We start from the raw sequence: 72,089 nt of genomic DNA on the forward strand, positions 1-72,089 counted from the left end.
TTGTCGTACTTCAACAGGACTCCCCCGGCTGGTGATTAACCCTCCATCCCGGGTAGTCGATAGGTGCCAATGCCTAAGGCCAATACCTTTTAATTCCTGTAATCAATAAAGTTATGGCCTTTTACGCCCATTAACCTTATATAATGTGTCCTGTGTCTTCATTTCACATGGGGGAGGGGACTTGCCACGCAGTAGACAAATTCATGGAGGAGAGGGTAGCCGTATGCATCTGAATCCCAGTCGATGGGACTTTCAGGGTTCTCTTGCGCTCATGTCCAGCTTGCTAGTTTCCCACAGGGATCTAACTGCATATCCTCCAAGTCTCCCAATTTTACAGGGACAGTCCTGGAATTACAAAAAGTGACCCAGCTTCTCATTTGATCCCAGAATGTCCTTATTGCTCACACCAGTGCTGCCGCTGCTGAGCTTCTGGAGGAGGATGAGCCAGGAATGTTGGAGGCTATGTAACTGCCCGATGGTGCCGGGGGTGGTGCACTCCCCCTGCCCTCCCGTTCCCCCACCAGTGTATCTCCTTCTCCTTCCCCTCAGGGCAATTCCAAAACTCCCCATCCTGCTTTCCCTCACTTCCTCTCCCTCCCTGATGATATAAGAATTAGAGACCCCATTAAAACCTTATTTTAATCATGCTTCACTTTAATTGTATCTAACCTTTCAGAATGTATTTTGGAACATTTTAGAATGTATTAGGCTTGATTTTTGTGTGTTCTGCATTTGTGAGTCTCCCTCCTCTTCTGCTCTCTCCTCTCTCCTGATCTACCTCTGAAAGTGGCACAAATGGCAGGATGTTTTAGCACCAGAGTGTAACTCAGCTATCCCTGAAGCTACCTGAGACCCAAGAAGAGGATTTTATCATGCTCTTCCCTCACTGAAGGCTAGGTTGCCAGGATAATGCCAGACACCCAAGACATAAAATGGTCCAATGGCCTGGTCACACGAGGACCACTTCAAGGCGATGTGGGGGGTGAAGATACCAGGATGGAGCCATGTGTGCTTTACTGCTCATGACCTGTAACCTTTCCTGATCTATGTGAAGATTTTTTAATGATTATTTGCTGTGTTTGAACTACTATATGAGCTTTTCTTCTGAAGTGCCTCAGGGCAGACGTTCTCAACTGGCACGTTGAGTTGAGCGAGCTCTGTCCTATTACAATAGCTATAATAAACGCTGGGTTCCCAAATCTGGATGCTGGACTTGGAAATAGTTCCCTTGGTTCTGTGGTTTATTCAAAAGGTTCCTCACCTGGGTAACAAACAAGGTGGTGTAGAGGTGAATTTTTACAACACTGAGATTCCCTTTCAACCAAAAAAAATGTGCACACACAAGGGTATGTGTGTTAAAAGCAGACTAGAAGGGCCGTGTGTGTGTGTGTGTGTGTGTGTGTGTGTAAACAAGGAGGGTGGGTGTTAGAGAACCTGCACTTAGGTTCTGAAATGTTCTGCACTTAAGCAGGAAGGGCCAGATGCACAAATATAAGATGGGGGACACCTGGCTTACTAGCAGTTCATGTGAAAAGGATTTAGGGATCTTAGTGGGCCACAAGCTTAACATGAGTCAACAGTGTGGTGCAACAGCAAGAAAAAGCTAATGCTATTTTAGGCTGCATCAACAGGTTTATAGTGCCCTGATTAAGGGAAGTAAAAGTGCCACTCTATGCTGCATTGGTCAGACCACACCTGGAATCCTGTGTCCAGTTCTGAGCATCACAATTTAAGAAGCATGTTGACAAGTTGGAACCTGTGTAGTGGAGGGCAACCAAGGTCACCATGGGTCTGGAAACCAAGCCTTATGAAGAATGGTGGATAGAGTTGAGTATCTTTAGCCAAGAAAAGAGGAGACTGAGAGGAGATATGATAGCCATCTTCAAATACCTCAAGGGCTGTCAGATGGAGGAGGGAACAAATTAGTTTTCTCCTGCTCTGGAGCATGGGACTTGAACCCATGGCTTCAAGTTACAACAAAGGAGATTCTGACTAAGCATCGCGGGGAAACTTTGGCAGGAAGAGGTGTTAGACAATGGAACCACTTCCCTCAGGAGACTGTGGACTGTCCTTTCTTGGAGGGTTTTAAGCAGAGCTTGGGTGGCCATCTGTCATGGATACTTTGGTTGAGACGCCTGCATTGCAGGGAGTTTGACTAGATGACCCTGGAGGTTTCCAACAACTCTACAATTCTATGATTCTATATGGCCAAGATGAAGTTGTATGTAGGTGCTCTGAAACCCAGAAGGTGTCTGCTTCAGGTCAGCATCTCCAAGGACATTCAGTGACCTTAGATTGTAGCTGGAAAAGTTGGGAGCAATGCTGGTAAGGTCAAGGCGGCCTCCCCTTCCCCTCTCTGACCCATGCCACAATGTAGAAGCACATTGCAGTGGCAAGTTCCTCAAATGCCCAAAGGGCTGTTGCATAAAAGATGGAGGAAGCTTTGTTTCTCCTGCTCTAGAGGGTAGGACCTGAAACGATGGATTCAAGATACAAGAAAGATGATTCAGACTAAACACTGGGAAGAACTTTCTGATGGTAAGAACTGTTCAACAGTGGAATGAATTCCCTCAGGATGTTGTGGACACTCCGTTCTTGGAGGTATTTAAGCAGAGGTTGGATGGCTTCCTGTCATGGATGCTTAACTGAGATTCCTGAATTGCTGGGGGTTGGACTAGATGACCCTTGAGGTGCCTTCCAGTTCTACGATTCTATGGCTCTATTATGCTTTTCTTCAGCTCTACACCTGGAGCCATGAAGGCAGCAAGGTGTGAGGGAAATGCAATTATTAAAAACAGTGGTGATTTCTTTGTCATCATCTTGCCAAGGCTCAAGAGGAATAAAATCATATTTGAGTTCAACAGTGAACAACAACATGATGCAACTTCATCAGACTCAGCCAGAAGAGACTGGTACATAAATACTTCTCCACTGTGCCACTGAGGGTGGGGTGGGGTGGGGTTATGCTGCCTACATGGGGCTGAATTGAATCCTCTTTGGCTCTCAAGCCGTGTATGCCAGGCATGTTCCCTGTGATTAAGTCAATACAGCCTGGGTCTTCCAAGCAGATTTTAGCTGCTGGTAATCTGCTGGCTGTGCTGCTGATAGCACTCAAGAAGGAGGTGGGGGTTAAAGGCAAGCATATAACAAGTACGCTTCTGCTGTTCCTGTTGCTACTACCTGAAGCAACACCAGAGATGCTGAGCTCAAAATGTCCATTGACTTTGATAAGGGATCCCAATGCACCCTTGAATTGGTACAGGCGAGGAGACTACCATATTAGTGGGGTCATATCCGCAACATCTCTTGTATTGAAGCTAAACATCTTCAATGAATCTCCCTTTACCAGAATTCATGGGTAAGTCCTTATGCGCCTACTGTTGTAAAAGCTTTATGCAAACTGAATAAGACCTCATGGACACCTAAGTCCTTGTCTACCAGGCATGAATGTAGCCAGGATTTTTGTTTGAGCGGGCAGAGACTCAGATAGTTAACTATTTTTATTGATGGGGGGGCAGCTACCCTTCCTGTCTCCCCTTGGCTAGGGCATGCTACCAGACACGTCTCCTCATTTCTGGTACTTTTGTTTGGTAAATCATGTCTTCTATTTTCTTCCCTTTGGAGGAAAATGTTCAGATTCATTCTGAATGTTAGATACTCATCTACTGCAAACTGTGTGCTTTCACCCACACTATTATGACACTTGCATTAGAATACCCCATTCTTCTAATATTTGGACAGGAAGGGGGTTTATGGATCTCAGGTGTGCAGACCCATTTCATGATTTCTGCCCCCTCCCCCGCAATCACAGGTAAGGATGACACAATATTGTGTCTGTGTGGAAAGAAACAGGATGTCAATTTGACATACAGTTTTTCCCCAGGATGGGACCCCTGACATACTGGTATATCCTTTCCTTCTTGTTTGCTGTTCGGGAGGTCAACCGGAACCACAGGCTTTTCCCCAACCTCACCCTGGGCTATGACATCTATGACAACTTTTACAATGCCAGAATGACTTGTGGTGCCATGGTGGACCTGCTCTGCCCTGGGCAGGCAAACATCCCAAACTATTACTGTGGACCATGGAATAAAGTATTGGCCGTTATTGAGGGGGCTGACTCTGACACATCCAAAGATATTTCCACCATGTCAAGCATCTACAAAACCCCACAGGTATGAAAGTCAGGAAGGAAGGAAAAAATCCCAGAAAGTTATTGCAATTTCTTTGGAAAGATGTGAAAATGTCGTTCATGATTCTAAGGCAGAAGGAGAGTTTGGCCTCAATCCCCTCTTAACAAAGATGACTAAGGGGATTCTGGGTTTGTTCACACTTCCTCCCATCCCATGGCTAGAAACATGGGTCTGAGTGGCTTTCCATTTACCCTGTGCTTTGTGGGCATGGACCCAGGCCATTTCTTCCTCACCCTACTCCTTTCCCACACAATACCGACTCTAAATTGGAAAAGCAATGGGATAAGGGATGTGTCAATAAGCCCTTAGTTAAATCTCCAAGATCCCACAGGTGCAAATGCTGTGTCTTATGGAGAAGGATATTTGAGGAAATTGTCAAAATTAAGGCAGAAGAATGGAATAGGTAATGAAAGCTAGTGCCATATGAGATGCAAATGAACAAATATGCAAAAGGAAACATTAAAGAAACAAGAGGCAAAATACAAAAAAAAGTGCAGGATAAGGCAACGGAATGTCATCCATTGAAACAAATTCTGTGAGCTCAGGCTAAGCAAACCTTAGACAAACCTGTAAAAGTAAGAGCAATTTACAGTAAAGGAAAAGCTGGAGACTTACATTCCTAATGTGGTCCTACTTATTATTTACATATTCATATGCTACCTTGACTCATGAAAGATAATTAGTTTCATGGAAAATAACTGGATCACTTAGCTTTAATGGCTTCTCTTTGCTTCCCCTCTATGGTCTTCTTTAATCAAGCATAGAAGACATGGCAACTCTTAGAATCACAGAATGACAGAATATTAGAGTTGGAAGTAACTCAAGGGTCATCTAGACCAACCCCCTGCAACATGTTCCCTCTTCTATGTGACAGCCCTTAAGATATTTGAGTACAGCTATCATATCTCCTCTCAGTCTCCTCTTTTCCAGGCTAGACACACCCAGCTCCTTCAGCCATTCTTCATAAAGCTTGGCTCCTAGACCCTTGACCATCCTAGTTGACCTCTTCTGCCCACGTTCCACCTTGTCAACATGCTTCTTCAATTGTGGTGCCCAGATCTGAACAAAGTATTCCAGGTGTGGTCTGACCAAGGCAGAATAGAATGGTACTATTATTTCCCTTGACCTGGACACTATACAACATATGAACAGATAGCTTATAGATGTTGACTGTTTATGGACATATGTTATGATGTTTGGAAAGCATTCATTAAAAATAGTATGCTATCAACAATTGTATATATATTAGAATCATCATTTATATACCACTGTATATAAATGTATGTATAAAATGATAGTTTTCCCTTTTTTATGAACCTTTTAATCATTTCTGAAGGTGAGATTCTGAAGAGTACAGGGCGGGGAACAATTCTTAAACGTCTTCACAAATTTTGGCACCCAGGAGTGGGAGCTTTAAGTGTTTCTGTAGAGCCAAACACCCCTTGAAATGATCTATTCTTGTAATATGCTTTCAGTCTTAATCAGAACTCTAGCCACATAAGATTCCTGCATTTCAGGGGTTCAACAAGATGGCCCTGTGGTACCTCTCTATTTGACAATTCTGTGATTCACTAGTATTGTATCTCGGAAGGTAAAGGTAAAGGATCCCTGGATTGTTAAGTCCAGTCAAAGGTGACTATGGGGTGCAGAACTCATCTCAGTTTCAGGCTGAGGGAGCCAGTGTTTGGCACAGCCAGCTTTCTGGGTCATGTGGCCAGCAGGACTAAACCACTTTTGGCACCACGAAACATTATTTCCATGCACCTTCCCACTGCAGCAGTACCTATTTTTCTACTTGCACTGCTATGCTTTTGAACTGTTAGGTTGGCAGAAGCTGGGACAGAGGAATGGGAGCTCACTCCATAATGGAGGTTCACACCATCGACCTTCAGATCAGAAATCCAAGAGGGTTAGTGGTTTAGACCATGATGTAATACAGGGAATGTAGTATAAAAATGCAGAACCAACTAGAGGAGAAACTGTTGGAAATCAAGCCTTTATCAGGAGAAACTGGCAACTCTCCCAGGCACCCGGCTTGGTCTCCTGTTGACCTCCCTGTCTGCATTCCCCAGCAAGATCCAGGCAGAGGTCGCGATAGGCGATCCTTCTCAGCGTGAGAAGAACACCCCCCCTCTTTGTTGACCCCCCCCCGGCAGGGGAAAGAGATAGACAGAAACGTATTTACATGCCTTTATTTCTGTCTTTGCAGCGTTACAAAAAACATGACTGCTCTCTTCAAACTCCAGCAGTCGAGAGACAAACACTTCCTGTACTTCCTGTCCAGCTCATATTACACTCTGAGCTAATTCCGGTGCTTCGCACTGTGAATAGACTGTCCCTCTGTTTCCCACGGAACAGTCCCAACATTCCCATTATGTTTTGCTTTCAAGCTAGCAGTTTGCAGCTGCATTGCTTCTATATCGTAACAGAAACAACTGGGAGGAGAACACAAATGAATTCTAATATTCTAATATTCTAATAATAATAATTCTAATATTTTAAAATAGAACATAGAAATAAGTCACTACAGTGGTACCTCAGGTTACATACGCTTCAGGTTACAGACTTCGCTAACCCAGAAATATTACCTCAACTTAAAAACTTTGCTTCAGGATGAGAACAGAAATTGTGCTCCGGCGGCACGGCGGCAGCAGGAGCCCCCATTAGCTAAAGTGGTGCTTCAGGTCAAGAACAGTTTCAGGTTAACAACGGACCTCCGGAACAAATCAAGTACTTAACCCGAGGTACTACTGTAAATAGTTTTGATTTTGCATTGTGCCATCATAAACACAAAATGAAATGTGTTGTTGTTGTCAAACTATATTTATTCTCCAAAGATTGTACATTTATTTGGGATAAAGCTGCACACATTTCTCACTTAAGAAACTGACCGGATGATATTAGGAGGGGGATCAGAGTTTATTACACAAGGCAGGTTTCTTCTACTACAAATACCTCAGCAATCAATTTAGACATCTGTAGGGTTTAGAGCTTAATTTTATATAAGAAGAACTGATGGCTATTGTAGGCCTAATGTGAGCTAAAAATATTGATTGTAATTGTGTGTGAGCTTTTTCCTTTTTAAGAAAATCTGTTCTTTTTTCTTAAATGTGACATTTTAATGAATAAATAAGGATGAGATCATATACAATTAAATAAAACTGCTACAAGATACATATTCTAAAAGTGGTTAAAAAAATGCAATCAGGGCATAACCTAAAGCAAACACAACCCATTCCAAAGACTCTGTCACCGTTTTTTGAAAGCAAACAACTAAATATGGGATACTGTTAAGCTCCCTGGAGTAAAGCTCTTTAGCCCCCATGAAACTGTGTCTTTTCTCTGTTTCCCATGTCAGAGAAAAGTTACAATTCAGGCAAGTACAAAGTACTAGATTTGGGATTTTGTTGGGAGTGACAACACTAATCTCTTCTGTTCTTTACTAGGTCAGTCATGGTTTTGTTTCTGACACTCTTAATGACAAAACTCAGTTCCCTTTTATCTACCGAATGGTCCCCAAAGAAGAGCATCAGTATCTGGGGATAGTCCAACTTCTCCTGCACTTCAACTGGACTTGGATTGGCCTCGTTGCTCCAGACACCAACAATGGAGAGAGGTTCATGAGGACCTTGAAGCCCCTGCTAACCAGGAACACAATTTGTGCTGCCTTCTCTCTTAGCATCACAATACAGAGGTCGAAATTACAGTCGCTTTCTAAAATATCTTTCATGTGGAAGAAAGTCAATGTATTAGTCTACTATGGAGAGATGCGCTACTTCTTAAGTATAATACGTATTTTGCAAAATGTGGTTAAAAACTATATAAGACCCATTGTGGGGAAAGTCTGGATCACAACAGCTTTGTGGGACCTCACCTTGAATTTGTCTTATGATCTGCTTTCTCCCCTGCACATCCATGGGTTTTTCTCTTTCTTAACTCATATTAAAAGAAGGCCAAACTATGATAATTATGAAACATTTTACGATGCTATGGTGAATTTTGGACAGAAATCATTTAAGTGTTCATATTCAAAGCACATGTTGTCTGTAAAAGGAAGGAAAAGGTGCAGGGAAGTTGACACTCTGGAGTCCCTGCGTGATGAAGTGATTGAGAAAATCCTGTCTCTGGATAGCTACAGTATTTACAATCTTGTCCTTGCTCTGGCAGGCGCCTTAAGGGCTGCGCTTTCCTCCAAATCCAATCAGATGGTGGCGAAGGGTAAAAAGAGGCTGAAATATCAAAGGATACAGTCTTGGCAGGTATTGCTGTTTTCCTCACAGACTGAACAGGCATCGGTGCTGTGAATTCCATTCAGGCTTGACTTTACTTTGCCTCCATTTACTGTACTGTTACCCACATCTTAATTTTGCTGCTGAGATGAGAAAACAATCTGCCTCCACTTTACCACCTGATTCCTTAGCAAGGCTTCATGCTATTACTAGCAAAGGAAACTAATCCTTGCAGAATTCTTCCAGGGGTGCGGAATAAAGCTTATGTATCTCACGGCTTTAGTCTGTCCCAAAAGGCTGAAGCAGAAACAATGGGCTAAAGATCCCATTGTCAGTCTGTACAAAGATCTTCAGCAATTAGGCTATGTTATCTAGATAATTTTATTCTTTTCTAAATGTGCATGCTTTCTTTCCTGTTCTAGCTTCACCCTTTCCTGGGAAGCTCCCAGTTTTACAATACTTCCATGGAAGGAGTCTATTTGGATGAGAAGGGGCAGTTGACAGTCGAATCTGACGTTGTGAATTGGGTGCCATTTCCCAACAAATCCTTTGGTGCCGTGAAATTTGGGAGCATAAGCAGACAGGGATCCTCAAGCACAAAATTCACCATTGACCAAGAGGCTCTTATGTCGTCCAGAATGTTCAACCAGGTTTGGAAAACCCATTCATTGCGTTGTATTCCCTTTTAGTGATATGTTAACCTCTGAGACTCTGTTGGGGAACACAACAATAAAACTGCTGCCTCTTCAATTAATGGGCTAGCACTATACCGGGGAGGAGATGAATGGAGGAAAGTCAAAATAAGAAACATGAAAATAGAGAAGCAGGTTAGAATATGACTGGGGCATGGCTTTTGCAGTAGTCAGGAAGCATGCCAGACTTCAGAACTGAGCACAACATGGCTGCTCCAAATACCTTTCTGTTTCAGCTTGTTTCTTTCTCTGGATTTTGATATTTGTAAACAGTTTCCATGATTGCAGATTTGTACTGTGTTTACTAGACCTTTGTAATGATGGCAGACAGCTCTGACTCCTAAATCCAAGGGCAATACAGTCTCCATGTAATTCTTTCTTCTTGATTATCTCTTTCTGCCCCAACTGTGACCCAAGGTCTATGACCCTCTGTTTTGTCCCATGGATCAAAAAAAGCATCTACAACAAAGCCGTGTCTATTCCACATAGACCGAGACTGTACACTGGCCCAGAAGTTACTTGCTAACAGTCCTTCATTGACGCTGTTCTCTCTTTTTGGTCAGACCCTTCCTCATGCCAGGTGTACCAAAAGCTGTCGCCCTGGATATGCCAAAAAGGTTCAGGAAGGTGAACCCATTTGCTGCCATGCTTGTGCTCCATGCGCGGAAGGGATGATCTCCACTCAGGAAGGTAGGAGACTTCAGAGGAATGTGTAGCAAAAAGAACAATAATATATGTCCTTGGTTGAGGAATATTCAAGTATAATCTTATGGCTGAACTTAATAAAGTTTCAACAGTGATTTACATAGTCTTAATAAAGCTTTCCAGGTACCACTGAGACAGCCTTGAGTATGTAAGAATTAGGCAGTGTTGCTGCATCTGGTAGGCTCCCTTGAACCAGTCAGTGTGGCAAAGTAGCTGGGGTGTTTGGTTTGTACTGGGAAGACCAGAATTCCTGTCCATGCTCCTCCGAGGATTTTTTTCTGTAAATTACACCCATCTGACAACACCTGGTGTTGAGGTGAGATCAGATGTAGCTGCAATCAACAACTTGGAGCTTTAAGATCACTCCAAGTTCTTCCTTGGGGGGTGAATAAGGGGGTATGTGCAATAGGGAACTGCACGGAAAGGACCAACTTTGTGTTCATTAGCAAAATAGCAAGTCCCATCACTGTTTCCATTTGCATGGGGTGGCTGGATTCAAAATTGACCAGCTTTTTTTTGCTAGTCTGCAGGAAAATGTTCATGCAGATGCTCTTCTTTTTCCAGATGCAGACCACTGCACCAAGTGTCCAGAAGATCAACACCCTAACAAGGACAGAGATCAATGCATCCCCAAGATTATCATCTTCCTGTCCTATGATGAATATCTGGGGACCCTGTTGGCTTCTACTGCCCTGTTTTTGGCCTTAATCACAGGCCTTGTTTTAGGAATATTCATTAAATATCTTGACACTCCCATAGTCAAAGCCAACAACAGGGACCTTTCCTACATCCTCCTTGTCTCCCTCCTCCTTTCCTTTTTGTCCTCCTTTCTGTTTATAGGCCAGCCAAGGAAAGTGACCTGCCTTCTAAGGCAGACAGCCTTTGGCATCATCTTCTCAGTTGCTGTCTCTTCTTTGTTGGCAAAAACTATTACTGTTGTGCTGGCCTTCCTGGCCACTAAGCCAGGAAACAGGGTGAGGAGATGGCTGGGTAAGAGTCTGGCTAATTCCATTGTCATTTCCTGTTCCAGTATCCAAATTCTTATCTGTGTCATCTGGCTGGGTACCTCTCCTCCATTCTCAGACTCTGACATGCACTCCCAGCCTAAAGAGATCATCCTGCAATGCAATGAAGGATCTGTTGCCATGTTTTACACTGTCCTTGGCTACATGGGCTTCCTGGCTGCCATCTGCTTCACGGTGGCTTTCCTAGCCAGGAAATTGCCTGGGTCCTTCAATGAAGCCAAGCTGATCACCTTCAGCATGCTGGTCTTCTGCAGTGTTTGGGTGTCCTTTGTGCCCACCTACCTGAGCACAAAGGGGAAATACATGGTAGCCGTGCAGGTCTTCTCTATCCTGGCCTCCAGTGCTGGGCTTCTGGGCTGCATCTTCCTTCCCAAGTGCTACATTATTGTACTCAGGCCTAGTCTGAATACAAAGGAGCACCTGACTACAAAGGCTTAATATGGCACCTGATTCCTAAAATATGTTTTTGGTTTTTGCAATTGATAGCTAGCATAAAGGCAGGACACATGAGTTGGGAATGTAGCTCCTTAGAAGCTATTGTTTTGGAAATCAGAACGCAAAATTATCATTTGAATCATATTCCATCCTTACCACTGTTCATTTTTCTCCTGCTAAGCCTTATTGATGAATTCTTTTCTGAAGACTGTTTGTATATTTTGCCTAATAAGAAATCCTTACCGCAATTTAGTAGTAATGAATGCTGTTCATTAAGAAAATAAAAATTTATTAGATAGTATTACAAATAAATTGCTTGTGCATTGTTTTTCAAAATAAAAAGAAACACACTCCATTGGTATCTCTTTATTTCCTGCTGTGCATATCAGGAGAGTCACCTTGAATATTGGTGCCATGGGTGTTCTTTACGTGACACAAGGTGCAAAACATTTTTAAAGCAGTTGACACACAATAGTTTATACCAAGAACAAACTTAGTTGGTCTCTAAGGTACTACTAGACATTTTATTATTATTATTATTATTATTATTATTATTATTATTATTATTATTATTATTATTATTTATTTTGACTGTGTCAGACCAACACGGCTACGTATCTACTTCCCTGTCAGCCCAAATTTATTACATCATAATTTTTCATAGACTACATGAATTAGAATTTTGTTGTCTTTGCTGCAACAGAATTTGAAAAGTACATATAGGATATGAGTAACAAATTTGTCTCAACACATTATTTGCTACAAAATAAAACTGCAAATTCAATCAGGGTAGCTGTAAGTGCTCCATAAGGCTGGTATTATCATGTATGCATTTTCGCTCTGAGGCCCCAAGACCCCTCCCCCCATGAATAACTTCACACAGACACACATTTTAGTTTAAGTTATTGGGCAAATTTTAGGCCACAACTTTACTGATTACAGAAAAAGTGAGTGGTATTGGCTTAGGTATTAGCAACAGACTATAACTGACTCCCCGCCTCTCTGGCAGGTAGCCTGAAAACACCAAACTAGGGAGCAACATCGATGAAGACCGACCGAAGCTCACCCTGGGGTTCCTGTGGCCCTGGCATGGCCCTAGCCCCTCAAGCGGACTTTGGATGAGATCCAGGACCCCCAGATTCCTTTACTGGAATACCCTATTCCTGGAGGGGCAGGTGATGGCCGCACCTCACCTCCCCCACATTCCAATAAGCCAATGCCTAACCACCAAACCTTACAAGTTGTGACGATTGCTGAGGGGGTAGGCGAAAACTAAGTGGCTAAAGCCAATCTGCCAAATGGAAAAAAATCCTACCCAGCCCCTGATCCAAAACAGGTGACCCAATCCAAAGCAAGGCCAAAGCAACACTGCCTAACATCAGGGAGGGAGGGAGGGAGGGAGGGTGCCCGGCAACACGAGGCAAGTGCCCAAATTACGTCAAGCTGCCTCATTTACAGAGCGCAGGAATCACTCCACCTCACGCGATTGGCCCAAACAGCCTGGCGTCATCCCTGGGTATGGAGCTAAGGCTAGCTACGCCCCTGACAATATTTAACCCTGCGGGGTTGTCCTTGGGACCCGCACACAACCAGCACCCTCAATAAGGAGGATCCCATTTAAACAGACCTATAGGTAGAATCAGAAATGGGTGAGATATTTCCAAATCATCAAATCAACACAACAGGGGCCATTTCAGTGTAATTATGCATGCTTTCCAGCCATCCATTATTACTTACTAATAATATTTAGGAGACAGGAAGAGAGATTTGTTATGACAGCAGCATCCAGGCACCAGGTGAAAACCTACCATTTGTCTCCAGGCTTTTAGTGGGTTTGGGTTAAGTCATTCTCTTAATGTTTTAAGTGGCTCTCTTTATATAATACAGGATAATTATTTAATGTTTTTGTTCATAAGGTATTGTTATGCATTTGGGTGGGTGGGTGTCCAGCTTGACAATGCCTTGAATTACTTCCAATTCTTGGGGGTCCTGTATATGAGCAGACAGACATGAGCAAGTTTGCCAAACCAGTCCCTTTATCTAGGCAATGGCTCTGGCTGACACCACAAGCATAGTGAAAGAAGCTGCTCTGCCACAGGAAAAAAATAAGTGGACCTTCCCCACACCCTTCACTTGTGTAGTTGCTAGGAAGGAGAACAGTAGACAGAGCAGTATGTGTGAGTTGCGCCGGAAGCCAAATACGTATTTTTCGCTGCATAAGATGTACCTGACCATAAGACCATAGTTTTTAGAGGAGGAAAACAAGGAAAAAATATTCTGAACGAAACAGTGGATGTATGATTTTTGTGGTTCATGCTGTGGCCACAGACATGTGATCTGATGGTGAATTTGGGGTCACCCAATGCAAAAATCCCGAGGATCCATGTGGATCCGTGCTTTGTAACCACATTTTTGCACCATTGCAGCCCCAGGAAACAGTGGATGCGTTATTTTTTTGGTGCAGGCTGTAGCCATAGACATGCTATGTGATCTGATGGTGAATTTGGGAGAATTTGGGGTGACCCAATGACAAAATCCTGAGGATCCATGGGCTTTTACCTCCCCTGCCCAGGCAGCCTCCGCTAACATCCCTTATCTCTCTTCCGATCCCACCGATCAGCTGTTTCCTTTCAACACTCCCTTCCCTCTTGTTTGCCTTAGTGTCTTTTCCTTTAGCTGGAGCAACTTTTTGCTCCTCCTTTTCTTCTAATTTCTCTCCTTATTGCTTTAGTCTTCCTGTTTCCCCCCCTTTGCAAGTTTGCTGTCTTTATCTCCCCACTCCCAGGCAGCCTCCTTTATCTCTAGCATCCCTTATCTCTCTCCCCGGTCGGCAAATGATCAGTGGCTTTGTTTCAACACCCACTTCCCTCTTTCAAAAAAAAATAAATGATCTGCTTTTTGCCCCTGGGCAATTCAGCTCCAGGGACCACGCATTCGCTCCATAAGATGCACAGACATTTCCCCTTACATTTTAGGAAGAAAAAAGTGTGTCTTATGGAGTGAAAAATACGGTACATACAGTAGTTACATGCTTGCTCTGTACAGTGGTACCTTGGTCAAAAATAAAAAATTCCTCCCAGTGGCACCTTAAAGACCAACTAGCGTATTTTTCGCTCTATAACACGCACCCGACCATAACACGCACATAGTTTTTAGAGGAGGAAAACAAGAAAAAAAATATTCTAAACGAAACAGCGGATGTATGATTTTTGTGGTTCATGCTGTGGCCACAGACATGTGAACTGACGGTGAGTTTGGGGTAGCCCAGTGCAAAAATCCTGAGGATCCATGTGGATCCATGCTTTGTAACCACGTTTTTGCACCACTGCAGCCCCAGGCAACAGTGGGTGCATGATTTTTTTGGTGCAAGCTGTAGCCATGGACATGCTTTGTGATCTGATGGTGAATTTGGGGTGACCCAGTGCAAAAATCCTGAGGATCCATGTGGATCCGTGCTTTGTAGCCATGTTTTAAGTGGGGAGGGAAGAAAAAGCACCCAAGGGACAAGGAACACGCGTGGGGTGGGTGGAGAAGGATGCTGTTAATAATGCAGAAGAGGGGTATAAGAGGAGAAGGCTCCTCTCCTCTCCCTCTTTGCTGTGTCAAAGCAAGCCACGGAGGAGGGAAGGAAGGGCTAACCATGGATCCTCTGCTCACAACTGCAGCAGATCCCCCTGCCATCCGTAGGCATTCGCTCCATAACACGCACAGACATTTCCCCTTACTTTCTAGGAGGAAAAAAGTGAGTGTTATGGTGCAAAAAATACGGTAAGTTAATTCTTGGTATGAGCTTTCGTGTGCATGCACACTTGTGTATCTGAAGAAGTGTGCATGCACACGAAAGCTCATACCAAGAATTAACTTAGTTGGTCTTTAAGGTGCCACTGGGAGGATTTTTTTATTTTTGACTATGGCAGACCAACACGGCTACCTATCTGTAAGTGGTACCTTGGGTTACATACGCTACATAAGTTTCAGGTTACAGACTCCGCTAACCCAGAAATAGTACCTCTGCTTCAGGATGAGAACAGAAATCCTGCAGTGGCAGCAGGAGCCCCATGAAGTGGTGCTTCAGGTTAAGAACAGTTTCAGGTTAAGAATGGACCTCCGGAACAAATTAAGTACGTAACCAGAGGTACCACTGTACTGGATTCATAGCTGTGACCAGTACAATTTTTCTAGGAAAAGAGGTGGCAGAGCTCACCACAAGCACCTCCCATGTTCTCTTATAATGGCAGTGACACCCACATGAGAGGTGTCAGAACACCAGCTGATTCATTCCAAATCAGGGCCAACAATTTGATTCAACAGGACCTGAACAAATTGCAGAGGTTTGCCAACACACCCAAGAAACAGGAGAAGAGATGATCAGCTGTTCTCTAGATACTGCCTTTGTAAATTAAACTGAAGCCAAAAAAAGGAAAGGGTTCAGAATTAACCTCCCAGTTTGTAGGATACCAAGAGGTCAGTGGGCACTGAGATGATGACTCCCAATCCCCCAAACTTCTTTCAAAGTCAAAAGATGGGCAAAAGAGGGAGAAAGGATTTTTAGGGATGCCCGGAAATTAGGTGCTTTCTTTAGCTAATAACAGCAATTGTGAATGTCGGGTGAGTAACATACAGTCACTTACCACATACCATTGTTTACGGGGCGCTGGGAAAAGTCAGGTTTGTAAATTACAACACCTCCTTGATATATGACCCCACTAATGAGGTGGTCTCCTGGCGTGTAATAATTCAGTGGATCATGATCCTTTTTCATATTTAATGGACATTTTGCTTTTAGGATCCCACTGACTCCATGGGGCAATAGCAACAGAAATAGCAGCAGAAGTACTGTATTTTTCCGTGTATAACACACACACACCCATTTTTTTGACTCCAAATTGAGGAAATGGGGGGAGATTGCCAGGAGTTGATAAGCTTATTTGGGGGGGGGATTGCCCAGAGTTGTCCAATTAAATATAGCAGACCCACCTCACAGTATACCAGTTAAATGAATAACTACTGTTTCCCACAGGCTATCCTATAGTGGAGTTTTGTTCATGAAAATTTAGTGATTTAGAGTCTAAGGAAGGAGTTCATGAAACAAGAAAAATTTTATTTACAGAAAGAGTTTGTGAAACCATGTTAGGTCTGGAGATGTGTTCTTTTAGGTAGAATTTGGCTTATTATTTAAACAAAATATAAGAATGTCATAGGCTTAGAGACAGTAGTATATGCACAGCTTTTCTTGAACTTCAGTAGCTAAAAATCAGTGGTACACTTCAGGCAGATGTTCAAGTTTCTAGAATAGGTGGTAAAATGCTTAACTTAGTATCTCTTACTTCACTTTCATTGCTTTACTTAATTATGACAGGTGTTACAATTAAAATACTATTGACAAAGCACAGCTTCCTTCACAGCTTAATTATTGATCCAAAGAAGAGGGTAGTTAGTAGTACAGTGGTACCTCGGGTTACATACACTTCAGGTTACATACGCTTCAGGTTACAGACTCCTCTAACCCAAAAATCGTGCTTCAGGTTAAGAACTTTGCTTCAGGATGAGAACAGAAATCGTGCTCTGGCGGCGCAGCAGGAGGAGGAGGCCCCATTAGCTAAAGTGGTGCTTCAGGTTAAGAACAGTTTCAGGTTAAGAAGGGACCTCCAGAACGAATGAAGTACTTAACCCGAGGTACCACTGTAGTTGTCTTGAAAGATGTGATTTGACCACTTCTGAAAATTTCCAACCTGAACTTATTATTTTAGCATTGCTACTATCTTGTTGCTAAAACCGGTTGTTTGGGAAGTGCAGATGATGGGGAAGTGTGTGGCAAGACAATTTGAAATACTCGGGTCATCTATGATTCTATGACTTAATAGTGTTTCCTATTGTCCTGACACAAACCAGTGTAGTGTCCACCTTAACAACGTTATATTTTGTATGAAGCTAAGAATCTTTAAAGGAGCTAAGAATCAAACACCACCTTCACTTTTTGTAGTTAGATGTGCTTTTGTGTTCAGATTGGGCCTGAGTACGATAATGTAGCACTTGGGGATGAAGATGCAGCCCAGAAGCCCAGCACTGGAGGCCAAGATGGAGAAGACCTGAACGGCTACCATGTATTTCCCCTTGGTGCTCAGGTAGGTGGGAACAAAGGACACCCAAACACTGCAGAAGACCAGCATGCTGAAGGTGATCAGCTTGGCCTCATTGAAGGCCCCAGGCAGCTTCCTGGCTAGAAAAGCCACCATGAAGCAGATGGCAGCCAGGAAGCCCATGTAGCCAAGGACAGTGTAGAACATGGCAACATATCCTTCTTTGCATAGAATGATGATCTCTGCAGCTTGGGAGTGCATGTCGGAGTCTGGGAAGGGTGGGGACATTCCCAGCCAGATGGTGCAGATGACAACTTGTACACCACAACAGGAAAGGACAGTGAAGTTGGTCAGGCTCTTCCCTAGCCATCTCCTCACCTTGTTCCCCGGCTTTGTGGCCAAGAAGGCCAGCACCACAGTGATGGTTTTTGCCAACACAGAAGAGACCGCAACTGAGAAGATGATGCTGAATGCTGTTTGTCAGAGAAGGCAGGTCACTTTCCTTGGCTGGCCAATGAACAAGAAGGAGGACCAAAAGGAAAGCAGGAGAGAGATGAGGAGGATATAGGATAAGTCCCGATTGTTAGCTTTGACTATGGGAGTTTCCTTGTACTTAACAAAGATTCCTAGGACAACACCAGTGGTCAAGGACAAGAAGAGGGCAAAGGAAACCAGGAAAATCCCCAAGGGTTCTTCATAAGTGAGAAACGTTATGATCTTTGGGACGCATTTGTCTCGTGCTTGATTTGCATGCTGATCTTCTGGGCATTTGGTGCAATGCTTTGCATCTGAGGAGAAGGAAAAGAACTTCAGTACCACTGACAACATTCATACATCCAAAACTCACTGTGTCCCCATATGTTAGGATAATTTGGGGATGTTGGAGATGTCAGGAATGGTAATAAGGATGGAGAGAGGCACCAGTTCACAAGCGTTAGGTGATTTTTTAAAATATATTTAGATGTATATATTTTTTAAAATTTTATTTATTCATTTTCCATTTTACACATTACATCCATACAAGACTTGCCTTAGTCTTACATAGATTTCCCAACTTATCTTCCATTGCCATCCTATTTCAAATTCTTAGTTTGACACAACTCCTTACATTTTCTCCCCCCCCTTTATTATTTTCCTTTTCTTTTCCTTTGACTTGTCTACTGTTGCTCATAGGCTTATCCTACTTGCCAGTAAACCTTGATATCACTTTTTTAAAAGTATTATTCAAAAAGCTCCCACTTGCCTTTTCTTTGCACCATAATTTCTCATTTTGGCCATCAAGCTCGCTAACTCAACAAACACTATTAACTTTTGCAAGTTCTCTTTGTCAGAACAATCCTTTCTTTCAATTTTTCTCTGTACGTTATCCTTGCAGCTACAGTTGCGTATAAAAATAGGTTCCTTGTGTTCTTAGGTATATCTTCTCCTATTATTGCCACCAATAAGGCTTCTGGTCTATTAGGGAATGTGAATTTAAACATCTTTTTGAGTTCCTCAGATATCACCCCCTCTTTTTTTGCATACTTTCATTGCCACCACACATGATATAAAGAGCCTTTCTTCCTAAACATTTCCAACATACATTGGAAATTCTATTGCACATTTTGGCGAGTTTACTTGATGTCAGATACCATCTATATACCATCTTGACGACATCCTCTTGACTTTAGTGTCACTAACCAAACTCTTAAATCCATAGCGGTCTGTGTTGCAATACATTTGAGAATAAGTGACAATCCAAAAGTACAGAACCACAGCATCCACATTAAGGAGAACATGTAGCTCCATAATGAAAACTAAAACCACCAATAGCAGGTGTCAGGATGACGTCACTGCTGACTACAGGAGAGTATCCATGGGGAAGGGCATTCCATTGGCAGGATGCCACAGCCAAAGAGGTTCACGTTCCAGTCACTATCCCTCTAATTATAGAAAGTGTGGATATCTGGAAGAAAGCCTTCAGTTACGAACGTTGGTTTAAATATCTGCTCCCTTCCCTTGACGGCTGTTGTGCTCAGGCCCTGTTTGTGGGCTTTTCATAGGCATATGGTTCAACACTGTGAGAACAGGATGTTGGGCTAAATGGGCCTTATGCCTGATACAGCAAGCCTCTCCTTTTCTTCTGGAGTCACCCACCTTCCTGAATGGAGATGGTCCCTTCCGCACAAGGAGCACAATCGTAGCAGCAAACGGGCTCCCCTTCCTTAGCCACTCTGGCATATCCTGGGCGACAGCTTTCAGTGCATCTTGAACGAGGCACGGCCTACAAAAAAAAGGAGAAGGAACATCAAAGGAGACCAGCAAAGGGGGCCGCTAGGGGCGCCTTGGAAGATGGCGGATATTAACATCTATCCAGCTCGCACGAGGTAATTAGAGGCTGATTATGGGGAGTAAATCAGTCTCCCTTCATCTCTCTAGGGGGGAGAGATGCTTTTTTCACCCGCTGTTGCCATAAATCACCCCCGAGTTCGGAAGAAGGAGGGGGTGAGGCACTGGGTGCACAACCCTCGGAGGGCCTCAGAACTCCTCCAAAGCTGCTTCCAGGTGCGAAACTAGTTGCGTTACTTAAAAGGGGAAAAAATGGTGAAAGATAACGCACATGCTTCAAGAGAGGCAGGAGGTTTTTATCTGCTAACAATTTTACCACTGAAAGGAAGAAGACTGAGACGGACTGAGACGGAAGATTACATCAAAGTACTACAGATATGGTATGTGGATTGGAATGCAACAGAACTGAAAGGGGGGGATGACTTTTTATTCCTTTTGCTCTATGTGATTAACTAATAACCCTCCCTCTGAAGATCCGTCACAGCAATTAATTGCAAATGGGACTAAAAATGAATTGTGTGGGAATAATATGAATTTAAAGGTTTTACTCTGTGAAGGATTTGGAAAGAAGAAGGGCTCTCTCTTGTGACGCAGTAAGAATGGAGATTTGATATGAGACCTGTGTTGCTGAGTTTGGTCTTGGGGAGGGTGAGCTGAAGATATATTATTTTCAACGAGATTGCGAACTGGAAGGGGCAGCCCTCCTGGAAAAAGACTAATTTACGATGCAACAGGTCGGGAAAGCTAAAGAGCAAGCTTTTAGACTGCATTTCATCAGACGACAAAATGGTGATTGCTCGCTCGAGTGGAAAGGACTGTTGGATGAGAGTGATTTACGAGAGAGCAGTACAAAGCCCACAGAGAAACACAAATAAGACTGTTTTTTTCAACCCACTTGCGGAGCAACTCGGAGGTGAATGAAAAGGAAAATGAGTAATGACAAGGATTGAGAAGAAGAGACTGGAAACATCATTCTTAATATGAAAGCAGAACAAATATTCGAGGATTGGACTCCTGCCAATCAAGAAGCATGGGTACCCCCCACAAAAATTTATAATTTGGAAAATATTTGGATTATATGATATGTATTGTTATAATTTGGACTAATTGGTTTGATATGTTTAATTTGGTAATATGAAACTTAATAAAAATTATTTTAAAAAAACAACACAAAGGAGACCAGCATAAATTACTGACATTATTTGAAGGCCCCAACTAAAAAAAGGCTCAATTAAAGATTCCTTTAAAAAAAATGTGGCCAGATTTAAAAGCTTAAAAATGAGAATGTGACACTTCCAAATTTTGTGAGATTGTGGAAAAACCATCTTTTTTCCAAGTGAAAAGATTCATTTTTAAAACATATAATGTGATTTATACATTGTGGAAGGTAAAGGGTTATCTAATTAAATGATGTGTGGCCTTTTAAACTGTAGGTTTAAGATGTAAGAGGGAGGTGGGAACTTTTTACCATACATGGTGGGGATGTAAAATTGTAAAAGGATTCTGGAACGAGGTATATGAGGAGCTGAAAAAATTATTTAAGAGTTCTTTTACCAAAAAGCATGACGCATTTTTGTTAGGTCTAATATCTAATGACATTCCCAGAGTTAATCAAAATGTATTCCTTTACGCAACTGCAGCGGCCAGAATACTGATCGCAAAGAACTCGAAGGGGGGAAAAATCCCATCATTATTTGACTGGCAAAACAAACTCTGAGAGTTTGTAGAAATGGTAAAATTGACAGCAATTATTAGAGGCTACTCAAATCAGAGAATAATCAAAGAGTGGGATGGAGTGAAGGAATACATGATAAAATATGGTTCCGGAATTGAAATATTAATAGACAATGCATAAAATGTGCAGGGGTAAGCAAGAAAACAAAAATAGAATCAACTGAATAATTATTAAATTATAGTAATTATGTATATTTTAATTTAGGTAATTTATGTAATAGGCTTATGTGAGAAAATGAATATGGATTTTGAATTTAAAGCTTGTAACTTTGTCTTTATTTTTTGGTTTTGGAAAAATAAAAAATAAACTGTCGGTTTCCTGTTTTCATCACGAGTCAATGGTGGTCGCTTCTCACGGCCCTCCGTAGGCTGCAAGGAGATTCAGGCAGGGGAAAGCCAGGATTTAAGAGGCTAGAATCCTGGCAATGTTCCCCAGTGGGGTCTGGGGAGTTCACCATGTCCCGCTGTGCCACTTAAGCCCGTGTCTGCCAACTTGAAAGACAGAATAGGTGTGACCTGGGAGTGTGTCCCTGCCATGGACGGGCCTCCGTCTCTGGAATGATTTGTCTTTGTTTTCTGTATAATTTGGTATATTGGCATTAATCAAGAGGTCTCCTTGACAGACATATGGCAATGGGCTGCAATTAATCAGTGGTTGAAAGGACGGGGCTTGGTTCTTTGAAGGTATCTGAAGGGTTTTTTGGGTGTGTTTTTTAAGCTTGAGAACCTTTACAACAGCCGAGAAAGGAAAGGGGATGATAAGGTGCTTTGTGCTTTCATATGGGTTTCAAATGGTCTTCTTTCTTCTTGTCCTCCCCTGCAAAATGAAAGAGACGTGTGTAGCCACTGCTATGTCAGGAACGTGGCCCCCCTGAGTGCAGGGGAAGAGTTAGACTCAGAAAGGGAACTAAGTGAATGAGGGATCTGCAGATGGGAGCTGGCTGACAGTCAAGAAAGGGCAGTTCGACCCCCCCTTCCCAGAGGAGAAGAAGAAGAAGAGTTTGGATTTGATATCCCGCCTTTCACTCCCCTTCAGGAGTCTCAAAGCAGCTAACATTCTCCTTTCCCTTCCTCCCCCACAACAAACACTCTGTGAGGTGAGTGGGGCTGAGAGACTTCAAAGAAGTGTGACTGGCCCAAGGTCACCCAGCAGCTGCATGTGGAGGAGCGGAGACGCGAACCCGGTTCCCCAGATTACGAGACTATCACTCTTAACCACTACACCACACTGGCTCTCAAGAGAGAGCCAAGAGAGAAGACTCTATTAGCTCTCAAGGAGAGGAAGAGTATTTTTATTTATATTCATCCAAATTTTTATAGGTGCTTTAATATTATCCTATTATCCTGGAGACTATTAAAGCACCTATAAAAATTTGGATGAATATAAATAAAAATAATAAGGATGACCGCTAGCAGCATGAGAAATTAACAATATGGGCCAACCCAAAATTTAAAATTGGAAATCAAATAATAATTTGGCAAAATTGGATGAAAAAAGGTATTTTGACATTGAATCAATTAATTGATGAAAATTACAAATTTGTGGAACATAAGACTTTGCAAGTAAAGTATGGATTAACCAGTGAAACACAATGGCAAGACATCCAATTGAAACATGTTGGAAAGGCTGTTTGGCCCTCATGCTATAGCAGCATTGGAAACACCCATGCTGCTACAAGATTTAATCTCTGCAAGAAAAACAAAAAACTCTACACTTGCACTATATAAAACCCTACTCAACAGGAAGAAATATGATTTAGAATATGATAGACAAAAATGGAATGAAGAGTTAGGGGTACAGATAACAAATGATATAGACGAGTCTAGTATAAAATCAACAGAAATAGCCTCTATGGATCTAAGACTAAAACTTATTCAGCAGAAAATAATATTCAGAGTCCACTGGACTCCAGCAAAACTTTACCAGAAGAAAATAACAAATGCAGACAACTGCTGGAGATGTGGAAGTAAAAATGCGAACTTAGTACATATGATGATCAACTGCCCGATGATAAGATCATTTTGGTGTGAGGTGAGGATATATATAGCAAGAGTAATAAAAAAAAATTGTTATTTGGGGGAATTGAATTTATTTCTAAGTTATATACCAGAAACATGGGAGATTACAAGGGGTAAAAAATAATAATGGATGTACCGTGCCCATATTAGAAGCAAAAAAACTTGTTCTGATGAATTGGAAGAGCTGCAGAAAGATGCCATTGAGCACATGGACTGACAATATGGACAGACAAGTTACAGACGAACGAACTGCATGTCGACGCAAATTAAGAATGGATAAATATGAAGAAATCTGGAAGGATAAGGCGGAAAGTAGGGGGAAGTAGGGGGAGGAGAGGTGGGGAAATATTGTTAAAAAGGTGTAGTTATAGGTATATCAGCACTCAAATCTGAATTGTTAAATTCCGTTATTGTGGTTTTTGTTGTATGTGTTTTTTGTGGTTGCTGTTTGTATTGATAAAATTATTATTATTATTATTATTATTATTATTATTATTATTATTATTATTATTATTATTATTATTATTAAAAGGAGAGGAAGAGTTGGAAGGGAGCCAAAGAAAGTGAAGTTGGTGTTTGTTTCTTAGCTCCTTTAAAGATTCCTGTTGGGGGAGGTGACCGCCAACTTGGCCCATCTAGTCCACCATCCTGTTCTCACTGTGGTCTCCCAGATGCTTCATTGAGCATCCCTTATCACTCTCTCTACTAGCAATTCCTAGCAACTGACGATGGAGCTAGAACATGGCCCTTGCGGGTAGCAGCCACTAATAACCCCTCCATGCAAAGGAAATATTGTATAGAAAGGGGAGGATGAACAGGATTGTGAGCAATGGATGAGTGATATAACACAATTATACCTGTCTCACATGTCTTGTTCTACAGCAGCAGTTTCACCCAGCAATTGGCATTATGGGCAGATGCTAAAGTCCCCATGCCAGCTAGGGCCACACTACCATGCTCTGGGTACCTTCTCACTGCTGCTGCTGCTTCTCCTGCCTGTTGATGCATTTTCATCTATGAGTAGGTGAGCAATGACAATAATAATAATAATAATAATAATAATAATAATAATAATAATAATAATAATAATAATAATAATTTTATTATTTATGCCCCCCCAAAATATTAAAATACTATAATACATCAAACATTAAAAGCTTCCCTAAACAGGGCTGCCTTCAGATGTCTTCTAAAAGTCTGGTAGTTGTTGTTCTCTTTGACATCTGGTGGGAGGGCGTTCCACAGGGAGGGCGCCACTACCCACAGGGCAAGTGTAAAGGCAGCCTCTCCTCTCTTTGCCCCTCTCCATCTGAGTATCTGTGTGTATCAGTTCGAAACAGAGAGGGCAAGGAAAATAGCAGCGGTGTACACAGTCACCCTGGGAGGGGCCAGCTGAGGGTTTACCTGAAATGGGCCCACTCAGCAAATTATCAGAATTTAACAGATGTCTCAGCAAGGGAACCAGAGCCGGTGTGGTGTAGTGGTTAGAGGGTTGGATGAGAACCTGGGAGGCCCACTCAGCCATGAAGCTTCCTGGGTGACCTTGGGCCAATCACTTCCTCTCGGTCTATCCTACTTCACAGAGTTGCTTCAGGGAATAAAGGAAGAGGCAGAAAACCATATATAGTATTTTGAGCTCAAAAGAGAAAAAGTGAGATATAAATGCAATAAACAAATGAATCAATGAATGCAATGACCTTGCTGAAGTTCCCCGGCCACACAATGGCTGCCGGATTAATGGAGAATTTTATGCCGGAGGATGCCTGTCCCTCGATGCTCCCAACTTTCTTTCTGCTGTGAGATCTATTGGGAAATACGACCCAGTTCATGATATCAAAGTTGGCAGTCAGCTCCCCATTCTGATCAGGATACATCCCTCCTATGGATGAATTGGAAAGCCAAATTTCTTTCAAGAAAGTGTGAAGCTAGAATGGCAGAGAAAACACCAGCATTTAGGAAACATGATATAAGGGTTGCCTATGAGAACTGAAGGTTTATATGCAAACTCCATAATGGATCAAAGTAATCAGATATATGCTTATTCAAAATGCTTATTCAAAATGCTTATTCAAAATGCTTAGGTTATCAGTGGCTTATAGCTTGAGGGCTATGTTCTTGCCTCCCCTGTCACAGGCAGGATGCCTCTGTGAAACTCAATGGGAGAGCCTGTTGTTGTGCGTGGGTCTTGCTTGTTGCTTCTCATTGGGGTATCTGGCTGGATTTTGTGAGAGCAGGTAGCTTAAGTAGATGAGTCTTTGATCTGATCCACTGGGGCTCCTTCTATGTCTTTATGGAGGCCTTTGAAAAAAAGCTTATAGAAACTGGTTGTTTCGGTTCTTTCAAGGGTTTTCAACAGACATAAGGGGATATTTCCATGCAGTGGGAAGTATCCGTGAGCAAGGAAAGCAAGTTGTGTTGGGTGTTCCTTAATAATTCCTTATTGTTGTTAGCCGCCCTGAGCCCGGCTTCGGCTGGGGAGGGCGGGATATAAATAAAATTTATTATTATTATTATTATTATTATTATTATTATTATTATTATTACCCATAGCTGAAGTAAAACACTCAGACTCTTTAGGAATGTTCGTTGACCAAAGATGAGAGGAAGAAGGAGGATGGATGGATAGCAGCAGCAATGTTCAGTATATGTGGCTGGAGATAGTCCTAATCCCTAGGAAGGAGAGGAAGTGATTGTGTCTCTTTCTCGCACTTGGATATAAGGCAGAGCACATGATCATGCAATAGCATGTGAATGAGTCACCACCTGACCAGTGAAATATGGCCATCACCACAACTTCCTCCTGCTGCTGGGGATGCTCCTGTCAACATTTTCATCCCTCCCATTGCAAGGATCACCAGATCATGTTTGTTTTGCTTTCTGTCTGTGAGAAAGGAGGGGGAGGAACTACTCTTACAGACTTCTGTCCCTAGTACTGTGTTGGGTTTTCTTTGATCTGTCTAGAGACAAGATGGCAGCATGAGAGAGCTGTATCTCTCATACATGTTTGTTATGTTCTTTTATTTGTTTAATCAGTAGAAATAAATTAGGTATGCAACAAAACCTCCACAGCTTTGCTTCCGTTACTCTGCTGCTTTTGAGGTGCTCACAATAGCAAATGTGAGTCCACTGCACCAGGACCTATTCCTTGGGAATGCTGTGCTGCTGTTCCTGCGTTCCTGTAATCGGAAGGTCGGAAAAGGTGCTCCCGACACCCAGCTCATACAGGCGCTGAAGACGTGGGCTGTACATGGGTGTATGGAAAGCTCCTTCCCTGAGTTGGGTTAGTTGTGAGGCTATAGACACCTGTATTTCCACATAATTTTCCTTGACCATTTGGCTACATGACATGAGTGCATACAGTCAGGATGGGGGTGGGGGTGGGGCAAGATTTGACCAAAGAAAGCAAGCTGCTTGCTCTCCAGGGAAGGGCAGTGTTGTTTTACATGCTCCATGTCTGGAGGCGGTTGGAGGATGGATGGCGGCTAACAGATTGAGGTTGAATCCTGACAAGACAGAAGTACTGTTTTTGGGGGACAGGAGGCGGGCAGGTGTGGAGGATTCCCTGGTCCTGAATGGGGTTACTGTGCCCCTGAAGGACCAGGTGCGCAGCCTGGGAGTCATTTTGGACTCACAGCTGTCCATGGAGGCACAGGCCAAATCTGTGTCCAGGGCAGCTGTTTACCAGCTCCATCTGGTACGTAGGCTGAGACCCTATCTGCCTGCGGACTGTCTCGCCAGAGTGGTGCATGCTCTAGTTATCTCCCGCTTGGACTACTGCAATGCACTCTATGTGGGGCTACCTTTGAAGGTGACTCGGAAACTACAACTAATCCAGAATGCCGCAGCTAGACTAGTGACTGAGGGCAGCCGCCGAGACCATATAACACCGGTCTTGAAAGACCTACATTGGCTCCCAGTATGTTTCTGAGCACAATTTAAAGTGTTGGTGCTGACCTTTAAAGCCCTAAACGGCCTCGGTCCAGTATACCTGAAGGAGCGTCTCCCCCCCCCCATCATTCTGCCCGGACGCTGAGGTCCAGCGCCGAGGGCCTTCTGGCGGTTCCCTCATTGCGAGAAGCAAAGCTACAGGGAACCAGGCAGAGGGCCTTTTCGGTAGTGGCGCCCGCCCTGTGGAACGCCCTTCCAGCAGATGTCAAAGCGATAAACAACTACCTGACATTCAGAAGACATCTTAAGGCAGCCCTGTTCAGGGAAGTTTTTAACGTGTGATATTTTACTGTATTTTTGGTTTTTATGGAAGCCGCCCAGAGTGGCTGGGGAGGCCCAGCCAGATGGGCGGGGTATAAATAATAAATTATTATTATTATTATTATTATTATTATTATTATTATTATTATTATTATTATTATTATCCATCATACCCAAAGCTGAAGTTAAACATTCTGAATCTTGGAGAGTGTTTCTTGACCTAAGATCGGAGACAAAAGGAGGATGCTGAGCAGCAACGTTCAAGTTTAGACGGCTAGAGATACTCCTGGTCCCTCGGAAGGAGAGGAAGGGATTGCACATCTTTCTGACACCAGGATGTATAGCATAGAACATAACCATGCACTGGCATGTGATTCAGTCACCACCTGACCAGAGCAATATGGCCATCACCACACCTTCCTCCTGCTGCTGTGGATGGTGGGGTGGGGTGGGCAAGTTGGGAGGCTTTAGACACCCAACTTGTCACTTCTTTCTAAGAAGGAGGATGTTGCAGGGACCTATGCTTGGCTGGAGAACCACATTGCAAATCTCAGATAAGGTTGAATTTTGAAAGATGGTGCATTTTGGTTCATGTATTGCTTCTGAAAGACCATGTGTTGATTGTTAGGATATTTCCGTTCCACCTTAAAAGGGAGCAGGCTGTGAGTCACAGAGTCTGCGTATTTCCTGTTCACAGGATGTTTATGTTTTCTGTTGCTTTTGTTTCTCTCTGTGTGTCGTAGACACTGAAGCAGGCAGTCATGGTTTTCTTTGTTCTGATCAACGCTGAATAAAACTTGTAAATAATGCTCTCCTGAGTGCAACTTTGGCTGTGCATTATCTGCTGATAGAGAGTGTGCATCAGCTCTAGATGCTGGGCTATATCTGGAACTCATGTCACTAATTGCTGATACTGCGTGACTACGGGAGATCGATGGATCGTCTGGCAGCCAGCTTAGGGGTCATGATGGACTTTGTCTCCCTGGCAGTATCCCAACAATGATGATGATGATGACTAAGCTAAGTCTACGTATTATTGCTACTGTATAAATCCAATGGACAAGTTGGGTTGTCTCATAAACCTGAACTTCTATTAGCACATGTGAGTATCCTATGGCTTATCTCTGTGTTAGAGACTTTGAACAGAGGGGGCTCCTAAACAAGCAACAATCTATATATCCCAGGACTCTTTGGAGGGAGTTATGAATATTAAAGAGGTATACATTTCTGGAGTGGAGATGACCCCAGAAGATTGCTCCTTCCCTGGAAGAATTTCCATCATACAGAATTGGGCAGAGGAAGACAATTATTATATATGTTATTCATAGGGTCCAGTATATCATGATTCATCAAACATTTAAGAAGAGTGTGTTCAACTTCAGCTGTTTGTGGACTTTGAAGCAAATTCTTGAAAATGCAGGACCTTCTGAAGGGACCCTCATTTCTTGCAAATGAGGTTTCAGCTGCTGAGGTTCTATTGCTCTTTGAACCACATTAAGCCTTGAAAGACAAGGTTGATTTACACCAGCCCATGTCAGTGAAATGGAGATCTTCATTAACAAGTCCATCAAATTATAAGAGAGATATGGCTGTGTAGGGCTTCTCTGAAAGGCTATTCCAGCACCTTTATGCATTCACTTTCATCATTTATCATTACTTCCCTTTACAATTTTATCTTTTATTTATACTTATTTGATTCCATGCATTGTTATGGAATGCACAAGGTCTGAGCCCAAATTGAGATGGAACGTACGACGCAACGGCGCATCTGCGTGTGCGTGGGTCACGTTTTGCCACTTCTGCGCATCTGCGTGACATCATTTTGAGCGTCTGCCCATGCGCGTGCGGCAAAACCTGGAAGTAATACGCTCTGTTACTTCCGGGTTGCCATGGAGCACAACCTGAAAGCACTCAACCTGAAGCACATTCAACTCAAGGTATGACTGTATTAGGAAGCTAAGTGAGAAGGCAGCACAAATGGTGTTTCTGGTTAGCAGAAGCCTAAAGGTCCTCCTGAACCTCTCTCCATTGTTGATATCTGGAGCAACAAGGCCAATCCACGTCCAACTGAAATGCAGGAGCAGTTGGACTATCCCCAGATACTTATGTTTTTATTTGGGGACCATTAGGTAGACAAAAGGGAACTGAGTTTTATCCTTAAAAGCATCAGAAACAAAACCATAACTGACCTACTAAAGAACAGAAGAGATTAGTGCCATTTCCCCCAACAAAATCCCAAATGCAAAACTTTGTGCTTTCTTGAAAGACAACTTTTCTGTTATGTGGGAGAGAATAAATGGCCATTTGATGAAGCTAGGCATCCTTACTCTACTGAGCTTAGCTGAATCTCAGTTAGCTGTGTGGTCACAGTAACCTGTTTGTCGTGGGTTGTTTTTGTTTTGGGCTATGCACTGTTGGCAATTTTGATTTTTCTGTTAAACTGTGTTCATTGAAGTAGTTGTACTACTAGGTACAACTTTCATTTCATTTCATTTCATTTCATTTCATTTCATTTATTTATTTATTTATTTATTTATTTATTTATTAAAAAGTTTTACTCCAGTTACAAAAGTACACTCATCGTCTTTCTTCATATCATACATTCCTTTCTATAGATCTGTTATATTTGATGAAGGTTTTAATGCTGTATATTGTATAAGGTTGGGGGAGAAGAGAGGTAGGGAGAGAGAGAAGGGAGGAGAGAAGTGGGGTAGTAAACTTTCATTCTTCTACATAGTGTATGTGTGAGGTTTTGTATCAGCATCACATGGGTACTACACAACACAGACCTTAACACCACCATATACTTACAACTGAGCTTTGCAAGGACATCTGCAATATTCAGGCAACTGGGCCTTACGTGTAGACACATCTGTGGCTGAGAGACCCTACTGTCCACTTCAAGCTAAATTATCCAGTTATTTTTCGCAAACCTAATGATCTTTTGAATATTTATATAGCAAATAAGGATACATTAGGCATGTAAACCTCAAGTCTTGCCTTTACTGTAAATTTCACGTACTCTTTAATCTTGTGTTTCTTTATCCTGAGCTCCCAGAGTTTGTCTCAAAGCTTAGGACACTTCACTGCTCTATCATGTACCCTTTTAATTTCACCACTTTAGTCTTTCATATTTACATTATATCTCATGTGGCACTAGCTTTTATCACTTCATTATTTGTAATTTCTGTTTGCAATCTCCTACATGAATGTTGACAAGTTCCTCAAAAACCCTTCTCCATGATCCACACCATTTATACCTGTGGGATCTTGTAGAGTTAGCTAAAGCTCATCCACACTTCTCCTTGTCTCACTGCTTTCCACTGGGGAACAGCACAAATTGCTGTTTTTCCGATATAGAAGAAGAGAACAGGTTTTCTGTGGGAAAGGAGTAGGGGGTGGGGGAAATGGTTCAGATCTGTGCCTAAAAAGGGTGGATCAAGTGAGAAACAGCTCCGACTCATGGACAAGCCCAGAATCTCCTGAATCAACTTTGTCAATAGAAGGTTGAGGGCTCTTTCTATCTTAGAAGCAGGAATGACATTTTCACATCTCTCCAAAGAAACTGCAAGAATATTCAGGATTTTTCCTTCCCTCCTGATATTCATACCTCTGGGGATTTTGTAGATGCTTGACATGGTTGAAATATCCTTGGATTATTTCCAAATAATCCGGCAAAGCAAAATAAGGACTAGACAAATTGATTTGAAAGTTCAAATCTATTTTAATAACTTGCTAATATCTCCTTGCATATTTTGAAATTATCCAGTATATTTTGGGCATGACTCATGCCTATTGTGTGTCAACTACTTTAAAAATGTTTTGCACCTTGCACCACATGAAGGACACCCCTAGCACCAACAATCAATGTGACTCTCTTGATATGCACAACAGGAAATAAAGAGATACCAATGGAATGTGTTTCTTTCATGTTGAAAAAAAAATGCATAAGTAATTTATTTGTAATATCATCTAAGATTTTTTTATTTTCTTAATCAACATATTCATTATTATTGAATTGCAATAAGGATTTCTTATTAGGAAAAATATAAAACAGTCTTCAGAAAAGAATTCATCAATAAGGTTTAGCAGGACTAAAATGAACAGTGGTAAGGATGGAATATGATTCAAATGATAATTTTGTGTTTTGATTTCCAAAACAATAGCTTTTAAGGAGGTACATTCCCAACTCACGTGTCCTGCCTTTATTGCTACCATGCTAGCTATCAGTTGCAAAAACCAAAAACATATTTTAGGAATCAGGTGCCATATTAAGCCTTTGTAGTCAGGTGCTCCTTTGTATTCAGACTAGGCCTGAGTACAATAATGTAGCACTTGGGAAGGAAGATGCAGCCCAGAAGCCCAGCACTGGAGGCCAACATAGAGAAGACCTGCACGGCTACCATGTATTTCCCCTTGGTGCTCAGGTAGGTGGGCACAAAGGAGACCCAAACACTGCAGAAGACCAGCATGCTGAAGGTGATCAGCTTGGCTTCATTGAAGGACCCAGGCAGCTTCCTGGCTAGAAAAGCCACCATGAAGCAGATGGCAGCCAGGAAGCCCATGTAGCCAAGGACAGTGTAAAACATGGCAACAGATCCTTCATTGCATTGCAGGATGATCTCTCCAGCCCGAGAGTGCATGTCAGAGTCTGAGAATGGAGGAGAGGTACCCAGCCAGATGACACAGATGAGAATTTGGATACTGGAACAGGAAATGACAATGGAATTAGCCAGACTCTTACCCAGCCATCTCCTCACCCTGTTTCCTGGCTTAGTGGCCAGGAAGGCCAGCACAACGGTTATAGTTTTTGCCAACAAAGAAGAGACAGCAACTGAGAAGATGATGCCAAAGGCTGTCTGCCTGAGAAGGCAGGTCACTTTCCTTGGCCGGCCTATAAACAGAAAGGAGGACAAAAAGGAAAGGAGGAGGGAGACAAGGAGGATGTAGGAAAGGTCCCTGTTGTTGGCTTTGACTATGGGAGTTTCAAGATATTTAATGAATATTCCTAAAACAAGGCCTGTGATTAAGGCCAAAAACAGGGCAGTGGAAGCCAAGAGGGTCCCCAGATATTCATCATAGGACAGGAAGATGATAATTTTGGGGATGCATTGATCTCTGTCCTTGTTAGGGTGTTGATCTTCTGGACATTTGGTGCAGTGGTCTGCATCTGGGGGAAAAAGAGTGTCTGCTTGAACATTTTTCTGTAGACTAGCAAAAAAAAAGCTGGTCAATTTTGAATCCAGCCACCCCATGCAAATGGAAACAGTGATGGGACTTGCTGTTTCTGCTAATCAACACAGAGAATTGGTCCATTCTGTGTAGGTCCCTAGTGCTGATAACCTCTTATTTACCTCCCAAGGAAGAGCTTGGAGTGATCTTGAAGCTCCAAGTTGTTAATTGCAGCTACATCTGATCTCACCCCAACACCAGGTGTTGTCAGATGGGTGTAATTTACAAAAAAATGTTCCTTGGAGGAGAATGGACTGGAATTCTGGTCTTCCCAGTACAAACCAAACACCCCAGCTACTTTGCCACACTGACTGGTTCAAGGGAGCCTACCAGATGCAGCAACACTGCCTAATTCTTACATACTCAAGGCTGTCTCAGTGGTACCTGGAAAGCTTTATTAATATTATGTACATTACTATTGAACCTTTATTAAATTCAACCATAAGATTATACTTGAATATTCCACAACCAAGGACATATATTATTGTTCTTTTTGCTACACATTCCTCTGAAGTCTCCTACCTTCCTGAGTGGAGATCATCCCTTCCGCGCATGGAGCACAAGCATGGCAGCAAATAGGTTTCCCTTTCTGAACATTCTTGGCATATCCAGGGTGACAGATTTTGGTACACCTGGACTGAGGAAGGGTCTGACCAAAAAGAGAAAAAAGCATCAATGAAAGACTGTTGCCAAGTAACTTCTGGGCCAGTGTACAGTCTCAGTCTGTGTGGAATAGACACAGATTTGTTGTAGGTGCTTTTTTTGATCCATGGGACAAAACAGAGGGTCATAGTCCTTGGGACACAGTTGAAGCAGAAATAGACAATAACAGAGAATTACATGGAGACTGTATTGGCCTTGGGTTTAGGAGTCAGAGCTGTCTGTCATTATTACAAAGTTCTAGGGAACACAGTACAAATCTGCTGTCATGGAAACCATTTACAATAACAAAATCCAGAGAAACAAACACGCTGAAACAGAAAGGTATTTGGAGCAGCTGTGTTGTGGTTAATTCTGAAGTCTGGCATGCTTTCTGACAACTGCAAACGCCATGCCCCAGTCATAAGCCAATTAATGTTTCTTATTTTGACTTTCCTCCATTCATCTCCTCCCCCGTATACTTTTAGCTCATTACTTGGATAGGCATAAGTTATACTGTTGTTTCCCCCAACAGAGAATCAGAGCTCAACATATCTCTAAAAGGGAATACAAGGCAACCAAACCTGGTTGAAAAGCCTGGACCACGCAAGAGCCTCTTGGTCAATGGTGAATTTTGGGCCTGAGGATCCCTGTCTGTTTATGCTCCCAAATTTCACGGCACAAAAGGACTTGTTGAGAAATGGCACCCAATTCACAACGTCAGATTCGACTGTCAACTGCCCATTCTCATCCAAATACACTCCTTCCACGGAAGTATTGTAAAACTGAGAGCTGCCCAGGAAATGGTGAAACTAGAGTAGCAAAGAAAACATGCACATTTTTTAAAAAAGAAAACCATCTGGATAACCTGGCCTAAGTAATGAAGGAGTTAGTAAAGACTGACACAGGGTGTGTGTTTGGGCAATGGATCTGTGGCCCATTGTTTCTGCTTCAGTGTGGTGTAGTGGTTAAGAGTGGTAGTCTTGTAATCTGGGGAACCGGGTTCGCGTCTCCACTCCTCCACATGCAGCTGCTGGGTGACCTTGGGCCAGTCACACTTCTTTGAAGTCTCTCAGCCCCACTCACCTCACAGAGTGTTTGTTGTGGGGGAGGAAGGGAAAGGAGATTGTTAGCCGCTTTGAGACTCCTGAAGGGGAGTGAAAGGCGGGATATCAAATCCAAACTCTTCTTCTTCTTATTCTTCTTCTTCAGCCTTTTGGGACAGATTAAAGCCATGAGATGCGTAAGTTTCATTCCACACTCGTGGAAGAACTCTGCATGCATAAGCTTCCTATTTGTCAAAGTAAGGTTGTTGGGAGTGGTGCGTAGACATTAGCTTCCTTGCTACTAATTGCAGGAAGCCTTGCTAAGGGATCATGTGTCAAAGTGGAGGCAGATTGTCTTCTCAAGAGCAAAATTAGGATGTGGGTAACAGTACAGTAAATGGAGGAAGCTGAACCAGTGTTGAGGAGAACCCGATTTAACTCGATAATGGAATTCATGGTACTGATCCCTGTTATCAGCAGATCGGTTGAGACCACTGCAGTAATCAACAACAAAAACAAAAACAACTTTCTTTGAACAGGTGATTGTCCTGGTCAGCAGAGATATTGGTGAGGTAAAAAGGAATACCTGCCCAGACTGTATCCTTTGATATTTCAGCCTGTTTTTAACCTTCGCCACCATCTGATTTGATGTGGAGGACAGTGCAGCCCTTATGGCCCGTGCCAGAGCAAGGACAAGGTAGTATATACTGTAGTTATCCAGAGACAGGGTGTTCTCAATTACTTTGTCAGGCAAGGACTCCAGAATGTCAACTTCCCTGCACCTTTTCCTTCCTTTGACAGACAGTATGTGCTTTGAATATGAACACTTAAATGATTTCTCCCCAAACTGCAATATAGGATATAAAAACGTGCCATTATTATCATAGTTTGGCCTTCTTTTAATACGAGTTAAGAAAGAGAAAAACCCATGAATGTGCAGGGGAGAAAGAATATTGTAAGACAAGTTCCCAGTGATGTTCCACAAAGCTGTTGTGATCCAGATTTTCCCCACAATGGGTCTTACATGCTTTTCAACTATGAATTGCAAAATAGATATTGAACTATAGAAGTAACGATTCTCCCCATAGTAGACTAATACATTGACTTTGTTCCACATGAAAAATGTTTTGGAAGGTGACGGTATTTCCATATCCTGTACTGGGATGCTTAGTGAGAAGGCAGCACAAATTGTGTTCCTGGTTAGCAGTGGCCTAAAGGTCCTCATGAACCTCTCTCCATTGTTGGTGTCTGGAGCAACGAGGCCAATCCAAGTCCAGTTGAAGTGCAGGAGCAGTTGGACTATCCCCAGATACTGATGCTCTTCTTTGGGGACCATTCGGTAGACAAAAGGGAACTGAGTTTTGTCATTAAGAGCCTCAGAAACAAAACCGTAACTGACCTAGTAAAGAAGAGAAGAGATTATTGCCTACAGAATCCCAAACATAGTACTTTATATTGGCCTGAATGATAACTTTTCTCTGACATTGAAAACAATATCCCAAGGGAGCTTAACAATATACCATATTTCATTGTTTGCTTTCAAAAAAAGGTGACAGAGTCTTTGCAATGGGTTGTGTTTGCCCTGATGGCATTTTTGTTATTGCTTTTACAACATAATAATAATAATAATAATAATAATAATAATAAATTTTATTTATATCCCGCCCTCCCCAGCCAAAGCCAGGCTCAGGGCGGCTAACAACAATCAAATAATCAGTCAAATAATCACACAATCTAAAAATATTTCATTATAAAAATTAATTAAATCAAATTGATGGCAACCAATTAAGCAGAATTATGTGCAGGTTGCCAGAGGAGGGAGTCAGGCTGCGCCCTGGCCAAAGGCCTGGCGGAACAACTCTGTCTTGCAGGCCCTGCGGAAAGATGTCAGGTCCCGCAGGGCCCTAGTCTCTTTTGACAGAGCATTCCACCAGTTTGGAGCTGCAGCCGAGAAGGCCCTGGCTCTAGTTGAGGCCAGCCTAACCTCTCTGAGGCCTGGGACCTTGAGGATGTTATTATTTGCAGACCGTAGGTTTCTCTGTGGGGCATACCAGGAGAGGCGGTCCCGTAGGTACGAGGGTCCTAGGCCGTATAGGGCTTTAAAGGTTAAAACCAGCACCTTAAACCTGATCCTGTACTCCACCGGGAGCCAGTGCAGCTGGTATAATACCGGATGAATGTGCTCTCGCAGCGAAGACCCCATAAGGAGTCTCGCCGCGGCATTCTGCACCCGCTGGAGTTTCTGGGTCAGTCTCAAGGGCAGCCCCACGTAGAGCGAGTTACAATAATCCAGTCTGGAGGTGACCGTCGCATGGATCACAGTGGCTAGGTCAGGACGAGAGAGATAAGGGGCCAACTGCTTAGCTTGGCGGAGATGAAAAAATGCCGCCTTTGTTATAGCTGTAATCTGCGACTCCATAGAGAGGGAGGTATCGAAGATTACACCCAAACTCTTAACGGCCGGTGCTGGCACTAATTGCACCCCCGCAAGAGATGGGAGTTGCCCCCTCGATCCCATATCGTCCCGCCCCAGCCAGAGGACCTCTGTCTTCGAAGGATTTAACTTCAACCGGCTCCCACGTAACCATCCAGCCACAGCTTCCAGACATCTGGTCAGTGTGTCTGGGGCCGAGTCAGGATGGCCATCCATCAACAGATAGAGTTGGGTGTCATCAGCATACTGATGGCAACCCAGCCCAAAACTCCGGACAAGCTGGGCGAGGGGGCGCATAAAGATGTTAAAAAGCATCGGGGAGAGAATTGCACCCTGAGGCACTCCACACACCAAGGAGTGGCGTGATGACAATTCCCCCCCAAGCGCCACCCTCTGTCCCCGACCAGAGAGAAACGAGCGCAGCCATTGAAGGACTGTGCCCTGGATCCCCACGTCGGCAAGGCGGTGGTCCAGGAGTTCGTGATCGACCATGTCAAAGGCTGCTGACAGATCTAGAAGAATCAGCAGCCCTGACCCGCCTCGATCCAGCTGCCTGCGGAGATCATCTGTTAGGGCGACCAGAGCCGTCTCGGTCCCATGACCAGCGCGGAAGCCGGACTGGAATGGGTCCAGAGCAGATGTTTCATCCAGAAACCTACCAAGCTGTTCAGCAACCGCTCTCTCAATCACCTTACCCAGGAATGGAAGATTCGAGACCGGGCGGTAATTGGATAGATCTGAGGGATCTAATGATGTTTTCTTTAAGAGCGGACGCACCACCGCCTCCTTCAGTTCCCCTGGGAATATCCCGGTGCCAAGGGACAAATTGATGATATCCCCCAGGGGGCCCCGCACCTCGTCTGGACACGCTCTAATCAGCCATGACGGGCACGGGTCAAGAGGACAGGTGGTGGGCTTTCCAGCTTGGAGGAATCTGTCCACAAGAAACATGTTTCTTGTAGCAAATTTATCTAATTGTATTATATGATTTAATCATTCTTTATTCATTAAATTATCAAAATTTATGAAAAATAGATACTGTTAAAAAGGAAAAAGCTCACACACAATCACAACGAACATTTGTAGCTCACATTAGACCTATAATAGCTAAAGTATCGATTCTCCACACGAGTCAGTTTCGTGTTTGAAAATTGGTCAAATTTATTTTTACTAGACATTATATTTCAGATCTTTCTAGGCATTCCTTGAAGTATTGCAAAACTCAACAGTTATCCCATGTGTTGGAAAGGATGTTCCACTACAGGGACATATCAACACATGTGTTTGGAGTGTCCCAAAATGAAAAGTTGTGGGGAAATGTGTTTACAGAATTATCCCTTCTTCTAAGGCAGACAGTACTCATGACCCCAGGACTGGCTCTGTTTAACTTGTATAGACACGATATGTAGCCAATTAGAAACCAAGTATTTTGCCTCTTGTTTATTGAATGTTTCCTTTTGCATAATTGTTCATGTATATCACACATGGCACTAGCTTTTATTACTTATTTATTGTTATTTCAGTTTTGATGGCTAGGAATCCACATAACTGAAAGATTCCACTCTCCTGCATGAATTTTGACAATTTCCTCCAAGACCCTTCTCCATGATTCACACCATTTATACCTGTGGGATCTTGAAGACTCAACTAAGGGCTTATCCACACTTCCCCATGTCCCATTGCTTTCATTGGGCAAAATCACAGATTGGTGCTTTTTTCTGGTTTAGAGGGAAAGAACAGGTTTTCTGTGGGAAAGGAGTAGGGTAAGGGGGAAATTCTCAGATCCATGCCTAAAAACCACAGGGCAAATGGAAAGCCACCCAGACCTTTGCTTTCTAACTATGGGATAAGTGTAGATGAGTCCAGAATCTCCTTAGTCATCTTTGTTAACAGTGGGTTGAGGCTAAACTCTCCTTCTGCCTTAGAAGCAGGAATGACATTTTCACATCTCTCCAAAGAAATTGCAATAACATTCTGGGACTTTTCCTTCCCTCCTGACAGTCATACCTGTGGGGTTTTGTAGATGCTTGACATGGTGGAAATATATTTGGATGTGTCAGAGTCAGCCCCTTCAATAACAGCCAATACCTTATTCCATGGTCCACAATAATAGTTTGGGATGTTTGCCTGCCCAGGGCAGAGCAGGTCCACCATGGCACCAGAAGTCATTCTGGCATCATAATAGTTGTCATAGATGTCATAGCCCAGGGTGAGGTTGGCGGAAAGCCCGTGGTTCTGATTAACCTCCCGAACGGCAAACAAGAAGGACAGGATATGCCAGTAGGCCCGGACTCCTCTCCTGGAAAAAAGTGTGTGTCATCTTGACATTCTTTCCACACAAAGACCAGATTGTGTCATCCTTACCTGTGACGGGGGGCAAAAATCATGAGATGCTTCTGCAGCATCTGTACACCTGAGATCCATAAACCGCTTCCTCTTCAAATATTAGAAGAACAGGCTATTCTAAAGCAAAGGTCTCACTAGTGTGGGTGAAAGCACACAGTTTGCAGTAGATGACTTTCTGACATTCAAAACAAATCTGACCATTTCCCTCCAAAAGGATGAAAATGGAAGACATGATTTACCAAGCAAAAGTACCAGAAATGAGGATAGCAGACAACAACACTTGGTCTTGATGAGGTCACATTCAGTTTGCATAAAGCTTTTACAACAGTAGGCGCAAAAGGACTTACCCAAAAACTCTGGTAAAGGGAGGCTCATTGAAGATGCTTGGCTTGAACACAACAGGTACTGCAGATACAACCCCGCTGATGTGGTAGTCTCCTGGCCTGAACCAATTCAAGGGTTCATTTGGATCCCTTATCAAAGTCAATGGGCATTTTGCTTTTGGCACCCCAGATTTGACTTCAGGTAGTTGCAACTGCAACCACAGCAGAAGCGGAAGAAGTCGACACATTCTGGGTCTGCTTGCTACCCCTCCCTTCCTATAGGCTGCTATCAGCAACAGATCTATCAAAGTACTAGCAACCAAAAGCCCAGCTGCCATGATGTAATCAAAGAGAGCATACGTAGCTTGAGAGACAGCAAGGGTTCATTTGAGCCTCACAAAGGCAGCATAGGTTGCCCACCCTTGGGGGCCCAGGAGAGAGGTATTTATGTCCACTTTCTTTCAGGAAAAGTTTGTAGAACTTACATTACGTTCCTTGTGACTGGACTCTAATATGACCTGATTTCAAGGGTGCTGGTGGGGAGTCTCTTGAGCTTTGGTAAGAAAAGGAGTAAATCACTATTATTTTAAATAATTGTGAAGGAGAGGATTGCCTCTGCAGCCTCCTGGACTCTCCTGGTGGATCCAGGTGCAGAGCGGGAGAAAAACATGTTTCTGTGAACTTGTCATTGTAGTTCTGCATTGTGACATGGGTCAGAAATCGGGCAGTGGAGCTTGGCAAGACCTATCCCAGTGTCTCTGAAAGAGTCAGCCAAGGACCATCAGTGGACATCAGTTCCACAGCCCAACAAGTACCTCCTGACTCCCCCATCTGTGACCATGCATAGTCCCTTTGCCTAGACCAATGGCAGTACTGCCAGTTTAAAGTATGCTGAATACAGGTTTCCAGGAGATAAGGGAGTTCAAGGGGGAGGGATAGAGAAGGAAGGGATGTTCCACTCTTCTGAAGGCCTAGGGCAAGAGAATGTGTTGCGTGAAATTAGGTTGAGTGATGTAAGGTTAATATCTTAAATCGTCATCCGAATAACCTGGCGATAGAGAGGAAAGAGATAAGAGAGGAGAACTGTTATAGGAGGAGGAAGTGAATGTAAAAGGAGTGGGGAGGAAGTATGGAAGTTTTTGGAGTAATATGATAGAAGCATTGAAGGGAGGAGGGAAGATGAAACGAGAGAAGACAAGTAAAACGAGAAGTTTGGAGGTATATAGAATAAAAAGTGGGATAACAATCTCAGCATTCAAGGTATTTGAAAGGAGAAATGAAGAGAAATGAAATACTGAATGAACATTTGGGGAGGGACCATGGCTCTGGGCTTAGACTCTTAGAGTGCATGATTTGCATGCAGAACACTCCGTGTTTCATCCCCATCATTTCCAGGTACGGCTGGAAAAGGGCTCCTGCCTGGAAGTCTGGAGAGCCACTCCCAATCATTGTGGACAAGGGATCTCCAATGCTCCTGATGTTTTTGGACTTGGGTGCAGAGACCCAACATTTCCCACACTTTGATCCTCTGTGTGTTAATGGTCCAAAGAAATGGCCTCATGTTTAATTAGTTCATTGTAAAATTGAATATCATTATATATATAATTGTTCCCTTCTGTTGTTGTGTTGTTGTTGTTGTTGTTTTATTATTATCATATGTATATTATTCAAAAGTTACAATACAGTTCTCTCCACTGCCATAATATCACGGAATGATCACTCCAATCCTCAATCCCATTTCACTTGTTGCCTCGCCAGTTAACCTCACGAGGAACCCAAACACAAATCTGGTTGGCTCCCTTCTCAGCATGATTGGTTCAGAAAGGACCAGTGCAAGAGGAAGCTACTATGGGCACTGCTGGGCTGCAAGGGCTGGATGTCCCTGTTGTCAGACATTTTAAATGTGTTATAACATGGTGACACTAGATGGTGCTGTGGAGTTCCAGCTTTTGCCAACGTGATTTCCCATTTTGATGTTTACAACATGTTTTCCTGAAACACCTTTTTGATGTGTCTAGAACCAGTCTAGAGGGGATATAATGCTTAGTTATGTTCAAACAGCAAGGATAATGTTGTGTAACAATGTTCTAACAGGGGTATCCACAGACAGCTGGCAAAGCAAAAAAAGGACTAGACAAACTGATTTGAAAGGTACAAACCTATTTTAATAGCTTCCTAATATCTCTTTGCATACTTTGAAATTATCCAGCATATCTTGGGCATGACTCATACCTATTCTGTGTCAACTGCTTTAAAAAATGTTTTGCACCTTGCACCACATGAAAAACACTCATGGCGCCAAAATTCAAGGTGATTCTCCTGATATGCACAGCAGGAAATAAAGAGATACCAATGGAATATGGTTCTTTTCATTTTGAAAAACAATGCATAAGCAATTTGTTTGTAATACTATCTAATAAATTTTTATTTTCTTAATGAACAGCATTGATTATTATTGAATTGTGATACGGATTTCTTATTAGGCAAAATATAGAGACACCTCAGAAAAGAATTCATAAATAAGGTTTAGCAGGATAAAACTGAATGGATGGAATATGATTCAAATGATAATTTTGTGTTCTGATTTCCAAAACAATAGCTTTTAAGGAGCTACATTCCCAACTCATATGTCCTGCCTTTATTGCTACCATGCTGGCTATCAATCGCAAAGACCAAAAATATATTTTAGGAATCAGGTGCCATATTAAGCCTTTGTAGTCAGGTGCTCCTTTGTATTCAGACTAGGCCTCAGCACAATAATGTAGCACTTGGGAAGGAAGATGCAGCCCAGAAGCCCAGCACTGGAGGCCAACATAGAGAAGACCTGCACAGCCACCATGTATTTCCCCTTGGTGCTCAGGTAGGTGGGAACAAAGGACACCCAAACACTGCAGAAGACCAGCATGCTGAAGGTGATCAGCTTAGCTTCATTGAAGGACCCAGGCAACTTCCTGGCCAAGAAAGCCACCGTGAAGCAAATGGCAGCCAGGAAGCCCATGTAGCCAAGGACAGTGTAAAACATGGCAGCAGATCCCTCATTGCATCGCAGGATGATCTCTCCAGCCTGGGAGTGCATGTCAGAGTCTGAGAATGGAGGAAAGCTACCCAGCCAGATGACACAGATGAGAATTTGGATACTGGAACAGGAAATGACAATGGAATTAGCCAGACTCTTTCCCAGCCATCTCCTCACCCTGTTTCCTGGCTTAGTGGCCAGGAAGGCCAGCACAACGGTAATAGTTTTTGCCAACAAAGAAGAGACAGCAACTGAGAAGATGATGCCAAAGGCTGTCTGCCTGAGAAGGCAGGTCACTTTCCTTGGCCGGCCTATAAATAGAAAGGAGGACAAAAAGGAAAGGAGGAGGGAGACAAGGAGGATGTAGGAAAGGTCCCTGTTGTTGGCTTTGACTATGGGAGTGTCAAGATATTTAATGAATATTCCTAAAACAAGGCCTGTGATTAAGGTCAAAAACAGGGCAGTGGAAGCCAAGAGGGTCCCCAGATATTCATCATAGGACAGGAAGATGATAATCTTGGGGATGCATTGATCTCTGTCCTTGTTAGGGTGTTGATCTTCTGGACATTTGGTGCAGTGGTCTGCATCTGGAAAAAAAAGAGTGTCTGCTTGAACATTTTCCTGTAGACTAGCAAAAAAAGCAAGTCAATTTTGAATCCAGCCAATTCCCACAAATGGAAACAGTGATAGGGCTTGATGTTTCTGCTAATCTACACAGAGAGTTGGCCCTTTCCATGTAGGTCTCTAGTGCAGCTACCCCCTTACTCATCTCCCAAGGAGGAGCTTGGAGTGTTCTAGAAGCTCCAGGTTATTAATTGCAGCTACATCTGATCTCACCCCAACACCAGGTGTTGTCAGATGGGTGTAATTTACAGAAAAAAGTACCTTGGAGGAGCATGGACTGGAATTCTGCTCTTCCCAGTAAAAACCAAACATCCTAGTTACTTTGCCACACTGACTGGGTCAAGGGAGCCTACCAGATGCAGCAACACTGCCTAATTCTTACATACTCAAGGCTGTCTCAGTGGTACCTGGAAAGCTTTATTAAGATTATGTAAATCACTGTTGAAACTTTATTAAGTTCAGCCATAAGATTATATTTGAATATTCATCAAAAAAGGACATATATTATTGTTCTTTTTGCTACACATTTCTCTGAAGTCTCCTACCTTCCTGAGTGGAGATCATCCCTTCCGCGCATGGAGCACAAGCATGGCAGCAAATGGGTTCCCCTTCCTGAACCTTTTTGGCATATCCAGGGCGACAGCTTTTGGTACACCTGGACTGAGGAAGGGTCTGACCAAAAAGAGAAAAAAGCATCAATGAAAGACTGTTAGCAAGTAACTTCTGGGCCAGTGTACAGTCTCAGTCTGTGTGGAATTAACACGGCTTTGTTGTGGATGCTTTTTTTTGATCCATGGGACAAAACAGAGAGTCATAGTCCTTGGGACACAGTTGGGGCAGAAAGAGATAATCAAGAAGAAAGAATTACATGGAGACTTTATTGCCCTTGGATTTAGGAGTCAGAGCCGTCTGCCATTATTACAAAGGTCTAGTAGAATCATAGAATCATAGAGTTGGAAAAGACCACAAGGGCCATCGAGTCCAACCCCCTGCCAAGCAGGAAACACCATGAGAGCACTCCTGACATATGGTTGTCAAGCCTCTGCTTAAAGACCTCCAAAGTAGGAGACTCCACCACACTCCTTGGCAGCAAATTCCACTGTCAAACAGCTCTTACTGTCAGGAAGTTCTTCCTAATGTTTAGGTGGAATCTTCTTTCTTGTAGTTTGGATCCATTGCTCCGTGTCCGCTTCTCTGGAGCAGCAGAAAACAACCTTTCTCCCTCCTCTATATGACATCCTTTTATATATCTGAACATGGCTATCATATCACCCCTTAACCTCCTCTTCTCCAGGCTAAACATGCCCAGCTCCCTTAGCCGTTCCTCATAAGGCATCGTTTCCTGACCTTTGACAATTCTGGTTTCCCTCCTCTGGACACGTTCCAGTTTGTCAGTGTCCTTCTTGAACTGTGGTGCCCAGAACTGGACACAGTACTCCAGGTGAGGTCTGACCAGAGCAGAATACAGTGGCACTATTACTTCCCTTGATCTAGATGCTATACTCCTATTGATAGTAAACACAGTACAAATCTGCAATCATGGAAACCGTTTTAAAATATCAAAATCCAGAGAAAGAAACAAGCTAAAACAGAAAGGTATTTGGAGCAGCCATGTGCTCAATTCTGAAGTCTGAAAAAGATATATCAAGAACTCTGGCCACAAGTTTCAATATAAGGAATAATTCCTACTCAAGAGTTGAAATGAAAAACGTGTATATTCTGCTAAGAATAACAGTTTGAAGCAGGTAGTTAATGATACAGACTTCCAACAGATTTATAGTCGGCAAAAAACCGAGGTATGGAACCAAATATCATGATATGTGTTAACATACTTTAGAATGTATATAATTTATTATATTTATGATCTATGGATTGAAGCACCTTGATCTATCTTGACATATTTTTTGATATTACCAGCTGAAGAAGGCGTGTACTCCGAAACAGGGCCCTGTCCTGGTCACCACTACTGAGTCGTACATCTGATTCATACTCCGGATACTCCTTTTTGGCCCTATTTGATCCTTTACTCTTTACTCTTTATTCTGATTTTATATTTGGACTCTTTTTGACTGCTATTGAGACTTGTATAAAACAATTGTTGTGCACTGGTATTTCATGTACCTTTGTACTATATCACTGTATATTTGAAACTACATTATTTCTGTACTTAAACGTTGTATCCAAACTTACCATTACTTTAAAACTATCGTACTTACACGTTGTGTTTAAATTAACTACCTGCTTCAAACTGTTATTCTTAGCAGAATATACACGTTTTTCATTTCAACTCTTGAGTAGGAATTATTCCTTATATTGAAACTTGTGGCCAGAGTTCTTGATATATCCTTTTCAGTGTAGTTTCAACAAGAACTCCAATTTCTTTAACAATTCTGAAGTCTGTCATGCTTTCTGACTACTGCAAAAGCCATGCCCCAGTCATATTCTAACCTGCTTTTCCATTTTCATGTTTCTTATTTCGGCTTTCCTCCATTCATCTTCTCTGCTGTATAGTTCTAGCCCATTACTTAGATATACTTTTCCAAACCTGTTTGAACAGTCTGGACCACTCAAGAGCCTCTTCGTCAATGGTGAATTTTGTGCTTGAGGATCCCTGTCTGCTTATGCTCCCAAATTTCACGGAACGAAAGGATTTGTTGGGAAATGGCACCCAGTTCACAACGTCAGATTCGACTGTCAACTGCCCATTCTCATCCAAATACACTCCTTCCATGGAAGTATTGTAAAACTGGGAGCTTCCCAGGAAAGGGTGAAGCTAGAACAGGAAAGAAAGTATGCACATTTAGAAAAGAATAGATAAAAGAAAACAATAGAAAAGAAATAATAGAATAAAATAATAATAGAATAGAATAGAATAGAATAGCCTGTGAGGAAAACAGCAATACCTGCCAAGACTGTATCTTTTGATATTTCAGCCTCTTTTTACCCTTCGCCACCATCTGATTGGATTTGGAGGAAAGCGCAGCCCTTATGGCCCCTGCCAGAGCAAGGACAAGATTGTAAATACTGTAACTATCCAGAGACAGGGTTTTCTCAATCACTTCATCACGCAGGGACTCCAGAGTGTCAACTTCCCTGCACCTTTTCCTTCCTTTTATAGACAACCTGTGCTTTGAATATGAACATTTAAATGATTTCTCCCCAAAGCGTAATGTAGGATTTATAAATGTTTCAAAATCGTCATAGTTTGGCCTTTTAATACGAGTTAAGAAAGAAAAAAACCCATGAATGTGCAGGGAAGAAAGAATATCATAAGACAAGGTGAAGGTGAGATCCCACAAGGCTGTTGTGATCCAGACTTTCCCCACAATGGGTCTTATATGCTTTTCAACCAATTTTTGCAAAACACGTATTGTACTAAAGAAGTAGCGCATCTCTCCATAGTAGATTAATACATTGACTTTCTTCCACATGAAAGATATTTTAGAATGCCACGGTATTTCCTGATTATGTATTGTGATTGTAACTGAGAAGGCAGCACAGATTGTGTTCCTGGTTAGCAGGGGCTTCAAGGTCCTCATGAACCTCTCTCCATTGTTGGTGTCTGGAGCAACAAGGCCAATCCAAGTCCAGTTGAAGCGCAGGAGCAGTTGGATTATCCCCAGATACTGATGCTCTTCTTTGGGGACCATTCGGTAAACAAAAGGGAACTGAGTTTTATCATTAAGAGCATCAGAAACAAAACCATAACTCGCCTAGTAAAGAACAGAAGAGATTAGTGTTGTAACCCCCAACAAAATCCCAAATCTAGTACTTTGTACTTGCCTGAATTATAACTTTTCTCTGACATGGGAAACAGAGAAAAGACACAATTTCATGGGTCTAAGAAGCTTTACTCCAGGGAGCTTAACAACACCCCATATTTAGTTGTTTGCTTTCCAAAAACGGTGACAGAGTCTTTGGAATGGGTTGTGTTTGCTTTAGGTTATGCTCTGGTTGCATTTTTTTAACCGCTTTTATTCTATCATTCTGTTTTTCTAAGATTTGCCATGTCTTCTATGTTTGATTAAAGAAGACCATAGAGGGGAAGCAAAGAGAAGCCATTAAAGCTAAGTGATCCAGTTATTTTCCATGAAACTAATTATCTTTCATGAGTCAAGGTAGCATATGAATATGTAAATAATAAGCAGGACCACATTAGGAATGTAAGTCTCAAGCTTTTCCTTTACTGTAAATTGCTCTTACTTTTACAGGTTTGTCTAGAGTTTGCTTAGCATGAGCTCACAGAGTTTGTTTCAAAGAATGACATTCCATTGCCTTGTCATGCACTTTTTTTTGTATTTTGCCTCTTGTTTCTTTAATGTTTCCTTTTGCATATTTGTTCATTTGCATCTCACACGGCACTAGCTTTCATTACCTATTCCATTCTTCTGCCTTAATTTTGACAATTTCCTCAAATATCCTTCTCCATAAAACACAGCATTTGCACCTGTGGGATCTTGTAGATTTAGCTAAGGGCTTATTGACACATCCCTTATCCCATTGCTTTTCCAATTTAGAGTGGGTATTCTGTGGGAAAGGAGTAGGGTGAGGAAGAAATGGCCTGGGCCCATGCCCACAAAGCACAGGGTAAATGGAAAGCCGCTCAGACCCCTGCTTTCTAGCCATGGGATGGGAGGAAGTGTGAACAAACCCAGAATCCCCTTAGTCATCTTTGCTAAGAGGTGGTTGAGGCCAAATTCTCCTTCTGCCTTAGAATAATGAACAACATTTTCAAATCTTTCCAAAGAAATTGCAATAACTTTCTGGGATTTTTTCCTTCCGTCCTGATTTTCATACCTGTGGGGTTTTGTAGATGCTTGACATGATTGAAATATCTTTCGATTTGTCAGAATCAGCCCCTTCGATAACAGCCAATGCTTTATTCCATGGTCCACAAAAATAGTTTGGGATGTTTGGCTGCCCAGGGCAGAGCAGGTCCACCATGGCACCAGAAGTCATTCTGGCATCATAAAAGTTGTCATAGATATCATAGCCCAGGGTGAGGTTGGGGAAAAGCCTGTGGTTCCGGTTGACCTCCCGAACAGCAAACAAGAAGGATAGAGTATACCAGGGTGGCAGGAATCCCATCCTGGAAAAAAGTGTGTGTTTCCTTGACATTCTTTTCACTCAGAGACCAGATGGTGTCATCCTTAGCTGTGATGGGGGAGCAGAAATCATGAGATGCGTCTGCAGCATCTGTACACCTGAGATCCATCAACCCCTTCCTGCCCAAATCTTAGAAGAATGGGCTATTCTAATGCAAATGTCTCACTAGAGTTGGTGAAAGCACACAGTTTGCAGTAGATCACTTTCTGACATTCAGAACGAATCCTACCATTTCCCTCCAAAGGGACGAAAATAGAAGACATGATTGACCAAGCAAAAGTACCAGAAATGAGGAGACGTGCCTGGCAGACAACAACATCTGGTTTAAATGAGGTCACATTCAGTTTGCATAAATCTTTTACAACAGTAGGCATATAAGGACTTACCCATAAACTCTGGTAAAGGGAGGCTCATTGAAGACGCTTGGTTTGAAAACAGGAGATGCTGCGGATATGATCCCACTAATATGGTAGTCTCCTTGCCTGTACCAATTTAAGGGTTGATTGGGATCCCTTATCAAAGTCAATGGGCATTTTGAGCTCAGCATCTCTGGTGTTGCTTCAGGTAGTAGCAATAGCAACAGCAGAAGGTGAATTATGATGCACCTGCCTTTTACTCCAATCTCCTTCTTGAGTGCTATCAGCAACAGAGCTAGCAAATTACCAGCAGTCAAAATCTGCTTGGAAGACCCAGGCTGCAGCGACTTAATCAGAGAGAACGTGCCTAGCATACATGGCTTGAGAGCCAAAGAGGATTCACTTCAGCCCCATGTGGGCAGCATAACCCCACCCCACCCTCAATGGCAAAGTGGAGAAGTATTTATGTACCAGTCTCTTCTGGCTGAGTCTGATGAACTTACAACATGTTGTTGTTCAATGTTGAACGCAAATATGATTTTATTCCTCTTGAGCTTTGGCAAGAGGATGACAAAGAAATCACCATTATTTTTAATAATTACATTTGCCTTTGCACCATGTTGAACTCCGTTTATAGTGCCATTCCTGAAGGAATACATGTTCCATAGAATCATAGAGCCATAGAATTGTAGAATGGGAAGGGACCCTGAGGGTCATTTAGTCCAACCCCTGGCAATGCAGGAATCTCAGCTATTGCATCCATGAAAGATGGCCATCCAACCTCTAGTTTAAAACTTCCAAGGTAGAGGAGTCCACCACCTCCAGAAGGAGATTTACATTGTTACAAGCTTGCTTCATCTTCCATGTGACGACCCTTTAGATATCTGAAGAACTTCCCACTGCATTGTGGTTCTACTTGTGACATGGGTCAGAGAGGGGCACGGGAGGTTGGCATGACCTTTCCCAGCACTTCTGAAAGACTGGCCCATGGTCCAGCAGTGGGCCTCAGTGCCACAGCCCACCCAGTGCCTCCTAATTCACCCGTCCTGCCCCTGGGTCACACATAGCTCTTTGGTTGGACCAAGGGCATCACTGGCAGTTTAAAGGGGCATAAAGGTGTCCAGGAGACAGAGAGGCTGAAGGAGGGCAAGGGTTTAAAGAAGGAAGGGAAATCTCTCTGCTCTGAGGGAAAAGGCAAGAGGATGTGTTGTGGGAAATTAGGATGAGTGATAAAGGGTTAATATCTAGCATTACAACAACCTGGGGAAAAAGAGTAAAGGAATAAGAGAGGGGGAAAGGAAGAAAAAGTGAATATCAAATGAGCAGGGAAGAAAGATGACAGTTTTTGGAGGAATATGATACAAACTGAAAAGAAATGGGAAGACGAAACAAGAGTAGACAAGTAACATGTGAGGCATGCCGGGGGATATGAAATAAAGAGCCTTTTCCGCTTAGTGCTTTGGAATGCAAAGTTTCTGCTTAACTTGGGGAGGCTGAGTCACAAAATTAGTCCCTGAGTCATTAATTGCTGCTTGATTATGCCAAACTCTGCCTCCATCTGCCACAGTTTTCTCCCTGGCTCTTCCGGCGGACCTGCCATTTTGTGACCTCATTAATTTCAGCCCTGTGATTTGGCCCCTACATGAAAGTCAGGAAGGGTGACTGTTTCTGGAGCTAAACTGTGGAATACTCCCCACCCCAAATGTGCTTGGTGTCATCATTCTCCATTTTAGGTGGCCGGCTAAGACACTTCCATCTATACATGCCTTTGGTAGTTAAGCTGGCCTTGACTATGGTGCTGAACTTTTACAGTGGTGCCCCGCAAGACGAATGCCTCGCAAGACGGAAAACTCGCTAGACGAAAGAGTTTTCCGTTTTGGAGGTGCTTCACAAAACGAATTTCCTATGGGCTTGTCGTCTTGCGAGTTCCTGCTGGTTTATTTTCCTTCCCCCCCTTTTTCTAAGCCGCTAAGCCGCTTATCAGCTGATCCGATCAGCAGATAAGCCGCTAAAAGCCGCTAAAAGCCGCTAATAGCGCTAATAGCGCTAATCCGCTAATCCCACTACAGTGGTGCCTCGCAAGACGAAAAAACCGCTAGACGAAGAGAATCACAGAACGGATTCTTTTCGTCTTGCGAGGCACCACTGTAGTGGGATGGAGTAGGATTTCTTATTATTATTACTGTACTATTGGTTGGCATTTTAGGAATTCTTCTTTGTCACTGGCTTCACCCCTGCAGTGCCATTTTGTGACTGGTGAGCCTCAGTAATTCCCCGCCCTTTCTAGAGTTCTCTACCTTAGCTCTGCTATACCTTCATGTGAGTCAAAATCAAGATTTATCTAGCTAGCCTTGAACATCTTTTGAACAGTTTTCCATTGAGAGAGAAGTGGGATGTGAATGTTTCATAGTGAAGTGAAGAGAAAACAAATAGTCTTTCCTGGCGTTTGGGGTCCACCAACATTTTTGGGCTTGGTTGTGTGCACATTTGGAAAAGTAAGACACTGTTGTGGGCACCACAAAATAGCAATTTCATGGAGGAAAAATGGGCAATGTTCGCCCACAAAGGCAAAATAAGTACAGTAAAATAAAAAACCAGACAAAAAGGGAGACACAACCTCCCCACCACCTCGTGCAAGAACAGATAACTCCTCCAACCAAACGGTGCAGAACCTTGCAGGACTCCAAAGCACAACTGCAATAGCCCAACTTCTGTTCTTGGTTGGACTACTGCAATGAGTTATATGTTGGGCGCCTTTGAGGATGGTTCGGAAACTGCAGGTCAAGGTAAAGGTAAAGGACTCCTGGATAGTTAAGTCCAGTCAAATTTGACCTGGGGTGCTGTGCTCATCTCAGCTTTCAGACTGAGGGAGCCGGTGTTTATTCACAGACAGTTTTCTGGGTTATGTGGCCAGCATGACTAAACCGCTTCTGATGCAACAGGACACCATGACAAGTGCCAGAGTGCATGGAAATGCTGGGCCACATTGGCCTTTGGCCTTGAAGCAGAGCACATCTGATGAGTTCTTGAGAAGTTACATTTTTTTTGTTTCGGCCTTTGTTCTGACTTTACGTTATCAGTTGCAAAGGCAATCTTTAAGGAGAAATCCCTGAAGATTTTGCAAGGCTATAATTACATAAACATCTCCTCCTGCAACCTCCTGGGTTGATGAAGGAACAGGTGCAGAACTTGAGGAAAAACATGTTTGTGAGAAATCGCCACTGTGTCCCACAGCCTAACACTTGACAAAACTTGCTAAAGAAACCCCTTTTTAGAGAATCAGTGGTAGAGCATTTTTTTTTTTCATGGATAAGGTCCCAGGTTCAATCATACATGGTTCTTCTCCTCCCCAGTGTATTTTCAAGGCAACCCTGTTACACTGAGAGGCAGTGAGCGCTCAAGGTTACCCAGTGGGCTTCATCTGAGGAATGTTGGAGGCTATGTAACTGGCCGCTGTGAACAGGATGCTGGACTAGATGGGACACTGGACTGATCCAACAGTCTTCTCTTGTGATGGAAGGCTCAGCAGCACAGCCTGTCCCATTCTGGGCAACCAGCAGCTGGCTCCCTTTCTGCCTTAGCTGGACTTCTCTCCTTCCCCTCTGGGCAGTTCCTGCTTTCCTTCACTTCCTCTCCCTCTATATCACTGATGTTGTGGTTCGAGGACCCGACCCCCGTGATGCGAAATGAATACACAAGGACACATGAGATAAGGTTAATGGGCATGGAAAGGCCACAACTTTATTGGTTACAGCAGTGAAAAGGTATTGGCTTAGGCATTGGATCTCTAAAACAAGTGGGTTTATTCACCAGTAGGTGGAGCCTGTTGATGCTAATCCAACTATAGACTCCCCCCTGATGTCACCGAGGGTCGTGCCATGGCCTCCCGCCAAGCAGGCATCGGACGGAATACACGACCGCCAGATTCCTTTAACGGAATACCCAAAAATTGAAGGCATAGGCGACGAGACGACGGTGAAGAATGAGGCCGGGGAGAGGCTGGCGCCGCAGCAAAAGGCTGCTGAACACGCCCCCTCTGAGGCACCTGGTTGGAAGACTCCAGAGGGGCGTGGGTGCCAGCCAGGTGAGCTATGCCCCCTGCTAGGGGCGGTGCTCGGGCTCCCGCCCACAACCACTCCCCTCTCTTCCAGGGAGGAGAGTCTATATAAGAATTAGAGATCCTATTAAAAACTTATTTTAATCATGTTTCACTTTGAATGTATTTAACCTTTCAGAATGTATTGCGTGGCGATTCCCGCCCCCCATCAGTTGGAATAAATAAAGACACAGGACACCAGAATTTAGGTTAATGGGCAAAAAATGGCCACAACTTTATTGGTTACAGGTAAGAGCGATATTGGCTTTAGGCATTGGTCCTACCAGACTCTCCGGAATGAGAACCGGAAAGGGTTCACACCAGCAGGGGGAGCCCCTGAGATGCACATCCCTAGGCACTCCCTGAGGGGTCACCGCTCGGGGGCGTGCTTTAGGCCCTAGCCTCCATAGGGTTCGGACAAGGCAACGCCCCCCGGAATCCTTTATCGGACTACCCTTAAATATTTGGGGGAGGTGATGGAGCTCCCCCCCGACTCATCTGCATAATAATACCCCTACCAATGCCTAACCGCCCCAACCAAAGGCGTTGTGGCATTTTGCTATGAGGTAGGCGAAAAAACCAAATGGCTTTAAATCAATGGCAATTAGCCAAGTGGAAAAAATTCCTACCAGGCCCCTTGCGGCAACCAACCGAGATCCATAGCAAAGTCTGAGGAAAACCTAGAGGGTGGGTGGGAAACCGCTGCTGGAGCGACGAAGGAAAGGGACGGTCTCGGGCCACGCCGACCTTAAGTGACCCAAGCCCCGCCCTTGTGGTCACCCGATTGGCTGGCCCTGGGGCTGACGTGGCCCGAGGATTCCCCAGGTCGCGCGGGGCTGCAGCCAGCCCCGTGCGGATGTTGGTGGGCGTGAGTTTTGTTTTTTATTTCAAATATTGTACAGTGGACGCTTGGGTTGTGTACGTGATCCGTGTGGGGTGCACGTTCGCAACCTGCAGCGGCGTGTCTGCACATGTGCGGATTGTGATTTGGCGCTTATGCGCATGCGCAAGGCACAATCACGTTCGCAACCCGAGCATCCACTGTACTGGTCACAGGTATGAATCCAGTATAGAGCAAGCATGTAACTATGTATTTGGCTTCCGGCACAACTCTGTCTATTGTTCTCCTTCTTAGCAACTACCTATTTTTTTCTATGGCAGAGCAGCTTCGTTCACAATGCTTCTGGTGCTTCGCTTCAGGTCTGGGAGGGGAACCCAGTAAGGTATCTGGGAGAGCCATTGCCTGTCAGTGAGAAGCTGGTTACAGATAGGTAGCCGTGTTGGTCTGCCATAGTCAAAATAAAAAAATTCCTTCCTGTAGCACCTTAAAGACCAACTAACTTGCTACAGGAAGGAATTTTTTTATTTTAGTGAGAAGCTGGATGAACTAGGTGAACCACGAATCTGGCTCAGCGTAAGGCGGCTTCCGACCTTCCGACCACCATCGTGCAGCCTGCTTCCCCATTTACCTGCATCCCATCATGCCAACATTTCCTTTTGCTCACCTGAGAGCCCATGAACCAGTTGGTTGGGAATCAAGTTTGTTCTTGTTGCAGTTGCATCATGTTGCAACCAAATCAAAGTTTGTTTGTTTTTTAAATCAAGCAGTGTACAAATAAATACATAAATTTTAAAAAGGTTGGCCGCCGCAACTTGTTTGTCGTCGGTTGTTGTTTTTTTGTGTGCTATTTATTGATGGCAATTTCGTTTTTTTTCTTTTATACTGTATTCATTGTGATAGTGGTACTACTAGATACATTCATTATATTATTATTATTGACCCTCCCCTCATGGAATATTTTATTTATTTATTTATATATTGTTTTTATTAAAGATTTTCTTGGGTTACAAAAGACCATACATTGTCTCTATTTTCATACCATAAAGTCCTTTCTATAGATCAGTTATATTTGATGTATGGTTTTAATGTTGTATATAGTATAAGGTTGGGGGAGAAAAGAGGTAGGGAGAGAGAGAAAGAAGGAAGGAAGGAGAGAAGGGGATAGTAAACTTTCATTTTTCTACAGACTTCTGCTTCTAGGTCTGCATGGATTATTCCATATTTTCCTAAGATGCTGAGCCTGTGCTGGGCAGGACAAGACATTGTATGGATATTTTGGTAGTATCTTTGATTATTGTGCTCTGTTTTTGAAGAGTTCTGCCACTAAAACTTTGAATAATATTTTTATGGGCCTGCACAATGATTTCTTCCAGAAGGAGTCAGTTCTTGTGCTCCCAGTCACTTCAGACTGTGCAATATTAATATTTGCAACACTCCTGAGCTGCCACGTCCCCTGCAGCTCCCATTGCATCCCTCCCTTCATGACCTGCTCATTTCCAGTCTTCTTTTTTCTCGCTTGCCACCTTCAGCACACCAGGACTTCTGGATACCAAGAGATACCAATGGAATATGTTTCTTTTCATTTTGAAAAACAATGCATAAGCAATTTATTTGTAATGCTATCTTTAAAAAAGATTCTCTTAATGAACAGCATTCATTATTATTGAATTGTGATAAGGATTTCTTATTAGGCAAAATATATAAACAGTATTCAGAAAAGAATTCCTAAATCAGGTAAGAAATGAACAGTACTAAGGATGGAATGTGATTTAAATGATTATTTTGCGTTCTGATTTCCAAAACAATAGCTTTTAAGGAGCTACATTCCCAACTCATATGTCCTGGTTTTATTGCTACCATGCTGGCTGTCAATTGCAAAAACCAAAAACATATTTTAGGAATCAGGTGCCATATTAAGCCTTTGTAGTCAGGTGCTCCTTTGTATTCAGATCAGGCCTCAGTACAATAATGTAGCACTTGGGGAGGAAGATGCAGCCCAGAAGCCCAGCACTGGAGGCCAAGATAGAGAAGACCTGCACGGCTACCATGTATTTCCCCTTGGTGCTCAGGTAGGTGGGCACAAAGGACACCCAAACACTGCAGAAGACCAGCATGCTGAAGGTGATCAGCTTGGCTTCATTGAAGGCCCCAGGCAGCTTCCTGGCTAGAAAAGCCACCATGAAGCAGATGGCAGCCAGGAAGCCCATGTAGCCAAGGACAGTGTAAAACATGGCAGCAGATCCTTCATTGCATTGCAGGATGACCTCTCCAGCCTGGGAGTGCATGTCAGAGTCTGAGAATGGAGGAAAGGTACCCAGCCAGATGACACAGATGAGAATTTGGATACTGGAACAGGAAATGACAATGGAGTTGGCCAGACTCTTACCCAGCCATCTCCTCACCCTGTTTCCTGGCTTAGTGGCCAGAAAGGCCAGCACAACGGTTATAGTTTTTGCCAACAAAGAAGAGACAGCAAGTGAGAAGATGATGCCAAAGGCTGTCTGCCTGAGAAGGCAGGTCACTTTCCTTGGCCGGCCTATAAACAGAAAGGAGGACAAAAAGGAAAGGAGGAGGGAGACAAGGAGGATGTAGGAAAGGTCCCTGTTGTTGGCTTTGACTATGGGAGTGTCAAGATATTTAATGAATATTCCTAAAACAAGGCCTGTGATTAAGGCCAAAAACAGGGCAGTAGAAGCCAAGAGGGTCCCCGGATATTCATCATAGGACAGGAAGGTGATAATCTTGGGGATGCATTGATCTCTGTCTTTGTTTGGATGTTGATCTTCTGGACATTTGGTGCAGTGGTCTGCATCTGGAAAAAGAAGAGTGTCTGCATGAACATTTTTCTGTAGACTAGCAAAAAAAAGCAGGTCAATTTTCAATGCAGCCACCCCATGCAAATGGAAACTGTGATGGGACTTGCTATTTCTGCTAATCAACACAGAGAGTTGGTCCTTGCAATGTAGGTCCCTTGTGCTGATAACTTCTTATTCACCTCCCAAGGATGAGCTTGGAGTGATCTTGAAACTCCAAGTTCTTAATTGCAGCTACATCTGATCTCACCCCTAGAACCAGGTGTTGTCAGATGGGTGTAATTTACAGAAAAAAATCCTCGGAGGAGCATGGACTGGAATTCTTGTCTTCCCAGTACAAACCAAACATCCTAGCTACTTTGCCACACTGACTGGTCAAGGGAGTCTACCAGATGCAGCAACACTGCCTAATTCTTACATACTCAAGGCTGTTTCAGTGGTACCCGGAAAGCTTTATTAAGACTATGTAAATCACCATTGAACTTTTATTAAATTCAACCATAAGATTATATTTGAATATTCATCAAAAAAGGACATATATTATTGTTCTTTTTTCTGCACATTCCTCTGAAGTCTCCTACCTTCCTGAGTGGAGATCATCCCTTCCGCGCATGGAGCACAATCATGGCAGCAAATGGGCTTCCCTTCCTGAACCTTCTTGTCATTTCCAGGGCGACAACTTTGGGTACACCTGGAATGAGGAAGGGTCTGACCAAAAAGACAGAAAGCATCAATGAAAGACTGTTGCCAAGTAATTTCTGGGGCATTGTACAATTTCAATCTATGTGGCATAGACACGGCTTTGGTGTAGATGTTTTTTTTTGATCCATGGGACAAAACAGAGGGTCATAGTCCTTGGGACACAGTTGGGGCAGAAAGAGATAATCAAGAAGAAAGAATTACATGGAGACTGTATTGCCCTTGGATTTAGGAGTCAGAGCTCTCTGCCATTATAACAAAGCTCTAGTAAACACAGTACCAATCTGCAGTCAATTCAAAATATCAAAACTAGAGAAACAAACAAGCTGAAATGGAAAAGTATTTGGAGCAGCCGTGTTGTGCTCAATTCTTAAGTCTGGCCCACTTTCTGACCACTGAAAAGCCCATGCCCCAGTTTCCTTTTATAGATTTTTAATTTGTTTTTTAAAGTAAAGTTTACATTTAAACACAAGTCGTAGTCATAGAAAAAAGAAAAAGGTAGAATTTCCCTAATCATTATTATGTTGGATAGGCAACATACCTCTAAAAGGGGTAAATGCAATGAATGGGTTTTCCAAACCTGGTTGAACAGTCTGGACGACATAAGAGCCTCTTGGTCAATGGTGAATTTTGGGCCTGAGGATCCCTGTCTGCTTATGCTCCCAAATTTCACGGCACCAAAGGACTTGTTGGGAAATGGCACCCAGTTCACAACGTCAGATTCGACTGTCAACTGCCCATTCTCATCCAAATACACTCCTTCCATGGAAGTATTGTAAAACTGGGAACTTCCCAGAAAAGGGTGAAGCTAGAACAGGAAAGAAAGCATGCACATTTAGAAAAGAATAACATTATCTAGATAACATAGCCTAATTGCCGAAGATCTTTGTACAGACTGACAATGGGGAAACCATCTAGATAACTTGGCCTAATCTATGAAGGCTTTTGTACAGACTGACACTTTGTGTGTGTGTTTGGGAAATGGATCTGTGGCCCATTCTTTCTGCTTCAGCCTTTTGGGACAGATTAAAGCCATGAGATCCATAAGCTACATTCCACACCCTTGGAAGAATTGTGCAAGCATTGGCCTCCTATTTGTCAAGGTAAGGTTGTTGGAAGTGGTGTGTAGAAATCAGCTTCCTTGGCTAGTAATAGCAGGAAGCCTTATTGAGGGATTAGGTGGTGAAGTGGAGGCAGATTGTCTTCTCACAAGCAAAATTAGGATGCGGGTAACAGTAAAGTGGTGCTGTGGTCTAAACCACTGAGCCTTGGGCTTGCCGATCAGAAGGTTGGTGGTTCAAATCCCCGCGACGGAGTGAGCTCCCTTTGCTCGGTCCCAGCTCCTGCCCACCTAGCAGTTCGAAAGCATGTCAAAGTGCAAGTAGATAAATAGCTACAGCTCCGGCGGGAAGGTAAACGCTGTTTCTGTGCACTGCTCTGGTTCGCCAGAAGTGGCTTACTCATGCAGCTCTCTGCGGACAAATGCCAGCTCCCTCAGCCAGTAAAGCGAGATGAGCGCACAACGCCAGAGTTGTCTGTGACTGGACCTAATGGTCAGGGGTACCTTTACCTTTAACAGTAAAGTAAATGGAGGCAAAGTAAAGACAGTTTTGAGGCAAGCCTGAATTCACCTGGGAATGGAATGCATAGCACCGATTCCTGTTCAACAAAGATATATGTGAGAAAAACAGGAATACCTGCCAAGACTGTATCCTTTGATATTTCAGCCTCTTTTTACCCTTCGCCACCATCCGATTGGATTTGGAGGAAAGCGCAGCCCGTAAGGCCCGTGCCAGAGCAAGGACAAGGTTGTAAATACTGTAGCTATCCAGAGACAGGGTTTTCTCAATCACTTCGTCACGCAGGAACTCCAGAGTATAAACTTCCCTGCACCTTTTCCTTCCCTTCACAGACAATATGTGCTTTGAATATGAACATTGAAATGTTTTCATCCCAAACAGAAACATAGACTTGGACAATAAGTCTTCAGTGTCATCGTCTGCCCTTTTTTTAATATGAGTTAAGAAAGAAAAAAACCCATAAATGTGCAGGGGAGAAAGAATATTATAAGACAAGTTCCAGGTGAGGTCCCACAAAGCTGTTGTGATCCAGACTTTCCCCACAATGGGTCTTATATGCTTTTTAACAGCATTTTGCAATGTATTTATTGAACTTGAGAAGAAGCGCATCTCTCCATAGTAGACTAATACATTGACTATGTTCCACGTGGAAATTATTTTTAAAAGTGACGGTATTTCCTGATTCTGTATTGGGATGCTAAGTGAGAAGGCAGCACAAATTGTGTTCCTGGTTAGCAGAGGCCTAAAGGTCCTCATGAACCTCTCTCCATTGTTGGTGTCTGGAGCAACGAGGCCAATCCAAGTCCAGTTGAAGTGCAGGAGAAGTTGGATTATCCCCAGATACTGATGCTCTTCTTTGGGGACCATTCGGTAGACAAAAGGGAACTGAGTTTTATCACTAAGTGTGTCAGAAACAAAACCATAACTGACCTAGTAAAGAACAGAAGAGATTAGTGTTGTCACTCCCAACAAAATCCCAAATCTAGTACTTTTTACTTGCCTGACCGATAACTTTTCTCTGACATGGAAAACAGAGAAAAGACAAAGTTTCATGGGGGCTAAAGAGCTTTACCCCAGGGAGCTTAACAACAACCTCTCCTGGACAATGACAGTTCTCTTTCTCAAGCTCTGGGAGGAAGACCTTTCATTGCCTACAGACAGCCACCCAATCTTAAACAACTCCTAACCCACAATAATACTACAACCAGACTTAACACGGACACTGGCACCAGAGCCTGCAATAAACCCAGATGCCAACTTTGCTGCCACATACACCCGGACAACACCATTACTGGCCCCAACAACATCACACATACCATCTCGGGACTATTTAATTGCTCATCGTCTAACATTGTGTATGCCATCAAATGCCAACAGTGTCCTTCAGCTCTCTATATTGGACAAACAGGCCAAACCTTACGCCAAAGAATAAACGGACATAAATCTGACATCAAGAATCACAAAACAGAGAAACCAGTAGGAGAACACTTCAATCTCCCAGGACATTCTATACAAGATCTCAAAGTAGCTGTTTTACTACAAAGGAATTTCAGAAATAGACTGGAAAGAGAAGCTGCTGAATTGCAAGTCATTACCAAACTTAAAACCATGGAGAGACCTGGTCTGAACAGAGACATTGGATTCTTATCTCATTATACATGACTAAGCCATTTCTCACCTTCTCATCCCCTGCCTTTTCCTGTAAGACCTATTACAGTCGTTAAGAGTCGTCAACAGGCTCATCTCAGCTATCTGCCAATCTCCCATTCCCACCACCCTTCTGAGTAATACCTCTCCCCACCTTCTCACTATATAGAAGGATCTGGCAACTTCTGTTTCAGTGTATCTGAAGAAGTGTGCATGCACACGAAAGCTCATACCAAGAACTAACTTAGTTGGTCTTTAAGGTGCTACTGGAAGGAATTTTTTTATTTTGACTATGGCAGACCAACATGGCTACCTATCTGTAACTGGAAACATGTTTAGTTGTTTGCTTTCAAAAAACGGTGACAGAGTCTTTGGAATGGATTGTGTTTGCTTTAGGTTATGCCCTGATTGCATTTTTGTTACTGCTTTTACAACATGTTTCTTATAGCAGTTTCATTTAATTGTATATGACCTCATCATTATTTATTCATTAAAGTGTCACATTTAAGAAAGAAGACCAAATTTTGTTAAAAAGGAAAAAGCTCACACACAATTACAATGAGCATTTTTAGCTTACATTAGACGTTTAATAGCCACCAGTTCTTCTATATAAAATTAAACCCTAAAATTAGTTGCTATAAACCATACATATGTCTAAATGGGTATCTATACTAGATTGCTGAGGTATTTGTAGTAGAAGAAAATTGCCCGTTGCTTGTACATGATAAAAGATATGCTTTGTGGCGTAAACTCATATCTTGAAGATGCAATCTTTCTCCTGATACCATCAGCTCACTTAAGTGAGAAATGAGTGCAGATTTATCCCAAATGAATGTACAATCTTTGGAGAATAAATATAGTTTGACAACAACAACACATTTCATTTTGGGTTTACAATGGCGCAATGCAAAATAACAACTTTTTCCTGCCTTATTTATATGTTTCATTTTTAAATAATAGAATTCATTTGGGTTCTCATCCCAGTTGTTTCTCCTCTAGATGACACTGCACTGAGCTCTTGTGGAGGTAGACAACTCCTTCCTCCATTCTCTATCAAGAGCTGATTACTGTGCTTTGAATATGAACATTTAAATGCTTTCCACAGAACCACAAATGTGTGGTTCTGCATTTTTATACTACATTTCCTGTATTTCATCAACACTAGAAACAATACCATTGAATCTTAGAATCGTCAAATCGAAAGGGCCACAAGGGCCATCTAGTCCAATTCCCTGAAATGCAGGAATCTTATGTGGCTAGAGTTCTGATTAGGACTGAAAGCATATAACAATAATATATCATTTCAAGGTGTGTGTGGTGCGATAGAAACCAAAATGGCCACTTAGAACAAAGCTCCCACTCCTGGGTGCTAAAATTTGTGAAGACATTTAAGTGTTGTTCTCCTCCCTGTACTCTTCAAAATCTCACCTTCAAAAATGGATTTTTTTATCTAATCACAACACAAATATCAACTATGAAGAAAGCAGAGGCAAAACATAAGGAAGGGGAAATTATAGAAGTGTTGGTTCATATGAGGAGAGGCTGCGTTTTTAAACAATTTTTTTCTTACTTTTTAGTTGATTTATTTTTCGAAAATATTTCAGTTAAACTAAATGGGGGAAAAGGGTTCCTAAAAAAGGGAAAACTATAATTCTATACATACTTATATAATACATTGGTATATAAATGATGATTCTGATATATATATATATACACACACACATACAATTGTTTATACTATATTTTTTATGAATGCTTTTCAAACATCATAATATATGTCCATAAACGGTCAAGGTCTATAAGCTATGTGTTCTTATGTTGCATAGTGTCCAGATCAAGGGAAGTAATAGTACTACTCTATTCTGCCTTGATCAGACCACACCTGGAATACTGTGTCCAGTTCTGGGCACCACAGTTTAAGAAGCATATTGAAAAGCTGGAACGTGGGCAGAAGAGGTCAACTAGGATGATCAAGGGTCTAGGAGCCAAGCCTTATGAGGAATGGCTGAAGGAGCTGGATGTGTTTAGCCTGGAAAAGAGGAGACTGAGAGGAGATATGATAGCTGTATTCAAATATCTTTCACATGGGTGTCAGGGAAGTGCCAACGGCTAGAGAGCCGAGGGGGGAGACTAGCACTTATAGAGAGCCGAAAGAGCTTATTAGCAGCTTCTCATCTGACTCGGAAGAAGAAACAGGGAGGGGGGATTCAGAGCCCGGAAATAGCTATTCACTGAACAGAGGAAGTAAGAGGCGGGTCTTTCGACGATTGGCCTGCTGGGGGAGGAGGAGTAAAAAAAAGCCATTTGAGGCATCTGAGTGAGACAGGCACGGACATGCCTTTGAAGCTCTTGGAACCGTTTGAACTTTGTAAATAAAACTTCAAGACAGAAACTGGCTGTGAGCCTGGAGTTTTATCTCTGCTAGCTTTGGCAGCACCAACCCCTTACAATGGGCAGAAGATCAAGAATGATCAAGGGTCTAGGAGACAAGCCTTATGAGGAATGGTTGAAGGACTTGAGTATGTTTAGCCTGGAAAGAGGAGACTGAGAGGAGCTGTATCTTAAGGGCTGTCACATAGAAGAGGCAACATGTTTGTTTTCTCCTGCTCTGGAGAGTAGGACTTGAACCAATGGCTTCAAGTTGAAGGAAAGGAGAGTCCAATAAGACATACGGAAAACCTTTTTGACTGTAAGCACTGTTTGACAGTGGAACGGTCTCCATTGGGACGTTGTGGACTCTCCTTCCTCAGAGTTTTTTAGGCAGGGGTTGGATGACCATCTGTCATTCATGCTTTAGCTGAGATTCCTGCATTGCAGGGGATTGGACTTGATGACCCTTGAGTTACTTCCAACTCTAATATTCTATCATTCTGTGATTCTAAGAGTTGCCATGTCTTCTATGTTTGATTAAAGAAGACCGTAGAGGGGAAGCATAGAGAAGCCATTAAAGCTGAGTGATCCAGTTATTTTCCATGAAACTAATTATCTTTCATGAGTCAAGGTAGCATATGAATATGTAAATAATAAGCAGGACCACATTAAGAATGTAAGTCTCAAGCTTTTCCTTTACTGTAAATTGCTCTTACTTTTACAGGTTTGTCTAGAGTTTGCTTAGCCTGAGCTCACAGAATTTGTTTGAAAGATGATGATGCTCCATTGCCTTGTCATGCACTTTTTTGTATTTCGCCTCTTGTTTCTTTAATGTTTCCTTTTGCATATTTGTTCATTTGCATCTCACAGGGCACTAGCTTTCATTACCTATTCTATTCTTCTGCATTATATTTGACCATTTCCTCAAAGTCCTTCTCCATAAAACACAGCATTTACACCTGTGGGGTCTTATAGATTTAACTACGTGGGGCTCCCCCTGAAGCTGCCCCAGAAACTCCAGCAGATGCAGAACAACTGTGGCGAGGCTCCTTATGGGGTTCTCGCCACTGGATCATACTCACCCAGTGCTATACCAGCTGCACTGGCTCCTGGTGGAGTACACGGTCAGGTTTAAGGTGCTGGTTTTAACCTTTAAAGCCCTATACGGCCTAGTACCCTTGTACCTACGGGACTGCCTCTCCTGGTATGCCCCACGGAGGACCTTACGGTCCACAAACAATAACTTCTTAGAAGCCCTGGGCCTCAGGGAAATTAGACTGGTCTCTACCAGGGCCAGGGCTTTTTTGGCCCTGGCCCTGGCCTGGTGGAATGCTCTGCCACAAGAGACCAGGGCCCTGAGGGATTTGACATCTTTCTGCAGAGCCTGCAAGACAGAACTGTTCTGCCAGGCCTTTGTTTGGGCCCCTATGGTTATAATTTGTGGGTTGTCATTTGATTTTATTCTAATCTTAACTTGATTTTAAGCAGTATTTTAATCAATTGTTTGATTTTATGTTTTTAATATATTATATATTTTGATGTTTGGTGCCCTGAGCCCGGTCCTGGCCCAGGAGCACGGGGTATAAATAAATTGATGGAGATGCTGATGGTCATGATTAACTAAGGGCTTATCCACTCATCCCTTGTCCCGTTGCTTTTCCTGGGGAAAAACACAGATTGTTGTTTTTCCAATTTAGAGTGAAAGAGTGGGTATTCTGTGGGAAAGAAGTAGGGTAAGGGGGAAACTGCTCGGACCCATGTCAAAAAAACCACAGGGCAAATGGAAAGCTTTCTAACCATGGGATAAGTGTGGATGAGTCCAGAATCTCCTGAGTCATCTTTGTCAAGAGGGGGTTGGGGGCAAATGCTCCTTCTGCCTTAGAATCATAAATGACATTTTCATGTCTTTCCAAAGAAATTGCAATAATATTCTGGGATTTCTCCTTCCCTCCTGACATTCATACCTGTGGGGTTTTGTAGATGCTTGACATGGTGGAAATATATTTGGATGTGTCAGTGTCAGTCCCTTCAATAACAGCCAATACTTTATTCCATGGTCCACAATAATAGTTTGGGATGTTTGCCTGCCCAGGGCAGAGCAGGTCCACCATGGCACCAGAAGTCATTCTGGCGTCGTAAAAGTTGTCATAGACGTCATAGCCCAGGGTGAGGTTGGGGGAAAGCCTGTGGTTCTGATTAACCTCCCGAACGGCAAACAAGAAGGACAGGATATACCAGATGGCCTGCACTCCAAACCTGGAAAAAAGTGTGTGTCATCTTGGCATTCTTTCCACACAAAGACCAGATTGTGTCCTCCTTACCTGTGACGGGGATGTGTGTGTAAAAATCATGAGATCCGCCTGCAGCATCTGTACACCTGAGATCCATAAACCGCTTCCTGTTCAAATATTAGAAGAACGGGCTATTCTAAAGCAAAGGTCTCACTAGTGTGGGTGAAAGCGCACAGATTGCAGTAGATGACTTTCTGACATTCAGAACAGATCTGACCATTTCCCTCCAAAGGGAGGAAAATAGAAGACATAATTTACCAAGCAAAAGTACCAGAAATGAGGAGATGTGCCCAGGAGACAACAACATTTGGTCTCCATGAGGTCACATTCAGTTTGCATAAAGCTTTTACAACAGTAGGCACATAAGGACTTACCCATAAGTTCTGGTAAAGGGAGGCTCATTGAAGACGCTTGGATTGAACCCAACAGGTGTAGCGGATATGATCCCACTAATATGGTAGTCTCCTCGCCTGTACCAATTCAAGGGTTCATTTGGATCCCTTATCAAAGTCAATGGGCATTTTGAGTTCAGCATCTCTGGTGTTGCTTCAGGTTGTAGCAATAGCAACAGCAGAAGGTGAGTTATGATGCACCTGCCTTTTACTCCAATCTCCTTCTTGAGTGCTATCAGCAACAGAGCTAGCAAATTACCAGCAGTCAAAATCTGCTTGGAAGACCCAGGCTGCAGTGACTTAATCACAGAGAACATGCCTGGCGTACATGGCTTGAGAGCCAAAGATGATTCAATTCAGCCCCATGTGGGCAGCATAACCCCACCCCACCCTCAGTGGCACAATACAGAAGTATTTATGTACCAGTCTCTTCTGGCTGAGTCTGATGAAGTTGCATCATGTTGTTCAATGTTGAACGCAATTATGATTTTATTCCTCTTGAGCTTTGGCAAGATGATGACAAAGAAATCACCATTATTTTTAATAATTACATTTGCCCTCGCACCATGTTGAACTCCCTTTATGGCGTCAGGTGTAGGCCTGAAGGAATACATGTTCCATCGAATCATAGAGCTATAGAATTGCAGAATGAGAAGGGACCCTGAAGGAGATTTACATTGTTGAGCAGCTGTCAGAAAGTTCTTCCTAAAGTTTAGTCTGAATCTCTCTTCTTGTCACTTGATCCACTATTTCAGGTCTCACCCTCCAGAGTAGAAGAAAACAACCTTGCTTCATCTTCCATGTGATGACCCTTTAGATATCTGAAGAACTTCCCACTGCATTGTGGTTCTACTTGTGACATGGGTCAGAGAGGGGCACGGGAGGTTGGCATGACCTTTCCTAGCACTTCTGAAAGACTGGCCCATGGTCCAGCAGTGGGCCTCAGTGCCACAGCCCACCCAGTGCCTCCTAATTCACCCGTCCTGCCCCTGGGTCACACATAGCTCTTTGGTTGGACCAAGGGCATCACTGGCAGTTTAAAGGGGCATAAAGGTGTCCAGGAGACAGAGAGGCTGAAGGAAGGCAAGGGTTTAAAGAAGGAAGGGAAATCTCTATGGTCTGAGGGAAAAGGCAAGAGGATGTGTTGTGGGAAATTAGGATGAGTGATAAAGGGTTAATATCTAAAATTACAACAACTTGGGAAAATAGAGTAAAGGAATAAGAGAGGGGGAAAGGAAGAAAAAGTGAATATCAAATGAGCAGGGAAGAAAGATGACAGTTTTCGGAGGAATATGATACAAACTGTGAAAAGAAATGGGAAGACGAAACAAGAGTAGACAAGTAACATGTGAGGCATGCCGGGTGATATGAAATAAAGAGCCTTTTCCGCTTAGTGCTTTGGAATGCAAAGATTCTGCTTAACTTGGGGAGGCTGAGTCACAAAACTAGTCCCTGAGTCATTAATTGCTGCTTGATTATGCCAAACTCTGCCTCCATCTGCCACAGTTTTCTCCCTGGCTCCTCCTGTGGACAGGCCATTTTGTGACTAGTGGACCTCATTAAGTTTCAGCCCTGTGATTTGGCCCCTACATGAAAGTCAGGAAAGACGACTGTTTCTGGAGCTAAACTGTGGAATGCTCCCCCTCCCCAAATGTTCTTGCTGCCATCATTCTCCATTTTAGGTGGCAGGTTAAGACACTTCCATCTATACATGCCTTTGGTAAATAAGCTGGCCTTGACCGTGGTGCTTAACTTTTAGTGGGATGGGGTAGGATTTCTTATTATTATATCTGTGCTCTTGGGTTGAGCATTTTAGGAATTCTTTTTTGTCACTGGCAACGGGAGCTAACTCCATCGTGTGGATTCGAACCGCCTATGTTGCGATCGACAAGCCCAAGAGGCTCAGTGGTTTAGACCACAGCTCCATCAGCTGCTTCAGAATCCATTGGCCAGACTGATGACCAGGGCAGGGCGATCTGAGCATGTAACAACAATTCTGTCATGACTGCAATGGCTACCGAGTAGTTGACGGGCTCTATTCAAAGTCCTAGTTTTGACTTTAAAAGCCTTATGAGGCTCAGGAGTCCACCACCTCAAGAACTACGTCTCCTCACATGAATAGACCCAGGCCCCGGATCATCACCAGAGGGTCTTCTTCAAGTTTTCCCTTTGCTGCTATGGAATGTTCTCCTCAGCGAGTCTCACCTGGTGCCATCTTTATTTATCTTTAGCCACCAGGAAAAGACTATTCTTTTACCTGGGCTTTTGGCCCTTGATTTGAAAGGCAGCACTGTGGCATCTTTTAGTAGGGCAGGATTTCTCAGTCCCACCTTCTAACTGGATAGCTGTGTTTTTAGGTTGTAATAATAATCATATGCACGGCTCTCTGGTCTTCTTCTTTGGCGATCACTCGTAACCGAGTAAGATTGTCTTCCATAAACACGGTTTTAACAATGAGTCCGTAAGTGACTGTGGAGGCCAATAGCAGCCATATACCGTATTTTTCGCTCTATAGGACGCACTTTCCCCCCTCCAAAAATTAAGGGGAAATGTGTGTGCGTCCTATGGAGCAAATGCTTGGCTTCAGCGAAAGCAATGCAAAGCCTCCAAAGCGCAGAGCAAGACTCTCCTGGCTTCAGCAGAGAGGGAGAGCTACGCAGCGCCCCTTCAGCCAAGCGGGAGGAGAAATGGAAGGGGCTCCGTTTCTCCTGCCGCGTCGCTGAAGGGATGCTGAGCAGAGAGGGGCAGAATTTTTTTCTTGTTCTCCCCCTCTAAAACAAGGTGCATCCTATGTTCGGGTGCGTCCTATAGAGCGAAAAATACGGTAGTCAACAGAACCATTGCAGTACAGTGCCTTCTTCTCCCAACCCACACAGCCTTCATATGATTAACTACCAATAGGTCCTGGAGAATGAACAGGGCAGAACCCTCTCCAGAAAATGGTGATCAAAGTGACCAGACTTTTCCCAATCGGCTATCCAGGTCTAAAGCCAGACTGCAATGGGTCCAGACTGGGAATGGGGAACCTTTGAACTCCCATTCTAACTGAATGTTGGGAGATTCAGAATAGGTAAGAGAAAATATTTATCCGGGCATTGCTTAGCTAAACTATAGAACCCGCTTTCACAGGAGGCAGTGATGGCCATCAGAACAAGATGGCTTCAAAAGAAGATTAGACAATTTCATGGAGCAGCAAGAAGCTGTTGGTGGCTCCTGGTGGGTCTTCTCTGTCTCCACAGTTGAGGCAGCAATGCCTCTGAATACCAGTTGCTGGAAACCACAGGAGGGCAGAGGCCCTTGAGCCCTGCTTGTGCGTTTCCCACACTGGCTTCTGGTTGGCCACTGTGAGAACAGGATGCTGTGCTTGATGGGCCGTTGGCCTGATCCAGCAGGCTCTTCTTATGTTCAGGTGTTGCTGAACTACAACTCCCATCAGCCCCAGCAAGCATGAGCAATGGCCGGGGGATGGTGGGAACTGTAGTGCAGCAACAGGTGGAGGACCACAGGTTCCCCATGCCTGGTCTAGATAAATTTGCTTCATCCATTTGGCCACTGTGGGAAATGGGATGCTGGACCACACTGGCCTTTGGCCTTGAAGCAGAGCACCTCTGATGAGTTCTTGAGAAGTTACTTTTTCATTTTGGCCTTGGTTCTGACTTTACATTATCGGTTGCAAAGGCAATCTTTGCAGAGAATTCCCCGGAGATTTGGCGAGAAGACTATAATTACATAATTAGGTACATAATTAAACATCTCCTCCTGTAATCTCCTGGACTGATCAAGGAGCAGGTGCAGAACTGGGAGGGAAACATGTTTGGGAGAAATCACCTCTGTGTAGCCTGACATTTGACAAAACTTGCTAAAGAAACAGTTTTTAGAGGATCAATAGATATATCATTTATTAATGAATATTTGAACTATCAAATAGCTGCACCCCATGGATGGCTGGATGGGGACTGCCCATCCTCCTCTCCTTTTTTTTGTAGGTGACCCCACCTTCTCTGCCCTACCAGTAAACCTAAGATCACCAACTTTGATATTAGGGAGGGGCGGACAAGGATTAACAGTCACAAAATATGGATTTGTTACACCTGTACACTTGAACATTTACACATCTAGGAAAGGACAGTGGTAGAGTTTGTTTTTTTATGGATAAGGTCCCAGGTTCAATCATACATGGGTCTTCTCTTCCCCAGTGTATTTTCATGGCAACCCTGTTACACTGAGAGGCAGTGACCACCCAAGGTTACTCAGTGAGCTTCATGGCTAAGCGGGGATTTGAACCCTGGTCTACCAGGTCCTAGTCCAACAGTCTAACCACTACACCACAGCATGCATCCCGGGGACATGGCGCGCCAGCCGCAGGGCATGGTGTGCATCCTGGGGGCATGGTGCAGCACCCGCGGGGGCGTGGCACCCGTTGCTTTGGCGGATGTGCGGCGCATGTCCGGGGGCAGGCGTGATGGTACCCCCCTCCCTGATAGTGCCGGGGGTGGTGCGCTCCCCCCACCCTCCCGTTTCTCCGCCAGTGTATCTCCTTCTCCTTCCCCTCAGGGCAATTCCAAAACTCCCCATCTGCTTTCCCTCACTTCCTCTCCCTCCCTGATGATATAAGAATTAGAGACCGCATTAAAGCCTTATTTTAATCATGTTTCAATGCTTCACTTTAATTGTATCTAACCTTTCAGAATGTATTTTGGAACATTTTAGAGTGCATTAGGCTTGATTTTTGTGTGTTCTGCACTTGTGTGTCTTCCTCCTCCTCTTCTGCTCTCTCCTCTCTCCTGATCTGCCTCTGAAAGTGGTACAAATGGCAGGATGTTTCAGCACCAGAGTGTAACTCAGCTATCCCTGAAGCTATCTGAGACCCAGGAAGAGGATTTTATCATGCTCTTCCCTCACTGAAGGCTAGGTTGCCAGGATAATGCCAGACACCCAAGACATAAAATGGTCCAGTGATCTGGGCACACGAGGACCACCCCAAGGTGTTGTGGGGGGTGAAGATACCAGGATGGAGCCATGTGTGCTTTACTGCTCATGACCTGTAACCTTTCCTGATCTATGTGAAGATTTTTTAACGATTATTTGCTATGTTTGAACTACTATATGAGCTTTTCTTCTGAAGTGCCTGGAGGCAGACCTTCTCAACTGGCACGTTGAGTGGAGCGAGCTCTGTCCTATTACAATAGCTATAATAAACGCTGGGTTCCCAAATCTGGATGCTGGACTTGGAAATAGTTTCCTTGTTTCTGTGGTTTATTCAAAAGGTTCCTCACCTGGGTAACAAACAAGGGGGTGTAGAGGTGAATTTTTACAACACTTAGATTCCCTTTCAACCAAAAAAAAAGTGTGCGCACACAAGGGTATGTGTGTTAAAAGCAGACTAGAAGGACCATTTGTGTTTGTGAAAAAATAAGGATGGGTGTTAGAGAAGCTAGGGAAAATCTATTAAATATTTTGGAGGATTTCTTGTCTGTCTGTTCACTCCACATCTGGAAACCTGTTAAGATATTGTAAGTCCCCATATGTTGTCCCTTCCCCAACCAGCCTAGGAGAGGTAGCATGGGTTTGTCAGGGGAATGCTGTGGACATAGCGTATCTTGATTTCAGTAAGGCATTTGACAGAGTTCCCCACAATATTCTTCTGAGGAGCTGATAAAATGTGGGCTGGATGAGATTACAGTTAGGTGGATTTATAGCTGGTTGGCTGGTTGTAGCTGGTTGGCTGAGTAAATCCAAAGAGTGTTCATTAATGGTTCCTTGTCATCCTGGCAAAAAGTGACAAGTGGGTCCCTTGCTGTTCAATGTATTTATAAACAACTTGAATGAAGGAATTGAGGGGATGCTAATCAAATTTGCAGATGACACCAAACTGGGTGGGGTAGCTAATGCCGCAGAAGAGAGAATCAGAATTCAAAATGATCTTAAGAGAGTGGAGAACTGGGCCCAAGTTAACAAAATGAATTTCAGTAGGAGGTGGGACACTTGGCTTACTAGCAGTACACGTGAAAAGGATTTAGGGATCTTAGTGGACCACAAGCTTAACATGAGTCAACAGTGTGATGCAGCAGCAGCAAAAAAAGAAAAGAAAAAAAAGGGGGAAAGCTAATGCTATTTTAGGCTGCATCAACAGAAGCACAGTGCCCAGATCAAGGGAAGTAATTGTTGCTGTTTAGTTGTTTAGTCGTGTCCGACTCTTCGTGACCCCATGGACCAGAGCACACCAGGCACGCCAGGAAAGTAATAAAGGTAAAGGGTAAAGGGAGCCCTGGCCATTAGGTCCAGTCGTGACCGACTGTGGGGTTGTGGCGCTCATCTTGCTTTATTGGCTGAGGGAGCCGGCGTACAGCTTCCGGGTCATGTGGCCAGCATGACTAAGCCGCTTCTGGCAGACCAGAGCAGCGCACGGAAAGGCCGTTTACCTTCCCGCTGGAGCGGTACCTATTTATCTACTTGCACTTTGACGTGCTTTTGAACTGCTAGGTTGGCAGGAGCATGGACCAAGCAACGGGAGCTCACCCCGTCGCGGGGATTCAAACTGCTGACCTTCTGATCGGCAAGTCCTAGGCTCTGTGGTATAACCCAAGGA

At 43.3% G+C, this 72,089-nt stretch overlaps 2 protein-coding genes and 1 pseudogene across 3 annotated transcripts; 1 reads left to right on the top strand and 2 right to left on the bottom strand.

Annotated features, from left to right (window-relative positions):
* Window positions 1–8,886: 8,886 nt before the first annotated feature.
* LOC308578893 (vomeronasal type-2 receptor 26-like) lies at window positions 8,887–11,282 on the top strand (the record flags this gene model as incomplete). Its single annotated transcript, XM_081179507.1, has 3 exons — window positions 8,887–9,072; window positions 9,678–9,804; window positions 10,384–11,282. 3 exons carry the CDS (start codon window positions 8,887–8,889, stop codon window positions 11,280–11,282), a joined length of 1,212 nt encoding a protein of 403 aa, XP_081035633.1.
* Window positions 11,283–17,236: 5,954 nt separating this feature from the next.
* Window positions 17,237–19,622, bottom strand: LOC308578907 (vomeronasal type-2 receptor 26-like; annotated as a pseudogene). The gene is made up of 2 exons: window positions 19,496–19,622; window positions 17,237–18,147 (listed from the first exon to the last, which is right to left on the bottom strand). The product of its transcript is annotated as a vomeronasal type-2 receptor 26-like (transcript).
* Window positions 19,623–55,621: 35,999 nt separating this feature from the next.
* LOC308578920 (vomeronasal type-2 receptor 26-like) lies at window positions 55,622–65,817 on the bottom strand (the record flags this gene model as incomplete). Its single annotated transcript, XM_081179514.1, has 5 exons — window positions 55,622–56,520; window positions 57,103–57,229; window positions 57,801–58,028; window positions 64,782–65,073; window positions 65,483–65,817. 5 exons carry the CDS (start codon window positions 65,815–65,817, stop codon window positions 55,622–55,624), a joined length of 1,881 nt encoding a protein of 626 aa, XP_081035640.1.
* Window positions 65,818–72,089: the final 6,272 nt, after the last annotated feature.

Source organism: Podarcis bocagei (assembly GCF_964188305.1).
Source record: "Podarcis bocagei genome assembly, chromosome: 2".
Lineage (NCBI taxonomy): Eukaryota > Metazoa > Chordata > Lepidosauria > Squamata > Lacertidae > Podarcis > Podarcis bocagei.